Source organism: Gadus chalcogrammus, chromosome 22 (assembly GCF_026213295.1).
Source record: "Gadus chalcogrammus isolate NIFS_2021 chromosome 22, NIFS_Gcha_1.0, whole genome shotgun sequence".
Classification (NCBI taxonomy): domain Eukaryota; kingdom Metazoa; phylum Chordata; class Actinopteri; order Gadiformes; family Gadidae; genus Gadus; species Gadus chalcogrammus.
In genome coordinates this window covers 13,454,092-13,523,191 of record NC_079433.1, presented here as the reverse complement: position 1 = coordinate 13,523,191, position 69,100 = coordinate 13,454,092, and the positions used below count along the sequence as shown (strand labels likewise).

General features: G+C 46.1%; 6 protein-coding genes across 13 annotated transcripts in view; 3 read left to right on the top strand and 3 right to left on the bottom strand.

Moving 5' to 3' along the window:
• Positions 1-17,974, bottom strand: part of pals2b (protein associated with LIN7 2, MAGUK p55 family member b) — a 23,088-nt gene extending 5,114 nt beyond the window's left edge. The window contains exons 1-9 of one of the 5 annotated variants that reach the window (XM_056583593.1): positions 17,891-17,974; positions 12,085-12,150; positions 8,460-8,833; positions 5,581-5,702; positions 4,800-4,955; positions 3,809-3,961; positions 2,606-2,833; positions 872-1,003; positions 248-344 (exon numbers count right to left, since the gene is read on the bottom strand). In XM_056583593.1, coding sequence (XP_056439568.1) covers positions 248-344; positions 872-1,003; positions 2,606-2,833; positions 3,809-3,961; positions 4,800-4,955; positions 5,581-5,702; positions 8,460-8,658 — 1,087 coding nt within the window. In that variant the 5' untranslated portion in view covers positions 8,659-8,833; positions 12,085-12,150; positions 17,891-17,974. The remainder of the gene's footprint in view (positions 1-247; positions 345-871; positions 1,004-2,605; positions 2,834-3,808; positions 3,962-4,799; positions 4,956-5,580; positions 5,703-8,459; positions 8,834-12,084; positions 12,151-17,890) is intronic. The other 4 variants (XM_056583594.1, XM_056583595.1, XM_056583596.1 and 1 more) reach the window with 4 other exon arrangements.
• Positions 17,975-18,906: 932 nt separating this feature from the next.
• Positions 18,907-21,074, bottom strand: npy (neuropeptide Y). The gene is made up of 3 exons (XM_056583027.1): positions 20,887-21,074; positions 19,531-19,620; positions 18,907-18,928 (listed from the first exon to the last, which is right to left on the bottom strand). The coding sequence occupies exons 1-3, from the start codon at positions 21,072-21,074 to the stop codon at positions 18,907-18,909; spliced, it is 300 nt and encodes a 99-aa protein (XP_056439002.1).
• Positions 21,075-28,858: 7,784 nt separating this feature from the next.
• fam221a (family with sequence similarity 221 member A) lies at positions 28,859-34,304 on the bottom strand. Its single transcript, XM_056583322.1, has 7 exons — positions 34,217-34,304; positions 33,887-34,063; positions 33,402-33,592; positions 32,994-33,067; positions 32,201-32,336; positions 31,765-31,841; positions 28,859-30,188 (listed from the first exon to the last, which is right to left on the bottom strand). Exons 1-7 carry the CDS (start codon positions 34,279-34,281, stop codon positions 30,042-30,044), a joined length of 867 nt encoding a protein of 288 aa, XP_056439297.1. The 5' UTR covers positions 34,282-34,304; the 3' UTR covers positions 28,859-30,041.
• A 550-nt stretch (positions 34,305-34,854) lies between these two features.
• ccdc126 (coiled-coil domain containing 126) lies at positions 34,855-39,073 on the top strand. The gene is made up of 3 exons (XM_056583323.1): positions 34,855-35,214; positions 36,325-36,890; positions 37,452-39,073. The coding sequence occupies exons 2-3, from the start codon at positions 36,653-36,655 to the stop codon at positions 37,742-37,744; spliced, it is 531 nt and encodes a 176-aa protein (XP_056439298.1). The 5' UTR covers positions 34,855-35,214; positions 36,325-36,652; the 3' UTR covers positions 37,745-39,073.
• A 685-nt stretch (positions 39,074-39,758) lies between these two features.
• tra2a (transformer 2 alpha homolog) lies at positions 39,759-44,145 on the top strand. 3 transcript variants are annotated; one of them, XM_056583222.1, is made up of 9 exons: positions 39,760-39,920; positions 41,131-41,264; positions 41,643-41,790; positions 42,105-42,152; positions 42,588-42,776; positions 42,975-43,090; positions 43,205-43,477; positions 43,612-43,682; positions 43,859-44,145. In XM_056583222.1, the coding sequence occupies exons 1-9, from the start codon at positions 39,885-39,887 to the stop codon at positions 43,867-43,869; spliced, it is 1,026 nt and encodes a 341-aa protein (XP_056439197.1). In that variant the 5' UTR covers positions 39,760-39,884; the 3' UTR covers positions 43,870-44,145. The 3 variants fall into 3 exon arrangements, with proteins under 3 accessions (XP_056439198.1, XP_056439197.1, XP_056439196.1); XM_056583221.1 differs by having other exon boundaries at positions 41,128-41,264; XM_056583223.1 differs by lacking the exon at positions 43,859-44,145 and having other exon boundaries at positions 39,759-39,920; positions 43,612-43,690.
• Positions 44,146-49,692: 5,547 nt separating this feature from the next.
• Positions 49,693-67,574, top strand: igf2bp3 (insulin-like growth factor 2 mRNA binding protein 3). Of its 2 annotated transcripts, XM_056583126.1 has the most exons (16): positions 49,693-50,353; positions 51,227-51,287; positions 56,145-56,193; positions 58,316-58,367; positions 58,571-58,634; positions 60,625-60,909; positions 61,471-61,605; positions 61,990-62,112; positions 62,763-62,898; positions 63,727-63,864; positions 64,035-64,100; positions 64,862-64,984; positions 65,121-65,195; positions 65,381-65,512; positions 65,666-65,779; positions 66,687-67,574. In XM_056583126.1, exons 1-16 carry the CDS (start codon positions 50,182-50,184, stop codon positions 66,801-66,803), a joined length of 1,842 nt encoding a protein of 613 aa, XP_056439101.1. In that variant the 5' UTR covers positions 49,693-50,181; the 3' UTR covers positions 66,804-67,574. The 2 variants fall into 2 exon arrangements, with proteins under 2 accessions (XP_056439101.1, XP_056439102.1); XM_056583127.1 differs by lacking the exon at positions 64,035-64,100 and having other exon boundaries at positions 49,699-50,353.
• Positions 67,575-69,100: the final 1,526 nt, after the last annotated feature.

Genomic DNA, 69,100 nt, shown 5'->3' with positions numbered 1-69,100 from the left:
GTGTTGTCTCTCTGCCATCTGTCCCTCTGTCTCTCTTCCTATCGCTCAGTCTCTCTCTCTCGCTCTTCCTCCCTCTAGCCAATAACAATTGCGATGGAAGCCAGAGATTCTCACAAAGTTAATGCATTCTCCCGCCTATATCTCTCTCTTCAGCCGTTGCCTGGGACAACCCTAGCGTTGTCTCGGCCTGTATATCACAAACAGCAGAGGACGTTTCACTTGAAGCCAGTGTGAGCAGACAGGCTACCTGATCCCTCAAAGTCCCTGGGTACGAAGGCCTTCCTCTTCTCCTCCAGGAACTGGCTGGGGATCAGCCCGGTGGCGCCGCCTTCCACCTGGCACGCCTGGCGACAAACACACACACGGCACACGGGGCATGAGTGGAAGGAGCCAGGCAGACTGACGGTCGGGCGAGGCTCGTATACACAGGGTGTGATGGAGTGGAGAGAGGGAGAGGGGGAGAGAGGTTCAGGGAGTTCAGATTAGTGGCAGGATGTTTAAACTGTGCGGGCCAACGGATTCAGGGCTGAGTCTCCTTTAGTTAAAGACAACACAGCGGGGAGGGTAGAGAAGGGATTTCAAGAACAAAAAAGACACGGCGATCCATCCAGGAGAGGCTTCTGATCTCGTGCGCTGGTCTGTGATTGGCCTAGGACTACATTACATTACATGTATACAACACACACACACGACGTGTATTTTGTCTAACACAACAGGAAGGACAGTGTGTCATGGGGTCACAGAGAGGCAGTTCAAAGAATTGCTTTACAAGAGCCAATGAGGGAAAGCGGGAGGGGCTTAGGTCCACAGTACTACGAAATGTGCCGCAGCGCCATTGGTTAAGACGGGGTGTGTGTGTGACCTGTCTCACCTGCCACCAGTTGGGGTCCTCTCTGTTGACGATCTGCAGGATGGCCCCCCTCTTGAAGCACATGCCCGCCTCCCGGCAGGGGATCAGGTTGTCGTGGGCGGGGTCGTAGTCGAAGTGCGGTCGCACGTAAACCTGCCAGGGGGAGGAGCCCACTGTAAGACCTTCAGGACCCCCCCACGTGTGTGTGTGTGTGTGTGTGTGTGTGTGTGTGTGTGTGTGTGTGTGTGTGTGTGTGTCCTTCAAAGTCCCTGTTCTATCAATAAAAAAGAGACATGTTTGCATAGGATAATGCATCTCACACACACACACACACACACACACTCCTGAATTAAAAAAACACAGAACAAACTAAACATCCATAATCAGATCTAATGCCTCAGTATCGCTTGTATTTGCTTTTAATCCAGCGCTTAACTTCCATAATGAATAGAACATCGTATCAGAGGGAGATGGTATGACTGTTCTTAAATAAAATGCCTGTAACTGTTCACAGGTACTGAAATGCATAATTAGCTCAATTGAAATATTTTGAAGAATATTCCAGTTCCTTTTAATCTCAACCATGGTCACCCTCCCTCTCCCCCTCTCTCCCACCCCTTCCATCCCTGACATGAGTGCGACAGAAGGGGTGTGAAGGTCACACTGAACGCACTGTCCACCCTTTTCACACACGCCCATTCAAGGTCAAACCCCCCCAGCTTTGGCGTGTGCCAGGTTGAGGCGGGCGGTCTGACAGGAAGTGGGAGTTTACATACGGGGTCAGAGGAAGCTGTAAACCAAACGGCGCCAGAGAGGGCAGAACGCTCTCCAGACATTAAATAAAAAATCACTTTGGTGTCCTTGCATTACGCGGACATTAACGGAGAGCTTGAACAGTATATCAACACATTATCACTGACACAATTGTTTACTGTACATTGAATAATGCTTATTATTTTTTAAATATTTACTATACGTTTTATTCTTATGTTAGTATTTACTGTACATGTTATTTACCTCACTGTACACTAACTACGAGTATACAGTGTTTTCTTACAGGGAGCTACAGTGATGACAGATCTGTATTGTACAACAGGGCTTAATGTTACTGTGTGTGTGTGTGTGTGTGTGTGTGTGTGTGTGTGTGTGTGTGTGTGTGTGTGTGTGTGTGTGTCCGTCCCACTCCTGGACACATAGTGACCTAGATAGTATGTGGAGTGGTATTAATAGGGCTCCTAGGAATCTCTTTCTAACGCTGAGCATTGTGGGAAGACCACGGCACGCATCATTCCTTCAGTCACACATCTGCAGCTCCTAAATGTGTGTGTGTGTGTGTGTGTGTGTGTGTGTGTGTGTGTGTGTGTGTGTGTGTGTGTGTGTGTGTGTGTGTGTGTGTGTGTGTGTGTGTGTGTGTGTGTGTGTGTGTGTGTGTGTGTGTGTGTGTGTGTGTACATACATACATATCTATATATGTATATATGTATGTGTATATATTTATTGCTATAAATCTACATATATTTATAGATCTTTAGATATATATGAGTGTGTGTTCTTGTGGGGGTGCGGGGCTGTGTAGTTGGGCAGGATCTGTGTGGGTGTGTATATATATATATATATATATATATATATACACACAAACATATACGAGTGTGTTTATGTGTGTGTATGTATAAATGTGTGCGTGTGTGTGTGTGTGTGTGAGAAATATATATATATACACACATATATGTGTGTGTGTGTGTACAGTGTGTGTACCTGTGGGGGAGCGGGGGCGTCCCGGTAGCTGGGCAGGATCTTGAGGGTGATGCCCCCGCTGCAGTCCTTCAGCAGGTCCTGCAGCTCTGTGGGGTGGTTGCCCACGTCCTGGCCGTTCACCTCCTTGATGATGTCGCCCACGTGCAGCAGCCCCTGCCGGTCGATCATCCCCCCGTGGAGGATGCGGGCGATCACCAGGTCCTCCTTGTCCACCCGGAAGGTCACGCCCTGGGGGGGGGGGGGGCAAGAGAGAGCAGAGGGGGTGAGTATGGATGACCAGACTTTAAGGAGCAGGTGCACCCACGCACTCTTCTGTACATACACACACACACACACACACACACACACACACACACACACACACACACACACACACACACACACACACACACACACACACACACACACACACACACACACACACACACACACACACACACTCCCAACCTTTGACTTTAGGAGTACATCCAGACCTTTTGGACCACGTCTAACGGTTAGAATAGACACACATGCAGTGGCTGAGCAAACAGTGCCAATGCCCCCTTTAGACACATTACTGCAAGAAAGCCATGGCCAGGGAGCAGTCCCCACGCTGCCTGTTCTACCGGTGCTACTGCTTACGCTACACAAACTAGCACAAAACATAAACGGAAAACATATCTATCTATGTCGAAGGTGACACTAATAAGGCATAATCCTACATTGCCACAACAACCTTTATCCCATATACATTTTCAATCATCTATACTATTATTGTTTCTACCATTGTACATTTGTCTAGATGTAAGAATAAAATCACATGTTAGTAGTACCTGTAGTACCCTGTCGAGCCCCCAGGGGCATGTATACCACAGGTGGATAACACTGCACTGATGCATTCACACACACTCATACTCCCAAGCAAACTCGCAAACAGACACACACAGACACACTAGTACTCTCCTTAAGAGTCACTCACCCACACAGACATACACTCACACACACTCTCCATCAGAGTCACTCCCACTGCATCAGTTTTAAGCAAATCAGGAATCTGAAGGGCAACACTTACATAACAACTACGCTGTCAATATTGGGACCTCAGGTCACTCTTCCAACTAATCTACACACACAGTACACAAACATAAGCAACGTGTGTGTGTGTGTGTGTGTGTGTGTGTGTGTGTGTGTGTGTGTGTGTGTGTGTGTGTGTGTGTCCCTCACCAGTGGCTCTCCGGCCTTCTTGCGGATGCCGATCATGCGCACGGCGTCGGCTTGCATCAGAGCGTTGTTTACCGCCGCGTCATTGGCCATTTCCGTCGGGGGCGGGACCTCGTAGCACTTAGAGGCCACGATGTCATGGGCTTCCAGAAGAGACTATGATAGATTGATAGAGAGAGAGAGATAGATGGATACATGAACACATAGATCTCGCTCTCCCTACCTCGGGCACTCTCTCCCTCTCCCTCGCTGCCTCGCTCGCGCTCAGTAGGTCAACAGGGTCTTATCCGTCGGCTTACGGCACGCTGCGCTCCGATTGGTGGAGAGGCTTTGCATGGCTATGACGGATTGTTGTGCAGGGCGGTGCAGGGCGGCAGGTGACTGCCCTCGTGCCGTGGTGCACTGGGGGAGTGCTGCGACACAAGGACTGATGTCCTTGTTCTAACGCTGCTGCTGCTGCTGCTGCTGCTGCTGCTGCTGCTCCAAACACTAGACCTAGAAGAGGTTTGTATCACCTGCACCAACCTGCAATACGCTCGATACATCAAGCTTTGACTCAGCCATTACTCTAGCATCCTCTAAGCTCACACTCCAGCGTTCACTTAGCCATCGCTCCAGCATTGAACCAAGTAGTTGACCCGGCTGCGTCCTCCGCCTTCTCGCTAAGTTCTGCTACATAGATTAGTACAAGTGAATGTGTATAGATGAAGAGTGTGTTTCTCCAACTGGCCAATAGGAGAACAATGAAACCGTGTGTGTGTGTGTGGACTGGGTTGAATGCATTTGTATATATATGTTTGTGTATTTGAGAGTGGGGGTTATGTGCATGTGCCTGTCATTGTGTGCATGTTTGTGTGTGTATATGCATGCATGTGCCCTTAAGTTCGTGTGTGTGTGTGTGTGTGTGTGTGTGTGTGTGTGTGTGTGTGTGTGTGTGTGTGTGTGTGTGTGTGTGTGTGTGTGTGTGTGTGTGTGTGGTCGGGACCCCTCTCACCTGGAAGTGTGGCTCCTGGAGGATCTTGGACAGCTCGGTGGCACTGTCGTCGCGGACCTGCAGGCTGCTGATGTCTCCCAGGATCTCCGTCACCAGCTCCACGTTGTTGTCCTGCACCGCCTCAAGCTTCACCTCCTCCACCTGCTCCTGTGCCTGCTGGCCGCAGGGGGGGGGGGGGGGGGGGGAGGAGGAGGTGAGGAGGTGAGGGTGGAAGTGCTTATGGCATCACAGAAGGTGCCCACCGTTTAGTCCTGTCTGGGAAACTGTGCACTCTTGTCCGTTTCCCCCTCAAATTGTGCGTCTTGTTTTGGAAACTGTTCTAAAATTGTGCGTTTTTGTCTGGAATACCTTTTTCTGAAATTGTGCGCTTTTGTTCTGAAGGTTGTGTTCTGAAATTGTGTGCTCTTGTTTTTATTGAGATGAGCCACCCTCATTGAGCCGTGTTGGGGTTCTTGTCGTTAGCGTTAATGACCCGTCAGTGTGTTAAATGTGTTAATGGTCACCCAAGGGACCCCTTACCCCTTGAGCAGCAGCCTGTTATGGGCTGTAGCAGCTCACTAAGGGCGGCAATGCAATATCCGGCGATAGCCGTGAGAGAGTGTGTTTGTGTGTGTGTGTGTGTGTGAGTACATGATTTGCATGCCGTCCTATCAGCTCTGCACCATACCTCAGCACCTAGAGCCACAGCTGTAAGCCAAGCGCTACCTAGCAGCAGCAGCAGCAGCCAGAAGCAGCCGTTAGCGTTGTGCGCGGCGCTAGCCTAGCTACGTGTGTGTGCTACCTGAGGGGGGGAGCGTACAGTGGGGCTCTCCATGATACCGCGCAGGAAGAGCAGGTCGATGTCCTTGGCCCCCTGGGAGGCGGGGGGAACCTCGCCCGGGTGGTCCAACGCCTGCTGCATGGCTGCCAGAGGGGGGGGGGGGAGGAGAGGAAGAGAAAGAGAAAGAGAAAGAGAAAGAGAAAGAGAGAGATGCTTTGAAACATTCCAATATAACCTAACCAGCCATCTAAGCATGGTACAGCAGAGACACACCCGCGTCCATGCATTGGGAAATTGGCATACCAGGAAAGGGAATTGACTGTTTATGGGAAGGCCGGAGGAAAGGTGGATGGATAATTGTCCGATACATCAGGCTCAAAGTTAGTTCTTTTAAAGACAAAGAAAGGAGAGAGGGAGAGGGAGAGAGAGAGGGAGAGATGGGGTTGAGCAGTATCATACAGCTAACTCCATAATGACAGAGTCGTAAAGCCAACGTAAGCCTGTTTAAGAAGCTTAAAGCCTTGCAGAAACGTGAGCATGTATATAGTATGCGTGTTGCCATGACCTGAGTGTGTGTGTGTGTGTGTGTGTTGAGATGCATATCGGTGTGTTGTGTATACACCCCCAACGTCCAGGCCATGCATCCGCCAAGCACATGGCTGACCGGCAGATTCCAATCTGCCCTTCTCCTCTCCCTCAACCCGTCTCCCTGGCTGTTATTGTCTGACTCACTCACCAACATGTCCTCCCTAGATCACTCACACATTACGGTGTAACAGAATCAAAGGCGAGTCCATTTCCTCTGCTTCCTTTCAAGCGCAAACCCGGAGCCCGTCTCACAACAGTGTAATATCCTAATGGCCGGCGACGACGGAGTCTATTGTTTGCTCTCTGCGGACGTATAACCATTCAGGAGTAATCAGAGGACGTCTTATCTTGATATACGAATCACCTAGCCGGCCGCCGGAGACAGTGGCCGCAGATTTCGATGATACAGGAGCACTACTGTGCTGTAAACAGCAGGCCGCCACCTGCTCACGGCTCAGATATTTCTGCCTCGTAAGAACGACAACTGGAGAGGGAATATGTGCAGAAACTTTTTTGGAAAGAATGCGGGGCAACCGTTCCTATGCAAATAAAATTGTGGGGTTGTGTGCGTTTCCGTGTGTGTATACTACGCCGTGTGTGGTTTGCCGATTCGCTATCGCATTCTCCCACACAGCCACAGAAATGCACACGCGCGTTCGCAAACGCGTAAACACACGTATACACGGAGCAAAAATCTATTATGCTCATACCCGTGATTACTGAGACACACAAACACTCCCTCAGCCTCTGGTAGAAAATATGCAAAAATGTTCTACACTTGCACAATACGTCTGTATGTGTATGGGATAAGGCAACGAGACCAAAGACAGGGAGAGAGAGTGACTGGTAGACATTGTGAAACCCCTCAGAGAGAGAGAGAGAGAGAAACAGAGGGACAGAGAGTGAGTTAGTTGAATGAGTCACGCACATGGAAAATGTGAATGGATAAATTGTGTCCTTGTTAAGACAGCGTTTTATTAACCAGGGAGATGAACAAGAAAGCAAAGTGATTCTCTAACTGTCAGGGTCGTGCGTGTACACACAAACGCATGCCAAAACACAGACCCGAACTGTGTGTGTACTTTGGTTTGAGTTTGACCTGGTTGTACAAATCACTGTGTTCTCAACCACAATAATGCTTGTCTATCTGAGCCACATTTGTGTTTTCTCTCTCTGTGTGTGTGTTTTCTCTCTGTGTGTGTGTGTGTGTGTGTGTGTGTGTGTGTGTGTGTGTGTGTGTGTGTGTGTGTGTGTGTGTGTGTGTGTGTGTGTGTGTGTGTGTGTGTGTGTGTGTGTGTGTGTGTGTGTGTATATATATGGTGTAAACCCAACTGTCGTTGGTTCAGTAATCCCTGTGCTCATCAGCGTGGTGTGACGGCCTTCAGAAGACCTTCACCACATCGACAGAAGGGAGGAACGGAAGGATTTTACATCCACTATCTTACCCTCCATGGCTGCCCCTCTTCCTCCTCCTCCTCGCCACCCTGCCAATCACCCCCGATGCTTGGGAACCCCCCCCCCCCCCCCCCCCCACCGCTATGGTGATGGTACATTGCACTTTTCCCACAGCCTCAGTATCTCCCCCATGCCAGCAGAGCATGTGTGGATTGACTAGCAATGCAGGTGCTCCCCCTCCCCCCCCCCCCTCCCCCTGCCTCCCCCTTATGACTAATGGGTTTGGAGATGAACTCCCGAGAGAGTCTAAGCCTCTACACGACTTGCATCGACTATGAGGGGATAAAATACAATAATAAAAAAAAAGAAGCAATTCTCACACTCCTCAGAGCATCAGAGGAGTTCCAGGTTCACGTTCGCCTTGGGAGGGAGGGAGGGAGAGGAGGGAGGGAGGGAGGGAGAGGAGGGAGGGAGAGGAGGGAGGGAGGGAGGGAGAGGAGGGAGAGCAGGGAGGGAAATTGCAAATACAAAAATATTTCTCGGCAGAGCTGCTCGTCGGCTGACAGGGAGAGCTCACAGTTGCTCACAAAACAAAATAGCAGAATGGGGAAAAACATCTCGTTCTTTTTTTTTCCTCTTCCCATATCCAAGAAGAAAACACCTTCCCTGGGCCCTCCGAAACACGTCCCTCTGCTCAAAAAACAAACTAAAACCCAAGCTGTAAAAGAAATACCCAGCCAAGGAAAAAAACAGACGCTGGCCTTTCTCTACCTCAGAGCGGGTCACCGGAGCCCCAGGGACTCATGCATGCAAACAACAAAAGCAAGGGGATGTGCTGCAACAGCTGCCTCCGTCCCTCCAGACACAACCGGTCCACCGCTCTATCTGCTCTCTGTAGCAGAGCTGGATCCTCTCACCTGGGGCCGGCTCTGGGTCAGGGGCTCCTGGGCGCTGGTGGTCCGCGGGGCAGCCCTCCCTGGTGGGCTGTCCCGTCCCCGCGGCGGCGGTGGGGGTGGTGGTGGTGGGGGTGGGGGTGAGGGCGGCGGTGGTCTCGGAGGGGTGGTCCTCCTCAGCCCCCAGCCCGTTCGGCCGGGTGTCTTCCATGGCCAGCACCATCGCCGATCTTCACTCCTGACCTTTCCTTCCTGCCTCTCTTGTCCTCCCCTCTCTCTTCTTCTCTCCTCCTTCTCCTTGTCTTCTGCTGTCCTGTAGCCACGAGCACGCTAAATGCTAACCGCTACCGGGTGGGGGGGAGGGGGTCTCAAGCGTCTTCACTGGGACCACTGACCCGCTAAACTCCCAGACACAGCCGGATAGAGAGAGAGGGACAGAGAGAGAGAGGGAGAGAGACAGAGAGAGGATTTAGGGCAGAATACAACAGCGGCACACACAAAGCACACGACAATGGGCCAGGGATTAAAAACACGAGGGATACTCAAGGCAAGGGCAGACGAGGCAGATAGAGCTAAAGGAGAGAGAGAGCTAAAGGAGAGAGAGAGAGAGAGAGAGAGAGAGAGAGAGAGAGAGAGAGAGAGAGAGAGAGAGAGAGAGAGAGAGAGAGAGAGAGAGAGAGAGAGAGAGAGAGAGAGAGAGAGAGAGAGACAGAGACAGAGACAGAGAGAGACAGAGAGGGGGTTACAGATGAAGAAAGACGTCGGAGGGAGATAAAGCGAGACGCTGCAGAGGAGAGACTTCTAGCTCCGCACACACAGCTGTGAACACGGCACGGTGAGCAGTCCCTACCCCACAACACTGGCTTTAATACCCTTTCCCCTGCCCCCTGCACACACACACACATAATCCATCAATCCTCCCTTGCTGTTGGGTTTTTGCTTCATTACCCCTCATCTCCCCCAATCTCGTACCTCCTCGTCTAGACAGAGGGACACACACACACACACACACACGGTTTCCTTGGTCATTATGTAAGTAGTTACATAAGTCTGGTTGAAGGGTCCTGAACCTCAGGTGGCTGTCATGGCCCCCCACCGGCTCCTTGGCTTCAAACACACACTTAAATCTCCCGACCCCCCCCTCACCCCCTTCTCTCTTACAGTGTCTCTCTCACTCTCTCTCGCTCTCCCATTATCATTCCTTCCCTCTCTCCATTTCTCTTTCGATCTCTCCCTCTCTTTGTCCTTCCCTCTTTCTGGAGAACTTGCAGGGGGACTATTCACACTGTTCAGTGTATGTCAGTTTGTGGGTGGAGTGGGGATGTGTATTTGTGTGTGTGTCATTGTGTGTGTGTGTGTCATTGTGTGTGTGTGTGTGTGTGTGTGTGTGTGTGTGTGTGTGTGTGTGTGTGTGTGTGTGTGTGTGTGTGTGTGTGTGTGTGTGTGTGTGTGTGTGTCATTGTGCGTGTGCGTGTGTGTCCTTAATAATGGACCTGCATTCTTCCCAGCTCGCTCCATCCTCGTTCCTTCCCGCTCTCTAACTCCCCCAGGGTTCCCGCTCTGTGTGCGAGTCCCCAGGTACATTAATCATTTTGGGGTTTTGCCACATGGCCGCAGGCACCACCCCCACCAGCCCTCCACTCCCAGCAGAGCCCGGCCATGGTGTTCATGTCTCCGTTACTTTGTCTAATGTACACGTTCATACACGTACTGCGTGAACTGTCGGCGGATCAGCATGCGGTGGCGATGACGTTTAAACTATTTAAGAGAGGCTGTGTCTTTGAGTGGATAAAGCAGCAGTGTGAAGAGGCCAGGGCGACCTGTGGCCGCTCGTAATGGGAAACCTGTTATTTTTTTCATCGGGGCTATTTTTATACGGTTACGCGCTGTGATCAGGGTTAGTCCGCCTGAATCTGGGCCATGTCCTCATGAAATCTATTAGTCCCAGCGCTCAACCTAATGGCCTCCATTCATTATGCACTAGCCACTCAACCCACTCACACACTCACTCACTTACTCCCCAACACTTCACAGTGGCTGGCCACTCCCAGGGAGCCCCTGATGCAGTGTCACTGTCCCGCGGGGGGGGGGGGGGGGGGGGGGGGGGGGGGGTGGACCTCGGAGTACAACCGGCAACCCTCCCTGGTTATGCGTTGGTGCCGCGGCAGCCGTCCCCTCTGGATCTCTGACGTTCCTAAGCTACGTTATATAACACGTATACAAGGCACTAAAGTGCCTCTGCCATCTGCTGCTTGTTTGGACGTTGGTGCTGTGTAAACAGATATACACAAGTCTCTGAGGCCCCGCCCACATGTCCCAAGCCCCTCCCCCCCCCCCCCCCCCCCAACACATCTGTGCGTCCGTCTCTCCCTCCTCCTCGCCACCTGCTGAGCCTCGACCCACTGCCCCCCCCCCCCCTCCTTGCCCCGACAGCGATGGGATTTTTCATCTGACTGCCGCGGAAAAAACCCTCTCCTTCACCTACCCTTGCACATTAAAATCAGGCCTTCATGCGTTCACATCGAGTGCGTTCATGCATCCATTAAATTATTGAGCACATTCCTTTGTGACGGGGAGGGAGAGAAAGAGGGGGAAGGAATCACTGAGAGCCGTGATCTGTTGAAATGTCCTGGGACCAAAAACAACCTTCTCCTTTCTTATTCGTCCACCAACAGAGAGAGAAGGAGAGCGGGAGTGATGTCGCGCGGAGGCCGAGCAAGAGGAGGCCACAGCTGAGCCCGGACCGAAAGCACCCAGCACCTTTGTCACACTTAAGGCCCGACGGCGTACGAGACGGCGGGAGGATGGCCGTCGCGTTCCCCTCCCGCTCGCTAAATGAAATAAACCGATTACCGGGAGCATGATGGAGTAACAGAAGGCCTGATGAGACCGCCGCAGTTCAGATTTCCCCTGAAAGCCTCGCCAATAATACCAGGAAATGATTTCTGTGGGGCCAATCATCTGTCTTGTTCTAGCTAAGAAAATGAATTAAGTCGAGTTGATGTACCTAGTAATTTAGTACCTTCCATCTATGCCTGCGCAGGCTAGCAATAAAAGCCGTATGAATTATGAATAGTGCTGAGTAAATCTAGGACCCGTACTTGCGATCAGCTGATTCAATATGTATCGTGTGTGTGTGTGTGTGTGTGTGTGTGTGTGTGTGTGTGTGTGTGTGTGTGTGTGTGTGTGTGTGTGTGTGTGTGTGTGTGTGTGTGTGTGTGTGTGTGTGTGTGTGTGTGTGTGTGTGTGTGTGTGTGTCCGTCCATGGAAGGATGCAAATAAAGGAATGCCAGAGGCAGCCCTCCTACCCCACGGACCTTGTACCCTCGGTGCCTCACGCTGGTACTGTGACTGTGATAAGGGTGCTGTTCGTCATCATGAGACCCTGCAGTACCACGACAGCAGCCTATGGCAGGGGGCACGTCAAGCTCCCAGTACGCACTTTGAGTGCATCGTGACCTCTGCTGGGGTACAGCAATCGTGTGATCTAATGTAGTGCTTGGATCGAGGATCTATGGAGCAGTGTTGTGATCCATGTCCTGCATTGAAGTGTGTGTGTGTGTGTGTGTGTGTGTGTGTGTGTGTGTGTGTGTGTGTGTGTGTGTGTGTGTGTGTGTGTGTGTGTGTGTGTGTGTGTGTGTGTGTGTACCTTTGCCAGAAGGTGTAGCCCAACCTTTCAACGGCTACCTGCTACTCATCAGTTGACCCTGGAGATCTACAGAGACAGAGCAGAGGAGGGCAGAGGCAGAATATTAGTTGACTTGAAGGTAGGCCTGCAGGTAGGCTCAACTGGTTACTTCTTTCCGAAATGATTGTGAACTGATTCCTGTCGGTACCCTTCTTGGGTACCAGAAGACCTTGGGTAGTGTACTTCTTTGATAGAGGATCGACTGAGTGTCGTTCTGAATGCCCTTCTCTTTCGCTTCCACTTCGCCCCATCCCTCTCTCTCTCCTTCTCCCTGCACGTCTCCCTCGGTGATAGAGTGCCAGTCTCGCCTGACCTTTGTCCGCTGGCTCTGGCTGGCTCCCGTCTCCCTAGCGCTCACTTCAGGTGGCTCCACAGCATTTCCACCACGGTGGTTCCATGCTGGTACAAATCAATCCACCTCCCAGGAAAAGTGATTACCCTGGCCGATCGTTCAACTCAGGACTCTGCTGGACCAGCATTGACATATGTGCTGGTCTGCCTCCTATCGCTGCTTTATATCTCATTCCCTTCTCCCTCTCTCCTACCCAGAGGCCCTTTTCATTTTGCAGTTTGGCACATCAGCGCTAATTGGTCCATTGGTCAAAGAGAGTGAGAGAGTGAGCGAGGACCTGGAGAAAGTGAGAAAGAGGGAAGAAAGTAATAGGGAGAGGAGGGGGGCGTCCGAACTGTCTGGGCAGGCAGATACGTTACGCAACAGAGTTTAGGAAGAGGCCGGGCATTGCTTATTGGAAGTGAAAGTGGTCCCCTGGAAGATTGTAAATGGAGGGGGAGAGGAGCTTCTTATCCAGCCCGCTGGAATGAGGGGGTCAGGGGAGGGCAGGGTGGCCTGAGATGGCCCCCCGGAACCAACGGGGGGGGAAAGGGATGCAGGGCCGATTAAAAGCAATCATCCTCCGTCTCTCTGAGAGCAGAGGGACTGAGGGACAGATTCATAGATTACTCTACCCAAGGCTGGTGGTGGTGACATATATATATATATATATATATATATATATATATATATATATATGAAAGAGAGAGAGAGAGAGCGAGAGCGAATAGAATGACGGTGAAATAATACAAATGAATGAAGACAAAGTAGATTACCTGCCAGGGAAGAGATAAAAACATGAAAAAGACATCACAGACCAAGTCTATATCCTCCTTTTCCATCGTCAACGAAATCCCTCAACCCGAAACCCCAACAGTCAACCAACTAAACCAAGAGGCTTCTTAAAGTGTGCTGCACTGACAAAAGAGGACAACCTCAAAGTCACCAGACAGAACACCACCTGGACCGTGTCGGCCGTCGACGCCTCGGGAACGTGACCTGCCTTCCTCATGCGCAGACGCCCAGCCTCACCGTGCATCATCCAGCCCAGCAGCGGCCTGTGGTTTTACTGTGACACCCTGTCATCACACTGACACCCAGTGACTCCTGGTTAACCTTCTACAACAGATGGGAGCGAACACGCCCATCCGAAGGTGGTCAAACCCAAACAGCGAGTCCAAGCCCCCTGCTGCCATTGGCTAGTGTGCGGAATCAAGGGGGGGGGGGGGGGGGGGTGAGGCGACCAATGGCGTGCCCCGTGGTCGCGGGTTGCCAAGCAGTCAGAGGACGACGGCCCCCCGGCTCACGGATGAGGGATTACAGAGGATCAGAGGGGCTTGCTTGTTTTTGTGGGCAAAAGATAAACGCTCACCCAAGCGCTCGTTGCCATGTTGGGCGTGGTGTCGGTGGATAACCGGACGCGTGGGTTCGTGCGTTGTGTACGCGTGTGTCAGAGCACGCCAATCGAAGGCCAGCGTCGTAGATGTCCCGAGCAGGCCCCCACTGCTACCGTAAGCCTCAACGTTGAGCCTTGCATGCATGTCACATGACACAAAGTAACGCCCGAGGCTGGAGCAGCCTTTACTGTTTGAACTTAGTGTGTCAAGAGAACCACAGCAGCCTCACCACCAGCCAGTCCAACGTCTGCTCAAAGACGCCCCGCTGCTGAGAGAGGAAGGCAGGCCCGAGTTTTAAAGGAAAGGTCGCCCGCCGTACCTTGTGCCAGCCCCCACCCCCTGCCCTCTCTCCTCCCCCCCCCCCCCCCCATGGAGCCCCAGGCGCCGGGCTCAGCGAGGATCCGTCACTCTGCATTTCCCTCACTGGTCTGGGGATAATGAAAGGAGGGCTGGCCGACCTCCCCCTGGGGGCAGACCACCACATGTCCTCCGCAATGAGCCCAACCTGCTTCCTGGGGGCTGCGCCGCAATTAGTGTGGTGTTCTCGGAACAGGGTCGAGAAGCTGCCTCCTGCCCTCTCACTGTGCCGCCTAACTTTAGAGGTGACTGGGGAGGGGGGAGGGTGGGGGTGTGTGTATTTATTTCGATGGATGGGTTTTTGTGTGTGTGCGCATGGCGGTTTGTATTTGGGTTGGCGTGTGTGCGTGTGTTAATGTGTTGCAATTGTGCATGTCTTTGCATGCATGCATGCATGCATACGGTGTGTGTTTATTTGGGTTGATGTGAGTTTGGGTTGCTGCATGTGTGTGTGTCTGTGTGTGTGTCAGGCACGGAGGGAGAGCAAATAGCTGTAGAGAGATTGCCGGACCATATGAGAATGCAGAACAGCCAGCATAGCTCCACTGCCACAGGGCACGCCCCCCCCCCCCCCCCCCCGAGCCTCCGCAGACATACGATAATGTAGGTCAGTCGTCACATCCAAGAGACCCCTCAATAAGAGGATTACACTACTATTAAGTGCATTCATAATGATTATAATTATGATTTCGGGCTCTGCAGAGTACCACTTTAGGGTGGTTTGAGACCAAGTTTCTGTGGACACCGCGTCCCACATAAACACAACTCAGACGACGGCGCTGAGATATCATCTGGGTCATTATCGAGCATGTCTTCGTTGTCGGCCCACTTTAACTGCCCCTGCAGTTAACCTGCCTGCTGTGTTATTAGTGGTGGAACAAGCAGCCCTTCTGCTGGGCTGCACACACACACACACACACACAGGCCGTACGTTTATTGAGCTCCTCTGGAGGGGTAGCCAGGGTGATGGACTGAAGAGGTCTTAATGGACACGGCTCTGGATGTAAATCATTGCGTCTTACGGAGCTCTCTCCGTCTCGCTCTCTCTGTCTCTCGGTTTCCAGCAGAAGAGCTGAACTAGAACGTGAGAGGTGTAAGATTAGGAAGGTAGGCCAGCGAGACGGACCGAATGCTTAAAACTTATGTATGCAAGGCAGGCTGAGGCAGCTGACAACTTAACATAAGGACAGGGAACTGAAATAACGTCCTTCCCCCTGCCAAGTGCTACTTTTCATTTCTCGAGAATAGTGACTGTTTAAGACTTGGCTGTCACCGTGTTCATGCTTTTTATCTCCACTGCTGTGTCAGCGACTTTAAATAAAGGCTTCCTCTCAGCCTTCAATGACGCCACAGCCGTCATTGACAAAGTCAGAGACGGTCACTTGTGAAATCGATCCCCTTTGCAGCCCAACGGTGAGCTTCGTTGGTCATGGTGCGTGTGTTAGACACCATCCACGTTGTAACGTTGTTAAAGCTGTCCAACACCACAACACTGATTCAATCAGCAACCGCAACCGTGTTAAGTAATTAGCTCCCTCCATCCCGGCTGCTGTAGGAGAGCAGGTAATGAAGTGGAACGGCGACCCTGGGTGGGACGTGTCGTTCGTGTTTCACATTAAGGCCGTAGAAATGGGAGAAATCTGCTGAGTCAAAGCATTGATTCCGGGAAAAGATAGTTGCCCTGAATTTGTTTTCTATGCCGTGGGATAGAAAAGTCTGTTTCTTAGAAGTCAACCCCCAAAGCAATTATCTCGTCATGCCTTGCCTGTAGTCATCATGTCTCATGGGCTAAGGCCGGTTGTGGGTGTTTCATTATAGGTGTGTGTAATCAATATCGTCGCTATGACACATGAATTGATCACTATCACCAGGAGTGTCACTTAACTGTGTGTGTGTGTGTGTGTGTGTGTGTGTGTGTGTGTGTGTGTGTGTGTGTGTGTGTGTGTGTGTGTGTGTGTGTGTGTGTGTGTGTGTGTGTGTGTGTGTGACATCATTTCAGTTTAATTTGCTCTCTCACCCAACCCTCCAACATCCTCTGAATGAACGTTCTGAGTAGCAGCCCGTCTGTGAGCAGAGAGGATGCTACATAGAGCTCAAAGCCACGCCAGTGAAGATGTTTGAAGCTGTGTGTTTTTTCAGCTTTGATTTGGCACTTTCATTGATGATGTGGCACAGAAATGGACTTGAACAAAGGCAGCAAGGACACGACTTTGAAGTGAACCTGTCGTCCATGCTAATACTTACTGGTCCTTGGATTAAGTAGTCAGCCAGCTGGCAGCAAAGCAAAATATGTCAAAATGTTGCAGTGCAATGAGGACACGCTGGTCTTTCTCTCCTTGCCTTCACAAGCTCAGCTGTGTGCCAAGATAACTCATTTATCAAAAAGGAAAAATCAATGGGCGATTTTACATTAAACTATTAGCTTTGTTGTTCTGCTTTGTGAAATGTAAAACGTCCAACGTCCGTCTTCCTCTCTTAAGCTCTGTGCTTCCTCCTTAAAATTAGGTTGTGTGGATTTAATCAGTTCCTCTTCTTCAAGCCTAATGAACACACCAATTGTTATAAACTGTCTAGGGGTGCAATAGGATCTTAGGCTTCTCTTCTATCATTACACCCTACTGGCCCAATAGCCAATCCTAGCCACTCCCTTTAAAGGATCCCCAAGGATATTACGTACGTCTGTGGGCTTCCCTCGTCACGTGACCCCGTCTGGAACGACGTAAATGCCTAGTCAATATCGATACCTCATGGGGCTGTCCAACCTCGGATTATAATTCACTGGAAGCACATGTCCCGTTGAAATAACTATTTCATACACGGTTTTTCGATTCATTCCTCGGACTAAAGGCGTTTGACGTTGAGCGCATTCACGTTCTCCAGGGCACTCGTACGTCTGCAGTGACTGGGGGGGGGGGGGGATCGATATCCCTGTCTGCCGGGTTGTCCGAGCAGCAGCCCCGAGCCAAGTCTCCCGCAAGTCTATACCCAATCACATTTCATCCCCATAAGGACACTAGTGATGGTTGAAAGCGTTTCACGAGGGCTTATACAGAGTTATAACTCATCGAATTGTTGACTCGGTAGAGCATGGTCTAGCTCAGCTCATTCATCAATTTGGGACGGTGGCCCCTCTTTCTCTCCCCCCAGCCCCCCACCCCAGGTCCGGTCAGAGTCGTATCAGCGTGAGATTAAAACAGCCCCAACCCAAACCCACTAGGGCTCATCCAGCAGGATCCATGTCACTGATCTGGCGCGCCGTGTGCATCCTGCACGCTACGGGCGCATGCCGAGGTTTTTGTCCACAGAGCATTGGAAATTGTACAGTGAGCTCGCCTCACGTGCGGCCATTTTTTTTAACCCATCTTTGCCATTGTGATCTACACACACTTGCATCTTGAACCTATCGTACAATTTAATACATGGCATGCGGGGGAAATAAGAGCCGCATCCAAACCTATGATAATAGTTCCCTGACCACGCACTGCCACCAAACGTAGCGGCGCAGAGCTCCGACTGCCCCCACTCACACACAGGACTGGATAGGGTGGAAGCGTTCCTACTACCAAACTCTTAATGCACATATATGGCAAAACAATAAGTATTTTCTTTAACGTGTTGCCATGTGGTGGCGTACAATAATGTAAACTGGCAAGCCAGGAAGTAGAGCGCAGATGTGGCTTACCTGTTTTCTGAGTTCGCGGTAGTCCCGTTGGCTATACGACTCTCTCTCAGCTGTCTGTCGAGGTCCCACAGCTAACTAGTGAAGTACGAGCTGCCAATCACATGTACAAGCCACGCCCTTTCATGTGACGAAGGATAACCTAAACCAATTGCAGTCGACGACGGACGGTCGGAGCCGCCCTCCACGAATAATAGTAATGATTGTAGATATATGCGTATTGCACCCAATAGTTACACGGATTAATGTATTTCAACACATTTTAACATATATTATCTATACATATATTTCTTGATAATTAAAATTTGCAGGACATAAATAAAGCCAATATAAACATACATTTCGAGATGAATGAGTGAATAAAGAGAACCAATAGGAATTGCAATCCACACAAACGCTCAATTATTTGCACAAATGTTTTAATTTATTTTACAAGGAATGTTTTGTGATCGAATATAGTTGTGATATAATATGTAGGCCTATGGTAGGCCTTATATACAATTAACCATCGGCTGAAATGCATAATGTTGATGAACAGGTAAATACCGACGATGAAGAAGTATTTCTCTTAAGTATCTCATATAGTGGCCTCCTGTTTTGGGCTTTTCCAGTTTTATAACATAGTAACGACACACGATGGTTTATTCTAAAGATTGGCATTAAAAAAAAAAAGCCACTAGAGGGCGTCATTACACATCCAATTGGCGGCATATTCTCAAGGGGGAATTCATGTCGACGCCTAGTTGTTATTCGAACGCCTCAAAACGCCACAGAGCTGAAGAGATGTCAAACTGAAGACCCAAAACACATGAACACATACATAGACATCAGTATGGAAGCACATGTTCAAACAATCACACTTTAATAGAGCAGTTGTAGCACAAGCGTTGCCCTCTGATGACAAATCATTGTTGGAATTATTGTTTGATTATTGTTGGAAGATAATGGGGTGGTTCGGGGGGGGGGGGCAGTTGCAGACCTGGCACCTGAGGTGGGTGGTCGAGGGGACAGGGTAGACATTACCACAATGACGGGTCATATCTGGGGAGAGAGGAAAAGGAGTGAGTGAGAGACAGAATGAACAAATGACGGCTTCTGCTATGATTCATATCGTTAACAGTAGCCTATGGATGATTGATATTGTTAACTGTAGCATATGGATTTGGGGTGTTAACCTAAAGCTATGTTATTACCATATTGAATCTTGCAATATTATCTCTAACCTTTTATCTGACATATATATCGGAGGTTATTAAAAATATATACTTGTTTATTCATTCGCTGCAGAATTGCTCTAGATTTCTCTCTCTCTCTCTCTCTCTCTCTCTCTCTCTCTCTCTCTCTCTCTCTCTCTCTCTCTACCTCACACAAATAAACACACAAACACACTCACACTATAAATAATTGCTTTTAATGAAGCAATCCAGCTTTCCCTCTCTCACTAGTCTTTCTCTATCTCTCGCTCTCTCTCTCTCTCTCTCTCTCTCTCTCTCTTTCTCTCTCTCTCTCTATCTCGCACACACACACGAACAAACACAAGCACACACCCCTGCACCCCTGCACCCACAAACACACACACACACACACACACACACACACACACACACACACACACACACACACACACACACACACACACGCACCTGCTCTGTGGAAGAGAGTTTGCACTTTCCTTCAGCACCAGCTCTGAAACAAGAGTGTCCAGAATCTCAGGACTAGACCTCTTCCCGTACCTAAGAGAGGAGGAGAGAGAGAAAGGTCGGGAGAGAAAGAAGAAATAGAGAGAGAGAGAGAGAGAGAGAGAGAGAGAGAGAGAGAGAGAGAGAGAGAGAGAGAGAGAGAGAGAGAGAGAGGGAGAGAGGGAGGGAGGGAGGGAGGGAGGGAGGGAGGGAGAGAGAGAGAGTGTGAGCGAGAGGAAGAGAGAGAAAGACCAAGTGAGAACAAGATGGTGTGAGACCGACGGGGATAGAGAAGGAGAGAGGGATGGAGATCATCAGAGAGAGATAGCATTAGTGAGAGAGAGAGTGAGAGAGAGAGAGAGAGAGAGAGAGAGAGAGAGAGAGAGAGAGAGAGAGAGAGAGAGAGAGAGAGAGCGAGAGAGAGAGAGAGCGAGAGAGAGAGAGAGAGAGAGAGAGAGAGAGAGAATTAAGGATATAAAGGAAGCAGAGGGAGGAGGTGGTGCCTGAGCGAGGTGTGAAAGCCAGCTGTGTATACCGATAGCTTAGAGGCCGTGGCCTTGCATGTCTTTGAATCAAGATTTACCAGAAAGGAAAATAGTTCAAAATGAATAAGTGAGCAATGAAAGAAAAATGTGTTCCTCATGTGTCATCAAAAAGTCCCAGTGATTACCAACGGTACGTGGAACACAGTGGAGCGCAGCAGGGTGAACTGCGTGAGGTTCTGTTCCCAGCTCCGTGTCTCACACACAGAGCCAGCCAGTGGTAACGCTGAATTGAAGTGGATTCCAAGCAAAACTAATTTGGTTCCATGTACTCAGGGTAGAGTGAATGGGTGAATGATTGGTATTCATTCAGATTCTACTCGATCTTGAATCTAGAATTCAACAAAGAATTAAATTATCTTCTATGAAATTATGTTTTGTTCCATTTTATGAAGATACAAAGACAGCAAATTGTGTTGAGCAAAACAGTTAAAAATGAGTGACTAGTGTTTCGGAATTAGCCCCAATGATAATCATAATGTGACCAGAATTAAAATGGAGCAATAAATTCCATTCAGGATTATCATTGGATAGGATGAATGTATATACACATTAAATCCGTTGATGCGTTGCTCATATTACAATGTATTTTTTGTTATTATTTAAGGGCTTGCTTTTCTTACGCTTTCAATGAAATAACATTGAATGAAATAACATTGAATGAAATTAGATTGCATGTAATTCTAATAAATTGTTGAAATTCTTGAAGATCTCAGAAATGATAGGTCAATGGATTTCGATCGTATCAAACTCTATGAAATGACCACGGAAAGCCTACCTTTGTCTTGTGATGAGGTTAATATAGTGCCTCAATGCGGAGTAATACTTGGCCAGTTCATCTGCCGGGGCGTCCTCCCCTGGGTTCTCGGGTTTGATGGGGTATCCCTCCGTCAGAGTTCCCAAACATATCAGCGCGCACAGCAGGAAGCCCAGAGCTCCGAGCCAGGTGGCCAGGTTAGAATGCATCTGATCAATAAGAAATGAGTTACATGATTAAATAACTAATTAGTCAATTTTTTATTAGTTAACGTTGCCGTTTGAGCAACTCTTAATGCCAAGGCGATAGAGAAAGAAAGTACGGATATGATTAAAAATATATGCTAGAAAAAAATTAAATTAAATTCAAAAATCCTTGATGGAAAGTGTCATAGTTAATATGTCCGTTTGGTTTTTAAATCATAGTTTCCTAGTCAAACTTAGCTCTCTGTCAACAAGTGTAGTCTAAGGATTGTCTTTCATTATTTAATAATGGCAAACTAACTTTTAGATTCAATTTACATTTAATCGGTCTCTGAAACTACTGAACCAAATGAATGTGGCGTCCCAAATGGGTGATAGAAAAGCCAGTTACTTACTATCGGCGTGTTTGTGGTCGCTGTTTTTCCCCGTTTCTCAGTTGTCTTCTGTGCCTCTGGGAGCTTTAGATGATCCACAAACGTTTGGTGATCTTTATATTGTTGGCGCGTCGTTGGACGCGTGTCACTGCCGCTCTCCAGTGCGCGTCACCGTGATGTCATTGCAGACATTTTTTCCACCTAAAGAATTGTTAACTTTCTACAGTCTTCTAATCAACAATGCAAACCCAACGATATCTGATCTAATGGGTGTTGTTTTTAATTAGTTTAAATGACGCCTTGAGTGGATCTTTGTTGGCCCAATTTATCTAAAAAAAATCTGGGGTAAACAGATCTCATTTGGTTTAAGTGCATAAGAGATTGAGCAATTTACTGATGCTTTCCAATGGAACTGTGCCAACTCAATTTATAATTTCGTTATAATCTTAATTTGGGATGGTTGTACTCATTTAGACTATTTTGAGACAAAAATTGAACTCACCATACCAGCCTAATCATAGAGAGATGTCATGGGATTCAGACTTGGAGGAATGGATTAAAAGTATTTCATGGAACTAATCAAACATTCCCCAGGGAATAGTTCACCTGCTTCAAAACAAGGACACACATACGGCTGTAACTCGTGATGACGTCTTCTCAAACGCAACAAAATCCTGGTTTACACATCATATAATCAATATCAAAAAAGGGTAAATAACTCTTTCAGCCACAAAGTGTTTTGATTGAATCAATCCATCAATCTGGATCTATAGAGCTGGATACCCATCAAGGACACCGGCGCCATACTCGACCCGAACAAAAGACCTATAATTTGAGTGTGGCTCTCTCCATACGTCAGCAAAAAAAACGCGGGCTCCATGCAGCATAGCCCCCCAACCTCAATGCCCCCCCCCCTCTGTCTCAGATAAATCCCCCTAATAAGAAGCGTCCTCGGCGTGCGTCGCCGTCGACGACGCCACGAGATGTATCTGTGACAGCGGGGGCTTCATTTAACACCCATTCAGGAGCCTGCTTGTATACCGGCCCTCTCCTATGCTAAGGGTATAATCTTTCCAAATCAGTCGCTGGCAGAAAATAAATAAATAAAGTATTAAAGAATAAGTAAATAAAAGTTGTGTGTGAGGAGGATGTGTTGAGGGGTCTTTTATCTGAGATGTCGTGCTGGATGTGATGGAGGGGATGAGTAAGAGTGCCGACAGGAAGGGAGCAGCTTAATCATGCCTTTCATCAGCGGTTCCTGCTCTCTAAGGGGGTCTCTCTTAGGGGTCTTTAAGAGTATATCTCCTGCTCGCTTTGCGGTGTGAGGCTAGCAACTATTCGGTGGATTTATGAATGTGTCATTCCACCGACCCACCTGTATGTTCCTATCCTGGGTACCGACCTAACTATCTACACACCTGCCTGTTTATAGCTAACTACCTACCAGCCTACCCAACCAGCTACCTATGTATCTACATGTCTGTCCATCTGTCCGTTTAACCAAAACACTCTCTAAACACAAGCATTCTCACCGTGCGCGTAGAGAGGATTATGGTTTGTAAAACATAATCTCCCCCTGCATAAGAAGCACAGAGAATATCACCTCAGCATGCGGTCGGCAATCTAATTTTCTTGTTGTATTTATATATATTACAACACGCTTATGCTGTCAGCACAATTACTGTGTGTGCCTGTACAATTATCACTTATGGGGTCTACTATGTTCACTCTGCTAATATTTGGACCCCACATAGTTGTGTCCTCCAGAAGTGTTTAGCTGTTCTTTTGGAGTCAGAGTTCTGGAAATAGGAACACAATCAGTGGCTATAATGACAAATGAAATCTACCATGGTAGATAGTGACAGGTGACATGACTCATATGACAAAAAGAAAACAACAACTATAAGAGCAAGTTAAAATAAAGCCATTTGTCTGTGTTTCTCCATATTCTTTCAAATGGCACGTGATATATGGGTTTCTTTTCTTGTTTTATGTGTCATTACACTTTAAATGTGTAAATAGCAAAAACAGGTCTTGAAAATAGTTATACTTTACTATCGGATAAGAGTAGTTATCAGATAATAAGTAGGTTTTTTTTTTTTTTGGAAATAATATCATATCAGTTTACAGTAGCTTCATAAATAATAAATATTATCATATAATATAGAAATATTACTTCCCCATGGTCACTTGTTTGTTTTGGGTTGCAACTAGGACAGTTTTCAATAATTCATGCATGCCATAAAAGGTTATCGTGCACAAATGTATACTACCAATCTTATTACAGGTACTTTCAACAATGTATGTTTACCAGTTCTGCTTTTTTAATTAAGTTGCTACAAGCAATATGAATTCTGATTATCTCATTATCTCCATCAGACTAATATCCCAACGTAGAAATGGTTATATTCTCCTCTTCTGATATGTTCTCATCCTTATCTTCTCATTCTGTGTTTTTTCTTTCTCTCGTTCTCTCTCCCTTCTTTGTCAGTTCACCCTTGTGTGTGTGTGTGTGTGTGTGTGTGTGTGTGTGTGTGTGTGTGTGTGTGTGTGTGTGTGTGTGTGTGTGTGTGTGTGTGTGTGTGTGTGTGTGTGTGTGTGTGTGTGTCTTTGTGTGTGTGTGTGTGTGTGTGTGTGTGTGCATACCTGTGTATGTAGGCGTAGGTGCATTTGTGTGTGTGCGTGTGTGTCTATTTATATATGGGTGTGTATGTGAGTATGCTTGAATATGTGTGTGTGTGTGTGTGTGTGTGCGCATGTTTGCATGTGTGCATGTGCGTGTGTGTGTGACACATCTGCTCTGTGCACAATCCTCACACGTCACCGCGCCTCTGATAGATTTCAGACAGGTCGGGGGGATTGACGGACTGGAGAATCAGGGCACCTGCGTTTGTCTGATGATTTAAGTCGGGGTCCGAGGTCGACCAGCCCAGAAACGCTTTGATAGTAGAGGGCTAACACATATTGTCACCCCTTCAAAGCCAGCCGCTGAACTAAACTTTGGTTTCACAAAGACAATCTTGTGACGAGTGATGTCATGGTGAGTACATGGTAGACTTTAGAATAACAGCCTATTTTTGAGCAACAGGTTGTTCAACTGAACAGCAGATTCATTCATAAATCAGCATTATTGTATATAATATATAATATTCTAATACACATGATGTACATTGAGTAGCTCATAGCATTTTACTTTTATAATCATAATATTTTTTGACAGATCATATACTATCCAAATACATTTAACTTCACATTATTGTAGTCTTTTGAGTCTAGTAAAATGCGCTGCATATATTAACAATTCCTCATATAGAGTACACTGAAGTATGTTCGCTACCGATCAAAGTGCATGTACTTTTGATTCATGGGTTTCATCAGTTGCATTAAAAAGCACTGAGATGGCTTCAGCCCAAGAGAATGTGGTTCTCATGGCAACATGTTTATTGGCTGTCTGTCCGACACTCAGTGTCCAAATCCAACAAATGAAAGAGCTTTTCATGGTGTAATGGCAATATTTAGATAGCTGAAACAAGATGGAGATTTCTTTCCATCGGGTTTCCAACAGCCACTCAACAGAAACAGACACACAGACACACAGACGCACAGACACACACACACACACACACACACACACACACACACACACACACACACACACACACACACACACACACACACACACACACACACACACACACACACACACACACACACACACACACACACACACACACACACACAAACACAAACACACTAATGAGCATCTACTCAAAGTGTGCCTGTGCAAAGGCTTTAATGGAATCACATTATTCAAATTCAGGGCTTATTCAAATCTTCAATTTTATTTTATGTTTGTTTTCAAATAAAATGATTTGTTACTCTTCAATGGACTTAGTTGACCTGATCACATCACCTAAAGAAGAGTGAGTGAAGACGGGAATGACGATGAAGAAATTAGAAAAGATTGAGGAAGAGCAGCCAGCTTAGGGCTAAACGAGCTAACAGCCATGGATGTATAAGCTGAAGACGCTAACTGTGCTTCCAATCCTGTACCACCAGTTCTGTCTTTTCCACCGTTTTTTCTTTTCAGTTCCTTGTTTTGGCAATTGCACAAAATCACTTAAATCCAATTAATTTTCTGTGCCGTGAAGCACCAACAGAACACAGTGTCAGGCGTTTCTGTGTGTGTTGCGGTTATTTTGCTACATGAAGCCTTAGGACACATATGGCCCAATGAAACATTTTGTTTCACACTCATAACCCTGGTATTACTGTAATGGGATACTTTCCATTTGCAACCTTATCATGTGCAACCGACGTGAATGCTATAATTAGATGAAATGAACCTTGAAATAGTTTTGAATAATGATATTTCTTAAATCTTTTCTTAGGATATGTATCCTACCTCTGATTTCATGTTATGATCTTATGCAATTTGTTTTTCAGTTTTCTGTTATTTGTACTTCTATGTTTTTTCGCCACTATTCGTCCTGGTGTGCAATTAGCAAGCAGCATAGCTCCTCTCTAGGTAAATCAATGTGCATTTGCCTCTGCCATTAATTAAGTACTTAATTCCACAGTAATTGTCAATTTAATTCTGTACAATGTGCCACCTGATTTGTGATGTTCAGATTATCAGTCCAACTGTGCGTTGCTCCCATGGTAAAAGGAGAATTGCCAACTGTCAATAAAAACTATTATTCCTATTCCCTTTGTAAAAAAGAAATGGGTATTGGCTTAGGCCAGTACATTAGCCAAAGTAGCCTAATTACTGCAGTGAAATGTGTGGGTCCTTTCTCGCTTCAACTAGGTGGCAACCCTTTTTCTCTCAAGCCTTTTCAGTGACATTTCCGAGAGTCGTTTGCCATTCACTCGGAATAAGATTCAAATCAAGTGCTTTTGTCACTTTAGCTTGTTTTTCGAGCACCTGGTACAACAGAGTTGGGAATCGGCCGCTGACTGTAAAGCTCTACACTGTCGGTGTATAGATCCTTTCTCAATCTTTACATGTAGATGTAAATGTGCCACTGTTACAGCTGGATCCCTGATTCCACCATACACATAGAGTGAATGTGAACTGTCAGCCTTCAGATGAGATCCCTTCCAATGGCTTCCTCCTGGGAGACTGAGGTAGAGACCCAGGTGCATTCATGCTAGTCCTCAGGCATAGCCCCCAGCACATTCACCCAGAGAACAACTGTTCATAGTGCACACACACACACACACACACACACACACACACACACACACACACACACACACACACACACACACACACACACACACACGCACACAATCACAAGCTTTCACACACACACACACACACACACACACACACACACACACGCACGCACGCACGCACACACACACACACACACACACACACACACACACACACACACACACACAATCACAAGCTTTCACACACACACACACACACACACACACACACACACACACACACACACACACACACACACACACACACACACACACACACACACACACACACACACACACACAATCACAAGCTTTCACACACACACACACACACACACACACACACACACACACACTGGCAATCACAAGCTTTCACACACACACACACACACACACACACACACACACACACACACACACACACACACACACACACACACACACACACACACACACACACACACAAACACACACACACATACACACAATCACAAGCTTTCACACACACACACACACACACACACACACACACACACACACACACACACACACGCACATTCACTTGGTAATGCATGCACACACACACAAACACATATACTCAAACACACATACACACACAATCACACACGCACCAACACGTTGAAATAACTCTCTACTTTTCACACAAGAACAAACACTCCCTTAATCTCGCACATTGAAACAAGCCCTATCTCAGACATGCAAACCCTAAATGGAAGGGACGCACACACACACACAAACACACACACCACTCACCCATCCAGAAACAAGTACGCAACACCATGAGGAGAATTTGCAACCCAGCTCTGAGCCAACGGGTCCGTAAATATAGGCAGCAATAAAAGAGGTAAAAGATGAGACAATCAAAAAATACACATACACACACACGCATACGGTTTGTATGTGTGTGCATGTGTGTGTGTGTGTGTGTGTGTGTGCAGTGCTATTTAAGGAGCAGTTTCAGGGCGAATATGTCGGTTATATTCCCATTAATTTGATTCCTCACTTAAAATGCATCTGAACAAGGAAAAAAATCCAGTTTAACTGAAACCCAATCTCCACGTGAATTAAATCACTTCTCGCCACCACTGATCTTTCTTGTGGAACCAATAGGATTAATCAATAGGGGACACGCATTGATACGGGAATCAAACAACGTTGTCGTGTTGGAGTATGGAGCTCTGTCCCTCTGGTTGCTTGATGGGACAGACGGAGCTCACAGACTCGTAATCGTGGATACAATAAGAAAATAAACCACTTGTTTTATGTTTCATGGATTGGTACACATCTCTAGTTGCGAGCAGTTAGACTGATGATACCGTTTAATATTGATGTGTTGTATTATTTTTGAAATGCCTACATATGAGCGCATCCACTTTAATGGAATCAATAGTGACAATCAAAAATCAATAACAATGATAGAATTTCAATTTGATACAAGCAAAGATAGGAAAGAAAATCACCAACGGTGAATCCCTTTGCCATAGGGGGTGATTCCACCACCTCCAACCAACACTGATTGGATCAATGCAGCCATTAAATGGTGATTGGAGAAGAGCTTCCGCTAGGTCCTCTCACCCTGCATATACAACTGGAGCACAGAGGTTTCATTTGAATGTCCACTGTGTAGACATGTTGATGGCCATGGAAGAGAAGGCTATGATTGGATGGAATAGTCATTGAGTTGAAAGGAATTTAACCTTGAGGGGATGTGAGTGGATCCGGGAATGATGAATACAAGCTGGAGGAAATTTTTGAAGGGCTTTTATGAATCGATATCCATTCAGCCAATAGACTTATACTATGTGGACAAGCTAATATATTGTTGTTATTATGATTCAATATTAATTCAGCAAATAGACTACTTAATATGATGGGTACAGGCTAGTACATTGAAATCAATTCAGCAAATAGACTAGTTAATATGTTTAGTACAAGCTAGTATATTGATATTCATTCAACAAATATAATAGTTAATATGGCAGTTTTAACCCCAAGGTTTCTCAATGAATGATCTCATTATTAAACATCTAAAAGAACAGTCTAATATTATGCGTCTTGGCTGACAAACAGAAAAAGGAATCTGCTAAGGCAAGGCAAGGCAAGGCAACTTTATTTATATAGCACTTTTCATACACAAGGCAGACTCAAAGTGCTTCACATATAAACATTGTCATGCAATTAAATAAAATAATAGGTAAGTAAAAGAAAAACATATGCAAAAAATAGAAAGTTAAAAATGCATTTTAGTATTAAAATAGAAAATAAAGGCAAAGTTAAAAAAGCTTTTTTAGAAAGTGCAATGTATTTAAGATTTAGCAGAAAGCTATAGCAAACATAAAAGTCTTCAGTCTTGTTTTAAAGGTGCTCAGAGTTGGGGCAAGTCTTAAAAGCTGGAGTTTATTCCAGCTATTTGTTGCATAGTAACTAAATCCTGCTTTCCCATGTTTTGTGTTTACTCTGGGGATAATTAACAGATTGGTCTCAGAGCTTCTTAGTGGTCTAAAAGGCTGATGTAGTGGAAGCATATCAGTTAAATATTTTGGGCCTAAACCATGTAGGGATTTATAGGTAAGCAACATGATTTTAAAATCAATTCTCTGACCTACAGGAAGCCAATGTAACGATTTCAGAATTGGTGTAATATGATCAAATTTTTTGGTCTTTGTTAGAACTCTAGCAGCAGCATTCTGAGTCTTGCTACATTTTTAAGGTGATAATATGCCGATTTTGTAACTGATTTGATGTGACTGTCAAAATGTAAATCTGAATCCATGATAACCCCTAGATTTCTGGCTTTGATTGAGGTTTTCAGGGACAGAGAGTGAAGGTGTTGGGCTACTTTAAGCCTTTCCGTTTTAGAACCAAATACAATTATCTCTGTTTTGTCCTCATTTAGCTGAAGGAAATTTCGGCACATCCATTCCTTCACTTGCTCAATGCACTGGCACAGCAGATCTATGGGCTGATAGTCATTTGGTGATAGCGATACATAGATTTGCGTGTCATCAGCATAGCAATGATGGTCAATATTGTTATTTTGCATGATTTGCCCTAGTGGGAGCATGTAGATGTTAAATAAAGAGGGTCCTAAGATCAAACCTTGAGGGACTCCACATGTCACGTTGGTTGATTCTGATACAAAGTCGCCAATGGAAACAAAGTAGTTTCTATTTTGTAGGTAGGACCTGAACCAATTTAAGACAGTGCCTGAAAGCCCCACCCAGTTTTCTAACCTTTCCAGAAGTAATGTATGGTGTACAGTGTCGAATGCAGCACTGAGGTCAAGTAGCATTAGTATTGCTAAGTGTTTTGATCTTCATTTATTTCCAAGGCTGTGACCAGTTTGACATGGTAAATGTCAATGCCCACAGCCATTAGTCTGCTGGATGTTTGAATAGAGGTCAGCTGGGCCATGGTCATCTGTTTGTCCCGTACTGACCGTAATTCTAGATGGTTGACGCACATCTTTGATCCTCAGACCTTTGGATATTTTGTCAGCCTTCAACTGAAACAGACACAAATGTCATTTCCACACATTGATGCTTCTTCAAACATAAAGACGACAACATGCAGCTATTATTAAATAGGCTATTATACTATGGCGATATTGAGCAATATGTGATATCCTGCTTGATTTGGAATCTATTTTGACTGTTTTCGAACTCATAGCCTTGATAACACTTTCATGCCAAAGATTTTTCGATGGTAAAACTATCTTTGACTATCATTGCAAAATCATCTCCATGCCAGTGGGGCTGCATTCTCTAGTGAGGTGCAATGTGCACTGCAATCTATGTGGATTTGTCCATTTTGAATGATGAGGGTTAAGAGCAAAACAAAAGACAGATAAATAAATTACAGTTCCTCAGAGACCATTCTGTCCATTGAGTACTTTTTAAGAGCATTGGATGGAGTAGGCCTAGCAGAGGCCTACTGAGATACATATGGTTGAGTTGCTGGCCCTTACAAAGTGAATCGGATAACTTCATATGCAATAAACCCATTGCAAAGTCATCAATTTAAAGTACAGCTTTTGACAGTTTTCAAGCTTCAATTAACTATTATTTTAGGAGCTGAAGCCATGGTTTAAGAGCAAATCAATAATCTTATTATGCTTCCTGCAAGGAAGAGCAAAGTTTAATATATGAATAAAATACATAATTATAATAAATAATGCATATAATACATAAATAGGAAAATGCCATAAAGGTTGGCTTAGCTCAGAAGATACGGTTGTTGACCTGCAACCAGAAGGTTGACAGTTTGATCCTCACTTCCTAGCCGATTCTAGGGCTGTCCCTGAGCAAGACACCTAACCCTACCTGCTTCAGACCAGCTGTTTGTCGCCGTGCATGGTTGACCCCGCTGTGTGTGTGTGTAATACTTGCATGAAAAAAAAAATATATATAGATATATATAAAAATATATAATATATGGGCTGGGTAAAAATATCGATTCTTCAATGCACTGCAATTTATTTGTTCTCGATTCAATTTCGATTCCGATTTTTTTTAGCAATTATTTCCAAAAAAATAAATATAAAGAAGAATTGTAATTGTCATTGTAATCTAGAACCGAGTATGCCTCAATTTAAATGCACTTTTTATTTTTCATGTTATGATTGTTACTTTTATGCTGCAAGATTAGCTCAGGAACCATACAATACAATGTTGTATTCCAATACTATGCAATGTTGTGTTCCCTTTTTGCTAATTAAAGCACAATGAAATGGTTAATTTATTTTGAAATGGTTAATTCTAAATAATATTTAGGTATTTTTGTAATTTTTGGATTATCGAATCGAATCGAATCGATGTTGGATCGAATCAAGACATAAAGAATCGGAATTGATGTTGTACCTGGCAATACCCATACATTATATATATATATATATATATATATATATATATATATATAATACATAATAAATATATATATAGGCCTATATCTCATGTGTATGAATGATTGTTAGAGTTAGATAAAAATACTGTGCGTGCTTTTTGGTCCAGTATTCGCTCCCTTGCTCTATGCTGCCCTCTAGTGACGCTATCTGAAATCTAAGAGAAGGGCGGGCTACTTACCCGCTCCTGGTACCGCCTCTCAAAGTACGCCATGTCATCCTCTTCTTCCCTCCTCGTCTCTGATGCGGACTGTGTTTCTAATAGTGAAAACTTACATTATTAATGCAACATAATATTATACAATAAATAAAACATTGTGGGAGGAAAAGGAGGAATAACCAGGAGATGAGGTGATTCCACAGACCTTCTCAAACAGAAACACACACACACACACACACACACACACACACACACACACACACACACACACACACACACACACACACACACACACACACACACACACACACACACACACACACACACACACACACACACACACACACACAATATATTACTCTCTGAGGCGTCACTCTGTAATTAACTTTACTCTTCCTTGCAGGAAGCTTAATCCGATTATTCTGTAATTCATGTTGAGGTCCTAATAATCTGTCACCTGGACCCTGGTGGGCATCCAGCCGGAGGTAACCATCAGCCAGAGAACTGAAGCCTGTCAGGCCCCCCATGGCCTTGTAGGGAACATCCCTCCCCACCGGCTTCCCCTCAGCCAGCCTCTGCTGCCTGGTCTCCACCTGCAGGACCAAACCAAGAGCCTTTCAAGACAAGGGGATCTCGACCCACTGGGCAGAGTGTAGGAGAGAGAGAGAGAGAGAGAGAGAGAGAGAGAGAGAGAGAGAGAGAGAGAGAGAGAGAGAGAGAGAGAGAGAGAGAGAGAGAGAGAGAGAGAGAGAGAGAGAGAGAGAGATGATCCCTCCCTCCCTCCATGTTTCTCCACCATTGTGAAGTCCTTCATTTCACACACCTGTGATTGACATGCAAGAGGGATTCCCCGAACAAGAGAAAGAGAAGCCCTGATTGATCAGAAATTAGCCTGTCATGGTAAAAAATCGAGATTGGCTCACAGGCAGGCGCAATCAACTCAAAATGGATATTCTCACAGTGCAATGATAGCCAACATGTGTTTATGCCATTTCTAACGATAACAGTTCAATAATAGTACATAAATCGTACATACAGCACCTGCAATAATGACATTGCTGCTAATGATGCATTGTGTACTAAGAAAAGGAGGATTCATTTTGAGATGAAATTACTTTGTTAACTGCTAATGGAGATGAGCTAAGTAAACATGCTAGACTCAGAGTTTCAAGCATAATAACAGTGATGGTGGTGTTCACCACGGTCTGGTGGTGTTAACCATTGTTCAGTGGGTGTAGTATAGTGTTCACCAGTGTGTGGTGGGCGTAGCTGGGCTGGCCACAACCACAGGTGTAGGGGCTCTGGAACCCAGAACAGGAAGAGCCTGGGAAAGGTAAAGTATTTGAGAATTACTAGTATTTGAAATGTAATGTACTATAATGTACGTTTATATATTGATGGATAGATGATAGATATACACAAATATATCCAGCAGGATGTTACAGAATAAAAGTAGTTGGTCAAAATAAGAAACAAAGTTATCTACATTTACATCCAACATATATAATTGAACACTTAAATACTAGTTAGTAATAGATAATAAACCATGCATGGAATATTAATTTCTTTCAGGAGCGTACATTATGTAAAGTTTGCATCAATTAGTCAAGCAAAGGCAAATCCATGTAGCGTAAATCCATGTACAACGTAATTCTTACACATGTTGCAAAAATGTCTGCCGGCCTCACTGTGATCCTCTGCCGTGTGTTTACACCTGCAGCGAACCGGCCGAGAGCCGCTGAGGGCAACATATTGGTAGGCTGTACACCGGCAACCCTTAACCTGGCAAGGCAGGGCTAGAGGGGCCCCCGACGAAAGCACTTCAAAGTCTGTCTTGTGCTGCTTGTATCTGGAGCCCATAATACACAAAGAAAAGAAGGTGAGGGGTATGTATGTGTATGCAATGTGCGTGTGCGTGTGTGTGTGTGTGTGTGTGTGTGTGTGTGTGTGTGTGTGTGTGTGTGTGTGTGTGTGTGTGTGTGTGTGTGTGTGTCTGTGTGTGTGTGTGTGTGTGTGTGTGTGTGTGTGTGTGTGTGTGTGTGTGTGTGTGTGTGTGTGTGTGTGTGTGTGTGTGTGTGTGTGTGTGTATTCAACAACATATTATTACTACACTAACCCAAAGCCATGTGCTATGAAGTAGTACCTGTGGGAGCAGAAGCATTGAGTCTCAGGTCCGACCAGCTTGCACTCTAGTCCTTCTCCTGGTACCCCGAAGCTCACATAGAGTCTGTTGTTCATCCTCTGAGGAACAACCCTCTTCTTGTACTGCTCATATTGTGCCGGAGTGAATAGTGTACCTCCATCCTCATCACCCACAATCCTAGAAAAGAGTAGGGGTTGGTACTGGGTAGCCATACAATGTAGAAGATAGGATACCTGCAAATAGGCCTATGCATATATTCAGGTGCAAAGTTCGCTATTTAGATTTCATAAAGAATACAGTTCGTCCGATAAAGTTGCAATTGAATCAGACCTTCTGTATTCCAAATATTTATCCAATGATTGCGACGCTTTCTTATCAATCTTTATCTTCTCCATTCTTCATAAAACCGAGCTATTTGGCAAGCAAGCACTTATTACCAAACTCCACGTTGCTATGGTTATTGTCCTAGCCCGCCCTCTAGCGTCGACGTGATTAACCATTTATTGAGATCCTCCGATTGATTTATCCTGGTCGGGGTTGTAGACTGATGTTTTGTTTTGCTAAACTTGAAATAATCAACAATTGTGATATTAGCCTATAATACAATATAATTGGTTTCCTTTGAGAAAAACAATAATAGAAATGCATCCAAACACAGTGGTATTTTGTTTTGATGTTGGAAAATAAACCACTTGACCTCTTTTGTCAATCATATCCTGTCTTGATATTAAACATAAAGCATTGAGTCGTTTGTAACGATTACCATGGATATGATAGCACTTGGTAATGGTATCTGATCATTTTGATAACAGCGTAATGTATTTAAGTGTATATTGTGCCCGTGCAGTTTCTCCTCCTACTGAGGTCATACGTTCCATACCACAGAGTTTGTATCGACCTACATTTCCCACAATGCCTAGCTACTGACGCACAACGTGCATGTCCACAGCTACCATGACAGTCACGCACACAGGCGCATACACTCAATTTTGGCTAGAAGCTGCTGCTGACTTTTGCTGTACAGGATCTGTTCTAACCCACGACTTCCTGCCGGGGGGTCGGTCATGCCTGGGTAAAACGTCCATGGGGTAAAAGTCAGCGCCGTCATCTATAGATTCGCAGTGCAAGACAATGTAAAATTGAGTTATGACTTAGGGGAATCCATTTGGTACAAGTTACCTCCGGTCCGAAATTGTCCTTACAACGGCAGCAAAAACCGCCCGAGTTTGCCAGACAACGAGCATCGTTTTGTGCATATCAGACAGCTGTATTCTGTCCTGTACATGCTACACTGTCCAACTCACCCGGCTGGGCGTACTGTTATTGAGGTAAACTATCCAAATAATCTGTTCACTCCATTAGTTACCGTTTGTGGGTGTCATCTTTGTATTGCCTGTTTACCATGTTTTAGAATGGACTCAGCGTAAATATCACACAAAGATATTTATGTGTGTGTGCACAGTCTAGTTCAGAGTGATCAGTAATTATGCATTGTTTCTGCTTATCTGCTATCTAAACAAACGGACTCAGTCACCATCCGCTGACACATGTACCTTGTTAATGTTTAACCTACGTATCAGGTCTGCATGGTTTTACTAAAAAGCCTTTGCCTATGAGTTTGCAAGAAGTAAAACCGTGCATGGTATTCAACCGTTACATTGCTAGGGAAATTCTGATGGATGCCATGATTTTCTGGCATTCGGTCATTTTAACATTATTTTAAATTGATTAAAACCCAGCATGGGCAAAATTAAAAGTTTTGTTTTTACGCAGATCCATCCAAACCCACAGGCACTGGTTGACATTACTAATTCTGGAAAGACAGCTGTCAGTCAGTCTGAATTGTCTGTATGGATGGACATCTATGGATTCTCGTTTTCATAATTAATTTCTCTCATTCTGCGTCCCTTTTCTGACCTCAATAGATAGTTACCTAGCACAACCCCCCAGGAGAGTGTTGAATAGAGTCGGTGGTCGCTAAGGAAAAGTGATACATGATCATTTAGTTTCAGGTTGTGCATGTGCTTGTGTGTGTGGTTTTGTTTGTACAGGATCATTTGCTGTGTGTGTGTGGGTGTGCGCGCAAGTGTGCCATTATGAAAGTGTGATTGAAAAAGGGCTTCTCTATGCCTTGTCCTCATTAGAAAGTCCAGCCTTTCTCCACCTGCCTGCAGTTACAAAGTGGGCGTCGTTCACTCTCAACTGGTAATCGGGTTTCTAGGTTAAACAGTTTGATGGAGAGAGGGTAATTGATAGTCTGCCGCACTACTTCGATATCCTCCATCAAAGTGTCTGGATTTAAGTATTTCAGTCATTTTTTTCAGCTTTCTCTCTGGTGACATTTGACTTAATTAATATATATTTATAGATCAGGAGTGTATGGCTGTTCTTGCTAACAACACATTCTAACAGTGCTACTCTCCCTCTCTAAATTCCAGGTGGACAACAATGTCTGCCGAGCCGGGCCTAGAATACCCAGAATGCTTTGGTGACTCAAAGCTCAGCAGCCCCTCCGGCCAATCTCCTACCACTAAGACCTCCTCTACCGTCTGGACCTGACCTCTGACCTCCCTCCTAAGCCTCAAGCATTCCATCCACCCTTGCCACCCCCCCCCCCCAAAACTTTGTTAAAGAAAACGTTCATCTTGAAGCGAGGAAAAACCAAAACGTGCATCCATAAGAAAAGACACGAACGTGCATCTCTAAGACTAACCCCCCCCCCCCCCCCCCCCCCCTGAGTGGGGGAATCGGCTCCGGCCCAGGACCATGCTCGGTGCGCTCCTCAGGAGGAACATGTCCCAGAAGCTGAGCGCGCTGCTGGTGGCGTTGGGCCTGGCGTGGGGCCTCATGCTGCTGCGCTACACGGCGCAGCAGCCGCGCCACCAGAGCAGCGCCGAGCTGCGGCAGGAGATCCTGGAGCTCAGCCGGCGCTACGTCAAGGTGCTGACGGAGGAGAACCAGCTGGTGCCGGGCGGCCCGCAGGGCACCTCCATGGCCGGCTACGGTGAGCTGGGAAGTTATTTACAAAAAATGGATCTCTTATTGGGTTTGTTTTACTATGTAGGGGCCTTTTATCGTCCTGGAAAACTGGTCAAAGGTTGGCGAATTTTGACATTGGTTATTGGCCAAGTAAAGATAAACCAGGGGCAAACTCCAAAACATGTTTGGAGCCTTGAACCCAGCCGCTTGCCCCCTAGGCGGCAGCCCGGCGCTCCTCCATCACCGGGACACCGGCCGTTGAGTAAAACAGTTTTTAATCCCGGGCAGCTGTTTGAATCGGGTGTGTGGTAATGAATGGTTTAAACTGTGAGCACTGATTATTGATTGGTAAGGTTAGAGTTTGCTTTACCCAGCCCCAGAGTATAATCCACCTGAGTCAGGCCATTCGAGGCCGCCAGAGCTAATCGTCAACAGCTCACACGCTACACAATGATATGTAAACTGCCCTTTCTTATGTATTTCACTGGGAAGCGGGAAGCCTTGAGGATATACCTATGGAACAGGATCCTCCTCTCCTGTGAGTCAGTCCGTTAATGCGTCTCTCTTGTCTGTGTCTGATCACCAGCGGATCTGAAGAGGACCATCGCTGTGCTGCTGGACGACATCTTGACGCGGCTGGTCAAATTGGAGGGCAAAATAGACCTGGTGGCCAACGCCTCCGCCGCCAACGCCTCCCATCCGGCGTCGGCCGCCGGAGTTCACCAGGTGGTCCTTCCCGTTGCCCTACAGAAGGCCCTGAAGCTCGAGGCCGCCGGCAGACCCCCGCGGAAGCACACGCCCCGTCCCCCTCAGCCGTACGTGGCCAGGAGGCCGAGGGATCGCTTCAGACCCCCCAACCTCATGGCTCCGGTTCACTGATTGGACTCAACTCAGAGACTGAAGGCAACTTGGTGAAAGCCGGGCGCTGGTATCATCTCAGGGGGATGTAATTCAGAAGACTAGCTGGGAGTTATTGTAACTCCTGGGTTCTTTCTCCCGCTGGTATTTATTGGTATTGGTTCAACAGGAGAGGAACAGAAACCATTTTCATGAGTTCAGCTGGCTGTACTTGGTTGCTGTCCCCGTGGATTACATTTTGACAGTTGAGGGGTTGGGGGGGGGGGTGTTTGAAATGATAAGGAGGAACTGAAAGTTTCGACAAGTTGGCGTGGCACCATAGCAATGACTAAGAATGCTTTTGCTGTCCTGCATCATTTGCAATAACTGCGTAACTGTATATCCGAATGCTGAATTAGACTCCGGTCACTGGGAAGAGCTGGTTCACAAGATAATTATTATACAGAAGATTTATCTTTTTGTAAACGTATTGTATGGATAACTTTTGCCGTATAGTAGAGCTGAAAGAGATAATCCAAAGATTGTTATTTGCACTCCATAGTAGTTTGGTTTTATAGTGTACTTTTACACTGGCTGCGATGGTTTGAGGTATGTGGAAGGGTGTTGGTTTCCCCCCAGATGAATGACTATGAGTGTGAGGGCTGTAACACAAATGTAATAACCATATCATAACGCCACTGCTTTCAGAATGGATGGGTTCCAATGTGGAGTAGATTAAATGAGACCTTAGCTCAATGTTTAGCCCTGTAATGCTGTTTACTTAATGAAATGTTGCTATTTGTTCAGGGCTCATCTTTCACTGTGACTCTTCAGCAATTTCCTTAAAATAGTAACGCGTATGAAATAGTTTAACTGTTGATCAGCAATACCGAAAGGTTGTACCTCTTGTTCTTAACTATAACTCCACATTGACTTGAGTTCCTCTGTGTTGGTGATGGAACTGAAGCATCCTTTACCAGCAAGTTGTCTTTTCTTAGCTACTGGCTACAAATGTAACAATGTATCTATCCTAGCACACCGTTAAGAATAAATAAATGTCTTAAGGCTCTGCAATAATAATTTTCATAAAATGGTGCCCGACTAATTTCACTGAATGGGGAGTTCCCAGACTGTCAAGCCTGAGTACACATTGACATTCATGAATTTGCTTTATTAAACAGGGAGCATTTGACAGTGAAATCAAATGATATTTTGACGCCGGATAAATTGTATAATGTTGCCATTGAAATAAACCAGATAAAAGCTGTCTCTGAAAAGGCTGTCTGTTTCTAAAAATGTTGCAATAACAAATATTACTTATTACTTATTTTAATAAGAATTTCCACAATAAAGCTATATCATAAACATTTAAACCCCACGCCAAGCTCTTTCCAATTCCTCTCTTTGTCTTTCATTCTTCTCCAAACAGTTTTTTTTAAAGATTGTCGTAGATTTATAGCAATCCAGTGTTGCTAAAGGTGTACTCCTATTTACTTGTAACACAACTAAATGTTTATTCATCAAATCGTATGGTTTTCTACACTGAAAAACTTAAATTGGTTACATGTTCCATATAGTTTGGGGTTTCTGATACACTGCCTTCATATAGAACCAAATACAACCATCATCAAAATGTGCGATCAGATGGTGAACGTCAAACGTATATCAAAAAGATACACAAGCAGAGTTTCAGCTTAATTGTGTGTGTGTGTGTGTGTGTGTGTGTGTGTGTGTGTGTGTGTGTGTGTGTGTGTGTGTGTGTGTGTGTGTGTGTGTGTGTGCGTGCGTGCGTGCGTGCGTGTGTGTATGTATAGTTATATAAATAAATAAATATTTATTTATTTATTAGTTATAATATATATTTATATATTAACATAAAGTTTAGTTGTAATTTATAACCTTCGGACCAGGACCACTACGAAATCCTAGCAGTACAGCCTAGTACCACCAGTACTTTGATTATGGGCCTTCAGGGACTTGGGGAGCACGAATGGGATGAGGAGGCGGACTAAATTAAACTCGCTTGACGACGCCATGACGTGTCTTCTGCAGTAAGGACATTTAAGCACCGCCCCCTATCGCCATCTTGTTCTGCCTAGCGTCGCGGTTAATACATCCGATTGACTCCCGCACAACAACCAAACAACTCGCTGCTGTATTAAACGGTGACAATATTAGTAAGATGAGTGATATTGAGGATGGAAACTATGAGGAGAGGGTAAGTGTTTGATCACAATATATCGCGCTTTCTCTCTGTACCCAATCTGCCCTCCTCGCTGTTCCAGGAACCACACCAACCGCGAGAGAATGTAGTTTAGCGCTCGTGTGGCCTAACTTACTCATATATTTGGCCTGTTATGTTTTATTTGCACTACTGTTTGCTACGACGGCTATTTCATAGGATTTTCCTTGTGTATTTAAATTGTAATACAAAATGTGATATCCATTTTGTATTATCATTGACCGTGGGGGTGAGTCGTTGCATTCAACGTAGATGGACCTGAAATATATAACTTTATTGACACAGCGCTTTCATGGCAGCGTTGCTAGTTTGAGTGAGCCTTGCTGATACCCGTACAAAATGTCTCCGATCATTCAGTTTTGGGTATATTCTACTCTAACGTAACACCTTGCCTCCTGAGTTTATATTGTTACATTACTTTCATTGCCCTGCATTTTTTTTTCTTCAGCTACTCAGACGTTTACACTTTTTAAACACCTGATCTAAATATTATTAAATGTTCTTTTTTCACTAAGGTTATTGATCGTGAAGGATTTGAAGAGTTTTATCCAAGAATGTGGAAGAAAATATTCAAGATTAACGAAGGCTAATGATGAAAAATGAAAACATTTACAGAGCAGAACATAGAAGTGTGAAGGGGGAAAATGTGACGGAAGAATGGTTTCAGATAATAGGATCGCTTGCAGGCTAAAGTGAAAACTGGTTTCAATTTGGGGAACAGAGGAAAACTGACGCGGAATCAGAAAATGAGAAAACTGAAAAAACGAAGAACGAAGAACAATAGAAATCCTCAGAGAAAGGAGTAGCGTTTAACCAGTCTGGAAGAATGAATATGTCCCTAGGTTAAGTAAATGTGAAATGTATGTTCCAAATATATTTTCTTTACCATAAAACCCTTTTTCTTCTATACTAAGCCAATGCATGTTAACATTAGTTTTCCCTTAATGGCTCAGGTGGACACGGAATCCATAGACTTGGCTGTATTATTTCTTTACTTTGTAGCAAAGGGAAATCCATTGCATTATAAACCAAATATAAATGCTCACAGTAGAGTACTAACCCTTTCCTCCACAGTATAGAATTGGTGTACATTTTAAGGCGCTTTGTGAAGCGTTAGTACTCTCGTATGAGGTTGCATGTTGTATTTTTCCATAAGAGAGTTGTTAATATGCTCCTGTGGCAGCAGGAGTCACGCTCCCCATCCAAGTCGGACCCCCGGAGTCCTGCTCGGGTCAAGTCGGAGAGCCGCTCTCACTCCCCGAGTCCTTCCCGAGCCTCCAAGCGCTCCGAATCTCGGTCCCGTTCCCGCTCAAAGTCCAGGTAAGCCAGCTTCATCCACCAACCCATTACTTCAATTATGTACACATGGGGACTAGTAGGGTTGAGGGGGATGGATCGTTCACGGCATAGCCTCAATTGAATCATTGCGAACATGTCTATAAAAATTTGCAGTGGCTGTATTCATTGACTAAATGGAAAAAAGGAACATTTAGGATTTGCTCTCTATAATTCTTTTGTAGGAAGTATTTTCTATTGTATGTTGCTTGTATCAGTCTTGGATGAACTGGATGGCCCAGGGACTATAGTTGAAATGAGTTTGCCACCTGGCACATTTACAGGGATTAAACTAAATCGAGTCCTTCTTTGTTTGTCTGCCTGACTGCCCCTTACGCCTTCTCCTCTGCCAACCTCTCCCAGGTCTCACTCTCGCCACCGGCGCCATAGCCGCTCACGCTCGCCCTCCCACCGGGCCAAGAGGTCCCGCTCCTACAGCGCGGAGTACCGCCGCAGGAAGAGCCAGAGCCACTCCCCCACGTCCGGCCGGCGACACCACACCGGCAGCCGAGTGAGTGGACCCATGTAGCAGTTAAAAGTAGACCTGCCTCCGCCCGTCTAGCATGTTCGTCTTTTTATGGAGGTGTTCTCGGTTGGTCTACGACTGACAATTTCACAAAAAAATTCTGACTATTGAGTAATGTTTCATGTTGACTGTTTATAACATAATATGCTGCAGGCTAAAATAAATATTAGTTTTGGGACTATTTCCATAGAGCACTTCTTTTTCTTCTAGGGGCTTGCGTCGGTGTCGTGGGGAAATGGTTGGATGTGATCTTTAATAACCGCTTTTGAATAACCAATTCCCTTCGATTGTGTCAACAGAGCCATGACGCACGAAAAGAATCCAGCAATCATGGCGATGGTGTTAGGGTACGTTGGTATTCTCAAATGCGTACAGTTAATTACATTCCTCCCAAGGCTGGAGACTAATATCCAGGGAGGTAGAAATGTATTCTCATGTTAAAGAAACTTTTATTTTGAAGCAATGTCTTCAAAACGGCATGTTTCTTTCACTGTATATTTGTATTTTACCCGCATTGTTTTTAAACATGGAAAAGGGGTTAAAAAAACTGGTGATAAAATGTGGGACCTTCATTGTCCTTGCCACAATATTAGATTTTTTTTATTTAAATGATAATAGATTTAACTGACCTCAAAATGGCGGCGGGGATATTCTCAATGCACATGCATAGGTTATATCCACCCATGTGTTGCTAGAAATGTATTTTTATGGACTCGATTCCAAGTCTTGATAAGGGCGAGAACCAGGAAGACACTGACCTTTCCTCTGTGCCCTCCAAACAGGCGAACCCTGACCCGAACACGTGTCTCGGGGTGTTTGGCCTGAGCCTGTACACTACGGAGCGTGACCTCCGGGAGGTGTTCTCCCGCTACGGCCCCCTGGCGGGGGTCAATGTGGTGTACGACCAGCGGACCGGACGCTCCCGCGGCTTCGCCTTCGTTTACTACGAGAGAATCGACGATTCCAAGGAGGTATGTTTGTGTTCACTGTGGATGCATTCTCAGTTTGGGTTAATGCTTGTGCTTCTTCACACACAACACTAGGTGTCAGCATCGTAGCAACTTAGGCCTTACAAATGAGGTGGCCTCAGTGTAATATGTGACTTGGGTATTTTGTTTTTTTATTAATGCCTAATTAAGTAAGAAATCCATCCTTCTTGTGTTCCCTAGGCGATCGAGCGAGCCAACGGTATGGAACTGGATGGGAGACGCATCCGCGTGGATTATTCCATCACCAAGCGAGCGCACACCCCGACGCCTGGAATCTACATGGGTCGCCCGACACAGTAAGCACTGCAGATGTCTTGACGTTGACCATTTGCAAACCCCGGGGGTTTGCAGCAGGGATCCCATTTTGTGTGGAAGTTGAACCTTGCGTTTGTGTGTTCCCGCTCCTCTAGCAACGGCGGCGGCAGTGGAGGCAGCGGCGGCGGCGGTGGTGGGGGTGGCGAAGGCGGCGGCGGCGGCGGTGGTGGCGGCGGAGGCGGAGGCAGAAGCCATAGCGGCGGAGGCCACAGCGGTGGGGGCCGCAGGGGGCGGGACTCAGACCGCGGCTACGACAGAAGCTACGACCGAGGCTGTGACCGCGGTTACGACCGAGGAAACGACAGGGGCAACGATCGAGGAAACGACCGAGGCTACGACCGATATGACGAGTATGACTCCAGGTGCAGGTGAGCGCTTGCAGCACCAGGAGATGCACCCTCCACATGAACGGCCCCTCTATTGGTTACGCTAGCGATGGATTGTTGGGTAGGCTGGATGGATGTTTAACGGCCGTTTTTTGTTGTGCGTTTTGTGTCAACAGTCGCCGGCGCTCTCCGTCTCCCTACTACAGCCGATACAGGTCCCGCTCTCGCTCCCGCTCATACAGCCCTCGTAAGTGAAGACGCACAACATCTCTGCGCCCATGGTGGTTTGTTAACACTAGCGCTGACATGGATACCAGCAGACTATATTTAGATATCATGTATTGGCGTAAGGCTTGTACTAATGTTCTTTCTCTCTCTCTCTCTCTCTCTCTCTCTCCTTCTCTCACTACTTCCTCTCAACAGGACGATATTAAATGGCCTCATCAACATTCAGACTCCCGTTCTTCCTGGCCGTTTTTTAAGATTTGATGATTTGTTAGGTTTAATTCTTTCGAAGCAGTTTGTTTTCTTAGATAGTATCATTCTTGTTCTATTGTGTTGGTTGGGAGATGGTTAATAATAATCAATATTGGATTAAGCATTTTGAAAAGTCATACGATAACTCACTTAATGTTAGTAAATGTCAACATTTGTTGGTCAGCAGTTTTAAACAGTGTCTGGTGGCAGCTTTGTTACCTGTACAATGCAAGTTGAGAAGCTGGCAAGACAAATTTTCCTGTGTACGCTTTGACGGGTTCTTTTTTCCCTTTTTTTATTTTAAGTCAACGTTCAAGGACCTCCCTTGTTTTTTGTATGCATTATATTTAACTGTTTATTTGTAAGAAAATAGAAAACTCAAATTGAAAAACATGTTTCTGAATTAATATTTTGGATCCAGGCCTTTCTTGGGATGGGGGGGGGGGGGGGGGTGTTAAACAATGAATGAATGAGTGTGAGCTGAGCGGACAAGCTTGAAGATTTGAAGATGCATTTAAAATTCAAAGTTTTATTTTCTACATTTGAAGTTGATCACATCACTTAACATTTTCTTGGTATGCTTTGTATAGTGCTTGTAAAGCACTATACAAACTTGACATTGCTTCAGGAACATCAGTAGATTTCTTTTTTTTTTTTTTTGGCACTGAGAACAATTGCATGGGTGAAATCTGGCATTAAGATTTGTTTATAAAAGCCCACTAATGGATTTCGGTTTACTTCTTGCCAGTAGATTTTTTATTTTTTTTCCCTCGCAATCTCTTCTATTGAACGTCCGTTATGTTGGTAATGGGTAATAACTTGGGAACCTAGTACAGACACACTCATGAGGGTCAAACTCGTGCATACTCTGGTTGAATCAGGTTTTATTTCAGATTTTTAGTCACATTCATAATGAACAGATTTGCATATTTGGTGACATACTACCATAATAACGTGAAATCATAGGCATGCATTCAATATCTTTATGATTATTTCCCAGGACACCCAGGGTGTTTTGAGAGAAAGATGTTCACAAATTCCAATATTTTGTTCTCCCGAGCAGATTATGTTGGAGTTAAATCTCCTGTGAATCATTTCAAATGACTGATTACAAGACATTTGCATGAATCTAAAAGCCTCTTGACATTAGCCTTTCCAGCAGTAAACCGTTATTATATTAGGGGATGGGTAAATTCAGTCGATTGACTTCAGATTAACACAAACTAACAAACTCCAAAGAGACTCATGATGGTAAACAAAATGATTATAAGACAAGTACTGATCTGCTCTAGCGTTGAAGTTCCGCTTGATGCCTGGCGACTAGTGGCATCCCTCTGAGAATACTCCTTCATGCTTGTTCTGACACAAGAGGAATCATAGGCAAGAGAGGTGAATACCATGGGCTTGGTTATGCTATGAACTATCATGTTACCATAACCTAATACTCTGGAATCAATATTAAATCTTGATTTTTAAGAATTTCACAAGGGCAGCAATGTATGAATAATTAGGTTTTCTCTTCTCCCCATCATTGTGTTGCTTTGAACTTTCGCTATAAGTGTTGTAGGCAACAGGTGCACTCAGAGTTGTGCAGAATATTAATTAACGGATCATGGCAATACGACCCTCTTGGGTCCAGTCTATAGAACATATCGCACAACTTGGGCATACGGTTAGATACATATGTTATCTTTATAATGGTGGGGAAGTCATCACCTTGAGCTCATTTCAGTCAGGGTTGCTTCTCGGACATCCCCCAATTGTGAATGGAAAAGTAAAGCAATAAGAAGCTAATATAATATAATCAAACACAAAGGTAGCCACAGCTTTAATTTGAACCTGTGGCTCCTATTCACATCTGCAATCAACCTAGCTAGTTGGATGACTGTAACCCAATAACCAGACCACCTAGTTTAATGGCTGATAGTTATTCATTATCTCATAGGCTACATGTAGAACATAATCCCCTTTTCTTTCACATATCCATAAGAGAGAGCAGTAAACACTTGCTGTTTTGTTAACTCCACCGATAATATTTTAATTAAGTGATTTAGGCCTATAAGGAAAAGAAATGTTAACCAGAGGCTCATGCCTTAGTTGGTGTTAAATGTTATTTCATGAACTAGGTTTGCTCAGATTATCTACTGGAGGAAAAAACTTCTGGAGCCTTCGTTCTGATGATAACTGCTGAAATCAACAGGATTTGATCTAAATACTAAACAAGTGAGTTGATAGTTCGAAATTGTTACAGAAACATATTTCCCAGTTCTTTGGGGTGAGGTGTTAATAACCAATATTTCCAAAAAACACAAACGTTTAAGTTTAAGATTGAGATGATTAGAAAAATGTTCAATGCTTGTAATCAAACTGATATCTGGGCCTATTCTATTTTAGCCTTTGAAAATCAGTTATTGTTTCAACATAACATAAGTGTATAATTCAAACCATGAGAAGACATAACATAAGATGAGTTAACAATGAAATGAACTTTTAATGTATTCAGAATTGATGTATAAAAATAACCTCCATTTTCAGAATACACATTGGCTTCTTTGATTGGTTTTAACTGAGTAGGCCTAAAGATTTATTCTAAAGAAAGGTTTTTGTTTTGGATCCCTGAACTACAAAAACACTATAAATATAAGCTATAGATTAGGCTACTTCAAACATGAGTTTATATTAATATTGTATCAAAATAATAATGAAAATGCGATGTTCTTGCTCTTTTCCTTTCATGGCCAGTGATCACTTCTCCTAGCAGAACTAGATGGGATGAGCTTTTGGGGGCATTAAACCGCCATTTTCTAATGAGATGAGGGCTGACATACCATGTGGAAAAAAAAGCCTTGTGAACCGTTATCCATATTCAAGACCAATGTGTATAAAAAGTACAATTTAATGCAAACATAACACATTCTTTTTTGCACGATAAACTGTTGCATTGGAAACGAAACCCACACATCCAAGTTCCCTGTGAGTCCCAGACTCAGAGAAATGTCCTCAACATGGCGCACACCACCAGGCTGCCATGTTCCATACATCCTGACCAAGCTCTCAGGGAAACTAACTGGAAGACATTAACACGGGGATTCGCCAGATACACATGAGCGAACGAACAAAACATCAACAAATAAAGTCATCTCACCGGATCATCGAATCCCTTGATTCAACTGAGCCGACATAGCTATAGCCTATAGATAAGACAGACTTGCGCTTTTCGACGGAGCCTATCTATACCTTGGAGCGGTGCCAAAGCGAGAGAAACTTTGGCTACAGAGGTCTTGTAATCTAAAGGATATTAACACCTTCCTCATCAAACATTCCTGCTTTGATCGGGTTGGATCATGTCGATTGAGTTAATGGCTCTTAAATTCATAGGCTATAGGCTACACCGCAAAAATACATTCTACAGTCTACTTATAGAGTTGTCCGAAACTTTATCTCCCTATGGAATTGGTCCATAGCAGAGAGCTGAGCATTGGGGCGGGGGGTGTTCTGTACATTCCTCAGCGATACATTCACTCCTGCCTGCAATACAGACTGCAGCCTACCTACGTTAAAAGTGGTCCGCATGCATCCGTTCTTTTGTTAAACACAGCAATAATCCATTTCCCATTTCAAACATGTAGGAGAAAATCATGATAACAATTAGGATTTTAGAGAGCTACATTTTTGCTTTTCGTTATAACCCTTTCCATGGAGATCGTTATTGTGAAATAACTATTTCCTAATAATTCGCATAGGTCATGGTAGGACGTGAATTGTATATTTAATATTTGCATTATTTTGCTATTGTAGTTATCAATAGGCCTATGGCCTAGGTACACCAAACATTTTCAGACAGAAAGTTATAGCCCTAACCTTAGATGCATAGGCCTATATGTATGCATTTAATACTTAGATAATAAAATATATATAATATATTTGTTTAAAAATATATATATAAACGAAATCTTACAAAAAACATATTTTTTGCAAGTATTGTTCTTTTGTAATCAATTTCTGAACACAATACAGCCCTCATTTGAACCCTTAGCCAATTCTCTATTTTCATCATGCTAAAATTCTCTTCCCTTTATATGGTAATGGACTGATCCAAATCCAAACTGATAAAGCAGGCAGAATAACGCATAGTTCCCGCCCTGATTCATATAGAATCCCAGCGCCAGAGAGCCAATGAGCGAGCACGCAGCGGAAGCCAGCCAACAGCTGCAGGAAGAGTCTGAGCCGTGATTGGCCAGTTTACCCAACCAATAGACATCCACTGTGTGTTTGTTTTACAGCAAATGAGTAACCTACTATGACTATGGCCCCTTCTCTGCCACAAGAGAAGGCCTTGCTTAACCAAATTGTATTTCTCATCCACGTGTTCAAATTTCTTAACATTATATATGTGAAAAGGGGTGCTTTTACCAAATATCATAAGAGCTCTCTTTGTCACTCCTCTAAAAGTAACAATCTCTAGTTATTTTAGGCCTATACATTAGATGTGAAATAAGATGTATGGAAAGAAGATGCAAAGCGTCCATAGCAGATAGGAGTTAGGCCCTCTTTTACACATTATTTGAGTATAACTTGACCATTATTGATATAATAGATAGTTTTAACCTATGGCACATTGGCATAGCATATGGCCTACATTAACCTACATTTAATTCCATGTTCTACAACATTGTTGAAATCAGCTATTTCTGAAATAAGGGTTTTGAGTTGACAGGCATTTTAAATCAGGGTAATAAATAAACTTGATAATTGCACCTTCTAAACTGAAACTCCACTTATCAGAATTCCATGGATTTTTTTGTTTACCATGTTTAAAAGCAGCCGTTTCCATCAAAGGACTTCAATGTGGCTCTGTTGTTTAAAAGCTGTTTACGCCATGACAGTTGGCCTTCAGCTAATCGAGGTGCGGATAAACTGATAATCAATGTCATTCTGATTACTCTCTATGTGGTGACCTATGGCTAACCTTTCGGCCTTTTAACTGTGATTTATGAAGGGTCTTATCAACGATTGTGCAATACCCAAAACGTGTGTTACACAATTGATTGAATGGGGCTACACATATGACGCTTGGGGAACTTCCCTTTTTTAGAAGAAGACCCCTCCCTTCTCCAGCGCAGATGCGGACCAATGCCGGAGGTGTAGAGGAAATGGCCCAACATATGCATGAAGCCAACATGGCCATGACTTATATATACGACAACATCCCCCTCGTTTTCATGATAATGTGGGCAATATTCATGATTGATTGGGTTTTGTATACATTAAATGGGTTAAGATACCCACCCCAAATTTTCGGAGAAAGATGGACGCCGTCATTTGAATAGTATGTAGGCCTGCGTGTAATTCATACAATGCGTGGTCGAGAACTGAGGAAGAACTTTCCCCCATCATAGCATAGACAAATTAATACGAAATGTGTGTATAATTACATAATTTTTTGCAAAATCATGCACTATCATTTATGAATGGCACCACCCCCGTCCTCTTGTACCATCAGTGCAACGCCCTTGCTTCCACACAGTCGCGCTTCGCGTGCGCAATAGCAGCAAGTATGCGTGGGCGCATCGCCGTTTACTATTTTCCAGCCGACCAATAAGAATCGGGGCTTTGCAGAGAAAGGCAAACGAATGTGATTCCAGTAGAAAAAATACACTGGGTTCTCACGGAATCCCTTTACGCACATAGCTCGCCAGATTTTCCCGAATTCCCAATACCAATCCACTCTTCTCCCCCGTTATCTCCACTCCCCTTTACTCTCCCCACCCCAGATTCCTGTGCAATTTTCCCAATCCCAAAACACTTAATTGAGCAATTTGGATTCCTCACGTGTGGGGTTGATTTGTAGTTTGAACACGTGGCTCATTCAAAAAAGCCGGAATTGCCGAGGATTTTTTTTCTCCCCCTTCTTCTTCTTCGGTGTATACTCAGAGGCGGGCGCGAGCCTTACCGTTTGTGACATTCTCTGTCTCTTAGCCAAGGGATTTGGAGGAAGACAGAAAGTAGTTTCTCCTCATTTTTACCCAACCTGCAATCGTTTGGACCCTCGAGATTAATAATTAAACAATTATTTTGCGCGTTCGAGCGGCAAGGGAGCGCAAACGCAACGAGATCGCCAGTTAAATCTCTCTGTGGCTTGAACGTCGGGGAAGCACGCCACTGCTACTCCGTTATAGTAACGGCGATTTAGGATACTCCGCTGCACACCTAGCCGGGCGAAATATTTGCCTCAATTGGTGTAAAGATTGTCCTTTTCGGCGGTCATAATGAATAAGCTATACATTGGAAACTTGGGCGAGCAGGCGAGCGTGGAGGACTTGCAAGGTATCTTTGGAGAGAGGCATCTCAAGCACAGTGCGTTTCTTCTCAAAACTGGTTATGCTTTCGTGGATTGCCCGGACGAAAAGATTGCAATGAAGGCCATTGATATACTTTCAGGTGAGCATTGGAAAGTGGCATTTAAAGGGCGCACGAAGTGCTGCAATCGAAGGGCTTGTTTTACTTCTGTCCACCATTGAAGGATGCGTGTAGTCTTGTAGGGTGGGGGTGTATCCAAGCATTTTTCTTCTTGGCCAGTGACACTTTAAAATCAGGTTAATGTGTCAGGCTTTTGACCGAACCCCAAATCTTATAAATCGATCAAATGCTGGGATGTATTTAGATACGAACGTAGGTGTTAAAAAAACCCTTCTCTTTTGGGTCATTCCGATCATTGGTGTGCAGTGTTGGTTGTGTACAACAAGTGAATGCACATTGTCGGCTTACAAGGCTGAAACCCTATAATATAATGTTAAAAGTGTTAACTGAAGTGCAATGTTGCTTCCCACACTCTGATCTGAACTTGCAAGCTAACGAAGGTTTCAAAGTGTGGGCCTTCGGAAATGGCTTAACTTGTTACAATGTAGAACATGGTGTCGCTAGTCCGCCCATGCTGACACACCAGGTGGTTTAATTGTGTTGGTCAAATGTAGGCCAACAAAATGTACCCTGACTATTTGTATTTTTGTATCCAGGTTTGTTTTGAGCAAAGTACAATTCTGGCCTGAAAGAATTTTAGGAACTGGATGCTTATGAACTAAATACGACTAAAGTCTACACTCGTGTTGGTAGGGTTTAAATAGCATGTAGCCTATTTATTTTGTTGTGTATCGTTAATTTCTCTAAACGAAATATATTGTCTTCCATTTGGGCAAACTCTAGTCTACTGGCCTGATCTTGTAGCATAATTTCAATTCAGCTTTAACAACCCAGCAGCAACACAGGAAGGATTGAACCAGTTGAATTAAAATGGCTTTTTATTTCATTTTATAGGAAAAGTAGAACTTCATGGAAAAGTTCTGGAAGTGGAGTTCTCGGTGCCTAAACGTCAAAGGTATGTCCAGTTTTATAATCGTGTCTTTATAATTCCTATGGCTTTTATGTTCTCGCCAACAACAAAATTTCTAAAGATGCCCGTTTTTCTTCTACAACTGAAACGGGTAAAAATGTACGTTGGCTTGGACTAACTGAGCCCCGCAAGTAAAAAATATTTCATTCAGTTCCTTTTTGTAGTCCTTCATGTGTAGGGGTCAAATACGTTTTTTGTGTGTGTGTGTGTGTGTGTGTGTGTGTGTGTGCATGAGCTCCCTTCTCTCGCCATTACTAGGCCTACGAGCTGCTGCTTCAAACCATTGTAAATATTGGTTCAATTCAAGCCTAGTCTTCTTACTCCTTCCCCCCTCCCCCCCCCCCGACCCTCCCCAGTAAAAATGATTACATTCGGTCTATCTAATGCACACTCTTGGTCTTTTTTGCTCAACGCTACGTGACGGAAATGTGTATGTTGAGTGCCGGGTTGCTTTTGGCGTACGCCTGTAAAGTCGTCCATTTGAGAAGGATCTGCCCGTCATTCTCTTGCCTGCCCCGTGCTTCCGCCCTCCTCTCCACACATTGTGGTATTGCACGAGATGGACTCCCAAACGACATTGCAATGGAAGTACTCCTGGGCCCTTCGACTCACTAAATCCACAGTTCAGGAGAGAAGACGTTTAAAAGCTTCCATGCTGCCCTTACTAACATCACGCTACGACTCGATAATTACTTAAATGCATTATTTTAAGTCCACGTAGACGTCACACTGCCGTTTAGTAGGCGTACATTACACATTGGCCTTTATCGTATTTTATTTAAATCATGTTCACTTTCTAAAAATTGTTACGATATTTTTGGACATAGTTGTGCGTACGCATCGTTGGGGAAAAGGCGATACAATTTTTAAGCAGACAATTGGCCATACTAGGAACTCTGGAGGCGTAAGTTAACTGCTCGAGGGAAAAAAAACACCATTAAGGCACTCATTTACAAGTTGGCTTATAGTAGCCTTAGTTGTTGCCTAAATACACACTACATTTATATTCTTTTGGTAACTATTTATGCATGCCATTTCCTCAATTACTGACTCCCCAAAAAACTATATTTAGCTCTAAATTAAAAACGAGTAGGCCTAATCATTCACAACAATAGCTTCATTTTAGTTTGGTTCAAATTTAGAGTTAAAAGTTTTTATATGAACAATATAAAACATTGTCCTGGTAGCATGCTACTGTTGTACATGAAGTCCCCCATTTTGCATTCCAGCCTGCTGACTATCAGCTGGGGGCTCAGCCAATCACCATGTCTTAACCTTTGAACTCTGCAGGAAGGGGATGTGCTCTAGGAGGCAGTCTCTGTGGCTGGGTCTGTCAATGAGATGGACAAAGCTTAGGTAGTGTGCAATGAGAATGTTGCATCGAGCTGAAAGACGAGGAAGGCATTCATATTTGACAGTATTGGTGTAGCTTTTAAGCTTTTCTTCAGTGTCGTTTTGATTTGAAAGCCTTTTTTTTTTTAGCCATCCTACAATTGGTAATGTCCATCCTCCAACCTGTTTAGTGTGCATCTTAAAAGTATATACTCCAACCACATGGTACAATGTCACAAATTGTCAACAGCTGGTTTTACCCCCCTAACTTAGGACAGTTTAATGTGTTGCAATTCCAAAAATTGTAACCATTTCAACAGGCTTATTTAGACAGCAAAACATCCAAGGAAAACATTGCCTTGTATTTTGTACAAGTATCTGTAAATAGACATTGGGGGGTTACAATGTGTCCAACTCGACCAGCTTTTCAAAGCAACCATTGATTTCCTGGTTTTGTTAGTTACGTGATTCACATTTAAAATATAAATGTTTGTTCTAAGCAGGCGTAACTTAGTGAATGCTGACTTTCAAACTGATTTTACACACGTTAAACTTTTTCACCACCTCTGTCTTGTCGGAAAGGCTTGAGAACCTGGAATACTGTTTTTACAGATGTTCATGATGCGTGGCTCTACCAACTCTTGTTGCATTTTTTTTTTTAATTCCTGAAAATTAATGTTTTCAGATATGTTCTCTGCATACCATAATCATTTGTATTTTAATTGTTTTTTAAAACGTTTTTTTCCCTCAAGTCATTTTATTTAGATAAAGCTGTTCTCGATCATGTGAGCGTCATTGTGTGTAGAAAAAAAAGGAGCTTCTGGCTGTCATTACCAGAACCTGGGGTCACTGTGGGGCCCACATGTAGAGCAGCAATTTTGTATAGTGACTCTGGATTGCAAAATAATTGTGACTGGTCCCTTGTCTCCACCTGAAAAAGGGTCATTGTTTCACGTAACATTGCAAATTTAAACAAGTGAATAAGAAAAGGGAGGCAATCGATTTGTGATTGGAGATGGTAGGCCTTAAATACAAGGACCAATTTTGACCAGGGTGGTGGGTAGTGAGGTCTGGTTGTGGAGATGAGCCCCTCGGCACCTCTGTAGGACTGAAACTGGTGTGGCTGGGCCTGAAGCACAGATGGTGCATTTAATTCCCAAAATGTTGGTATTTGTCGTACAGTGTGTTAGCAAGGGAAGTTAATGTGGCGTGTGTATTTTTTGATTAATTTATATAATTCTTGTTATGGATATATGCATGTCTGTTTAGGTGGTTGCATAGGGATTGATATATTGCATATAACAGTGTTCTGTGTGAGACGAAGCCACAGTGCAGCTCCATAGATTAAGGCAGTGTAGAATGCCGACTGAATTTAAAAGTAAATAAGGAGGCCGGCCTCCCCCTGGCCATCACATGACCAACTACCCCCAGTTACTCCTGGCCGTTCCCTCCCCTCTCAGGTTTTAACCCCCCACTCTACATGTTTCCGTCAGTGGACTTGTCCGTGTCCATGGTAACGGGGCCCCACCCCCACTGGGCAGAGAGGGCCCTTGTTACCCTTCCCTACAACCCCCCCCCCAAAATCAAAGGCTGGGACCAGGGAATGTGAACCCCCGCCCCACCTCCACATCATGTCCTGGCTGACTTCCCCGCTACATGGAGCTATAGGTTAATCCCACTGGAAGTACTTGGTGTATTTGCACATTTTGCTTGGTGTTCCAACCGCAATGCAGAGGTGTGTGTGTGTGTGTGTGTGTGTGTGTGTGTGTGTGTGTGTGTGTGTGTGTGTGTGTGTGTGTGTGTGTGTGTGTGTGTGTGTGTGTGTGTGTGTGTGTGTGTGTGTGTGTGTGTGTGTGTGTGTGTGTGTGTGTGTGTGTGTGTGTGTGTCCAAAAAAATATCAGCTGGGAATGGCACAGTAGGCCGGAAAGGGTCTGGAATTCCTCTTGGAAGCTGATTTGGAAATTTTCATGACGATTCATCCATTAGGAATTTGATTGTTTCCTAATCATATAAATATGTTGTATACATACGCAAGGGTTTTTTACTCTTGCTCTTGAAGTGCGTACTCGTGCGGGGTAGGGCCTGTGGGCTAATGTATGTTCAAACATGTTTCACAATCACAACGCTGACTAGACTCCGGCTGAATATTCAAGTTTGTCATTGGATGTTAAATGTTCTATTATTGTAAACGGCTCATTTCTGACGTATGACAATGTGGCGTATTTTGTGTGTGTGCTCGTTTTTTTTTTTAAGGCCGGTTCTTAAGTGGGTTAAGGAGGGCAGGGTTTGTATGTTCGAAGGTCGCTACAAATGCCTCCGCCGCCCCCTCCTCCATGTCTTCTAGGTTGTATCAGCTGGCGTAGGACTTTGCACTCCCCCCCCCCCCCACGCCCCCTTCCCCCACCGCGCAATACTCACCTCCTCATACATTATAACGCATCTGTGGGTGCTTGCGAAACTGCACGCACCTCGCGCCATTATTAAAAAAAGAAAGTCATGTTGTCCTTTTGACCTCCAACCCCACCCCGACATGTCCTTCCTGTTCCCGCGGAACTGTAATCCTTCCCGCACCGTCGACAAACGAATGTATCGAAATAGGGAATCTCCGCTGGTGAAGAAGGGGGATTAATTAAGAGTTTTTAATGCCGTGGGCTCTGCTACCCGAGTTTTGCTGGTGATGGGAGCGCAGCACGGGGGGTCCGCCGTAATCGGTGGTCTCCTGCCCTCACCTCCTCTGACTGCGGCTGCGCTTGGAAGAGAATGTGCATGGGGACGTCGTTTTTGTTAATTATTTATTATCTCACCCCCCCCCCCCCCCCCACACACACACACCCCTCTCGCATCCGAGTCGTCGTACTAAGAACCCTGATCGCAAAGAGTGCGTGGATTCTGGGCGGTGGTGGCGCGCGTCTCCCTCCTCCCACATTTGGGTGGAGGTGCACAAGTGCCTTTCCAACAGCCCCCACCGTCTCGGGTCACTCCCCAGCGGAGATTGCTGGTTCCTCACGTCCCTCCTGACCGTGTTCGCTCCTCATGCAGTGTGTACATTGGATCCATGCGAGTCTGGGCAGACCGTGTCAATGGGCCGCCGAGCGATGACATGAAACGCAGGGTGCCCAGCGACTAACAGAAGCCCCCCCCACCCCGCCATGTGACTAGCCTTTTGGGTGCACCTGCTCTGCACCACCCCTGTCTACAAGGGAGACGTCTCCAATAAGTTGACCTTTTTTTCATACTGCTCCCGTACGGTGTGCTTGGACATGGATAGATGGTGGCGGGGAGGCAGAGGTTCGCCGCGTTGCTCAAGGCTGACTTTCTCTTTGGTTGGTGTTTATTAATGAATGGATGGATTTTCACTCCACGGATGTCATTATGTTGGGGATGCTGCTGGTGGCTTTTGGTGCCGGCTTTATCTTTTCTTCCTTTCTCCCTGCCCCATCCTCTGGCTTAATCGTTGTTCCGCTCTCCTCCCTTGCTCTCTCTCTCTCACCGTCTCTCGCTTTATCCAGGAGCTGCAAGCTGCAGGTCAGGAACATCCCGCCACACTTGCAATGGGAGGTGAGTTGTAACGGGCGCGCACGCTGGCAATTCACCTTTGAACCGGGTACCCCTTCAATGGAGCATCTTCTCGCCTCTCAAAACGAGAAGCAAATGTATGAAGGGGAGGTGGTAATCTTCTAATGTCACGTAACTGGTTAATTAAATAGTATGTTAGTTCAGTTTGTTTGGATACCTTATTGGCGGTGACTGTTGAATCCTAAATGCCCTTTAAGCTTTTAATTTGTGTTGTCTCACCCACACATCTTGGAATTTTCACCAAATAAGGAGCATTTCCAATTCCATCCCATTTGCTTCACAATATGTAAAGCTGTTGCAATTATTGCTCTTGGGTTGGATGTGCCCTGATGAGTGTTCTTTTTATTAACGAATGGGTTGCCGTTAAAGCGTCTTTCAATTCCCCAAAGTCTGCGTGGCAATATCCCAGTTCACAACATGCATGTCTTCTAGTTTTAGATATGTATCCATTGTAGAAGTTTCTAATCTCTCTGGAAAATATAATCGTGTGTGTGTGTGTGTGTGTGTGTGTGTGTGTGTGTGTGTGTGTGTGTGTGTGTGTGTGTGTGTGTGTGTGTGTGTGTGTGTGTGTGTGTGTGTGTGTGTGTGTGTGTGTGTGTGTGTGTGTGTGTGTGTGTGTGTGTGTGTGTGTGTGTGTGTGTGTGTCGCATGCAATACGGTTGGATACTCAGGATGTGTCTTAATGAGATTTGTGGGAGGGCTGCGCCTACGACAGGCCATTGTGTTTTTGGGTGGAGTTGTAGGCCACGACCAATAATTGTACACACGCTTTGCCAAGTGATAGGCCATAGTGACTGAAGCGGGGAGATATCCGTCGTATGCTTGTGCTCAGCCCTGATCAAATGGCTCCAGACGTGCTTGGGTGTTTCATAATGGAGGGCTCGCCTCTGCGTGCGCCTCGACCGCCGCGCTGGATCCACCCATGTTGCTAGCATGTAGCCAGAGAGCCTTCTCCCAGAAGGCGTCTGTGGAGGGGACTTCCCCCCCCCCCCCCCCTTCTCATACAGAGGGAGTGGCAGCCCAAGCATTCTCAACACAAGAACAAAGTATTTTGACGGAAAGGCCTATGGCTGTGTTACGATTTATACGTGTGTGCGTGTGTGTCGAACCCACGGCTGAATAATGGCCGAGTAGCTGGGGGAAGTGGCGTGTGTTTGCGAGCCACGGTGGGTGGGTGGGTGGGCCACAGCGTTTTTCCTTTACGCTTTTAGCCTCCATGTGCTACTGACTCACAGAATGTGTAGCATAAACTCCTTCCCCTCCCCCAACCCTCCAGCTTCCTCCTGGAATGCACCCCACCCTTTCCTGAATGCCCTGGATTCCCATTGGTCAGGCCCCCGGTGATGGACTGGCGGAGCAGCCAGCCCCCACGCTGCTGCTCCTGCCTTTAGGGAGCGTGCATGTCAATGGCGGCACAGCCAATAGCGGGGCTGCATATGGCGGGAGGGTGCACCGTTGGGTCGTTGGGGGAGGGCAGGAAGGCGGCCTGGTTGGCTGAAAAGGGGGGTTGAGCAGTTAGGGGGTGTGGTCTAGTGTTTTTGACTGCATGGTTGGAGGTGCTCGGAACACATCCTGGACTCATAGGCCTGGCTCCCCCTCTGGTCTGTCTGCATTTAATCATGAATCCATGAATTCAGATCCCGACGTTTCCATATTTAGTCAGGCGGTCTCGTTTGTCTTCTATCTCTCGCTGTTCTGATAATTGGGATAGTCTCACTTGCTGGATTTCCTTTTTTTTAAAAATTTGTTTAGAGAACATGTGGTTTAAGAAATATGAGCTCTACTGAATAAAGTTACATCAGGGCATACAATAGGAGGGTATAATATGTAACCACGTTTATTTTCATCTGACCGGGTCAGTGGTTTGCCAGCATTGCCTTTTTGATTAAATTATCAAATTCATAATGGAGGTAACGCAAAAAATGTAGCTGGGCACGCTAGCAGACAGCTGTTTTTATTAGCAATTAGACCAGATGTGATTAGAGCCCTGCCAGCCCTCCCTGGGATGTATACACATGCAAGGGCAGCACTTCTGCTTCTGCTCGCCTGTCCTGTTCATTCCCGGGCCCCAACTATTAATAACCATTTCATTTCTTTCTTTCAGGTGTTGGACGGCATGCTCGCCCAATATGGCGCCGTGGAGAACTGTGAACAAGGTAATTATGGGCGGCCGGCCGCTCTGACTGCACGGTCGTAGTTTTCTTTCACAATCATATTCCGGCAATAGGCGGTCGGAACAAAACATGTCGGTCACCAATTAAAATGGTATTCCTCATTCTTCCTTGTTGTGGTGAGGAGTGAAGTTGCCCAACAATTGTGTCCACATATTTACCCATCGCTCTCCTCTCCACCCCTACAGTGAACACTGAAACAGAAACGGCGGTGGTCAACGTTCGGTATGGAGCCAAAGAACAGGCCAGGCTGTGAGTTCCACATCATGTGCACAAACACACCAACCCTCCCTTCACCCCCCCCGCCCCCCTCTCTCTCTCTCTCTCCCCCTCTTGTGGTTCCATCGGCGAGGGGGTTGGATGGCTATCGTGTTCGACAATACGGCTGTTGTGCATTAAACTTACCACTTCCTAGGTCTCTCCCTGCCCTGGCGTGTCTGTATCCGTCGCTCCCCCAAAGCCACCCCTCGTCGTTAGCGCCAGGCGGGCAGCTCGCCGCTGCCCCCTGGTGGCGGGGGCTGGCGGTAGCGGTGCAATGGGGTTATGGGGTTATGGTGGCTGGGTGTCCAAGGCTTATGCGACAAGACTGTTGGCTTGAGATTTGGCCTCCCTCTTTCATCGAGCTCATTAGACGATTGCCCACATTTTAGAATTTGAGTTAAACGCAAAGTAGTATTTTGACGGCGCGTTAAATGGGGACTCTCTAAATCGACGCCACTTCGACCTGGGCGGGACTTTACGTCCTACGTCACTCGCTATGGGTGTGCATGTGTGCGCGTAGCCGTCACTCGCGATGGGTGTGCATGTGAGAAAGGTTTTGGCTTTTAGTGTCTATGGGTTGGTAATAACGGTTCTGATGATTTTTCTGATGGAAAAGTGGTCTTTTATTTCCATAATCTTTGTTCAGTGAACGCATAAACCCGTTTGTTAGTTAGCAGTTAAACAAAATGCGATCTCTTTGTTTACAGTTACCAACGACCGACTGATGATTGGGGGTTCGATTCCCTAGTGATGCAAGGTTTTTTCTTTCATTTTGGACTGCACACAAATCGCGAGTGACGGATAGTCGCACAATGTACACACATCGCTGTCTTTACAATTTCTAGGCAACCGAAGTTTAAAGATTGTCAAGTGGTTAACTCTTGAATCGCATGTACTAAGACCTGATGGGTTAGTGGTCAGAGAACAACTCATTAACGCGGGGATAAGGGGTTTGATTCCTTAATGAAGCCAGCTTTTTTCTTTCATATTGGACTGGATGTTTGTATGCCATTTTGCGTAACTTGTAGTTTATGATGAAGAAATGTTACTGGGGTTAAGGTTAGGGTAACGGTAAGACACAAAGTGTTTTTGCAACACAATATTTCTTACAATAACAAAGTCCAGAGTTTTGATGACTCCAGTAGGAAACTTAAGATACCTAGAGAAATGCGTGAGTGCTCACAAAACATCAACAAGTCAGCAGTGTGGTACAGGGAGATCATTTCTGATATACAGTACAAAAGCTGAAACTATTAGCCAGGAGTGGGAAAGATGCAGACGCAGACGTGGGAAGCAATGAGTAGACGCACCAACACACAGTTGTCTGTTGCAAAATGGTTCAGAGTTTAATATAAATAGTTAGGGTTAGCTGGTATGGCGTTATCTGGTATGGCTATAGTCTAATGTTAGCTTAGTTTGTGTTGTTTCGTCATGTTAATCGCTAGAAATAGTAAGTCATTTGTAGAAATATAGCCTATCATCACAGACTGTAGGAATGTCACCCACCCTCCATCGCGTACGACACTGACGCTCGTAAGCCTGTAGTGCAAGGGAGTTCGTGCACAGATCCCTGAGGCAAACGGCTACGCGCACACATGCACACCCATAGCGAGTGACGTAGGACGTGAAGTCCCGCCCATGTCGAAGTGGCGTCGATTTAGAGAGTCCCGCGTTAAATGATTGATGAACGGAAGAAACTGCAAGGTGGAGGGACATATTGTCGCATTTCATGACAGGTTAAAAGCCTTAAATCTACTGCGTCATATTTTCAACAGACTTAAAATTTGTCGGGCTCTTGCGTGTACAAAAAAACAAATGATTGCTTCCCATTGACGACTCTAGCTGTGCAGGTTTAATATACATCATACTCCTAAGTCCGGTCCTTGGGACATTCTCTTTCCCATCGGGAACCCAGTCGGCCGTGCCGTCCGTACCCCCAAGCAGGGGTCTCTGAGTAACCCCACCACCGTGTGTCTCCCAGGGCCATGGAGAAGCTCAACGGCTTCATGCTGGAGGACTTCGCCCTCAAGGTGTCCTACATCCCGGACGAGGCGGCGGCGGCGGCGGCGGACACACCTCCCGCGGGCGGCCGGAGAGGCTTCCCGCCCCGGGGCCCCCCCCGCGCCGGCTCGCCGTCGATGGGCGCGCGGCCCCGGCTCCAGTCGGACGTGCCCCTGCGCATCCTGGTGCCCACGCAGTTCGTCGGCGCCATCATCGGCAAGGAGGGCGCCACCATCCGCAACATCACCAAGCAGACGCACTCAAAGTACGGAGGGAGGGCTCTTGGGGACGGATGGATGGATGCACCCGTTGGCAAATTCTGGCCCCATTCCGATGTTCAGAATATAAATTTGGCTGATGGCCGTTACCGATGATTATAATAATTTGGGTGACACTGAACGTTTTGTTTTTGTGGTTATTAATTCCCCCTTTTTTGCCAGGGAAACCCAAATGAAGAACTGAGCCGTTTTTGTCTTTAGACCAACGCCAACAATGACTCGGCACACACATGGTCATTGACGAAAATGTATGAAACCTTAATGCAACCCTTTAAGAAATCTGGGAAACGTTCTTGTTAGACGTTATTTTATGTATTTTTTCGATGCTACTCAACGTATGAACATCAGCTTGCGCCGTTTTTGAATGCCGATATATGTATATGTGTGTATGTGTGTATATATATATATGTGTGTATATATATATGTGTGTGTGTGTATACGTATACCCCGATGGTGGTCATTAAGGCGATTATCGGCCGACGTAATCGGTGCATCCTGACCCCGGATCCCTCTGAGCACTACTGAGGACCCCTTCTCTCCCCTTCCAGAATCGACATCCACAGAAAGGAGAATGCCGGAGCAGCGGAGAAGCCCATCACGGTCCACTCCACCCCCGACGGCTGCTCCAACGCATGCAAAACCATCATGGAGATAATGCTCAAGGAGGCCGTCGACACAAAGTTGTGAGTTCACCTTTCAATCCACCAACGACCCCCCCCCCCCCCCCCCCCCCCCCCCCCATGATGCTCTCTAGTCACTAGTAAAGGCTTTGTCATAAAGCCGTCGGGCCATGGTTGTTGATCAGCCAACCCGAACACTTTCCCAGTATGAGGCGTTTTGTGATGTTAACGGTCGTTGCTCCACACAGTCACTCATCCACTCGATAAAAGCCCATCGTCGGTGGCTGACGACGAGCTCTTGGTGTATTATCCATAACAAAAGTAACTGTAGGATTCCTTGGCTGTTCGTCTACAACAAGGCCATTCAACCATCGGTCCTTAACGATGGACTTGACACCCTGGAATGCCGTGGAGCCATTTTCTCACTTTCCCTTTGTCTTTTCCTAGCACTGAGGAGATCCCACTTAAAATCCTGGCACACAACAACTTTGTGGGTCGATTGATCGGGAAAGAGGGCCGCAACCTCAAGAAGATCGAACAAGACACAGAGACCAAGATCACCATCTCGCCGTAAGATAAACTGTACTTGCTGTGCACATTTACTTGAATGGGCCACACTCTGTTACTGCTTGTTACTACTTGAGATCAGTTAAAAATCGGATATTAATTGATGCATAATATTGGTGTGGGGCTGTACTTTTTTAGTACAGTAGTTGTGTGGGAGCATTATAATGAGATTGCATATGAAATGCGTCGCATACCGTGTTGTTATAATGGCAGGGGCTAGGCCTACCCTTGGACGTGGACATTGCATCCTCTTGGACAGCGCAGTCGACCGCTGCTCAGACGGAGCTCCAACAGTGCCGTGCTGGTTTAAATGGCATAGAGTACTAGGTTGACGATCACATTAAACAAATTGCCAGGTTTCAAACAAAAAAATGGCTTTAGGTTCGCTGGCTCTTTAACAAGGCCAATTTGGCTAATAGGCCTTTATCAAAAAGCCGGTCTTGAATTGAGCCGTTTTAAATTTTAGATTGCAGGTCGTTTGAATTCTTTTTTTTTTCCTTTTGTTTGGTGGCCATTGTCAAACACGACAATGCTGCGAGGCGATCCTTCCCCAAGGCAGCAATCAGCACACGTGTGCATTGGTCGCATGGCGTGGGTTCCCCCCCCCCCCCCCCCCCCCCCCGTCTTACGTCTGTCTTGTCCTCCCTGGCCAGGCTCCAGGACCTGACCCTGTACAACCCCGAGCGTACCATCACGGTGAAGGGCTCCATCGAGGCCTGTGCCCGCGCAGAGGAGGAGGTGATGAAGAAGGTCCGCGAGTCGTACGAGAACGACGTGGCCGCCATGAACGTGAGTGCCAACCTGAGGTGGGGGGTGGGGGGGTGGGGGGGGGGGGGCCGGAAGGGCCGACTCGAAACGGCCCTTCCGTTGTCTGACATCAGAAGCCGGTGTACCCACAGGAAGCGGGAACACCGGTCAGGCGTGTTTGTCCAACATGGGGGGCGTATGTTGGACGGGGGGGGGGGGGGCGTATATCGGAAGCCTGTGTCCGGTGTCGGGGGGGCTCATGACGGAGGCATATATCCGCTGTCGGAGTAGTATGACGGAGGCATATGTCGGAAGCGCAGGGCTTTAAACCAGACGAATTGTCGACTCTTGAAGAAACGGGGGGCGTGTTCAGGCTGCGACTGATTGCCCTGGTGGCCGTCCGTCCAGAGAGGAGCGTGCTCCGGCCCTTCCTCCTCACCGTGTTGGCCGTGAAAGGCTTGGCGCACTGCAGACGTGTGTTCAGGAATGGCACATTGTGGGCATCGGGTTGACCTTTGGCGCTATTCATAAACCACTATAACGAAGGAAGTAATTTGGCAAGAGGTTTTAGAGATGTGATTTATTTAAAGTGATACATTTAATCACCGACGTGTGAGGCTTGTCCATGTCTTAAGTGGTCTCCTTCTCTGGCCCTGCGTGTTAATGTATAATGTGAGCAGCAACCCGCCACACTGCAGATTTTTGGCCGAATGACATTTTTTATATTATTGATTCAAATTCTTTTTTTTATCATGCATCTTGTCATCTTGATTATCAAATGGTCAACCTTACCAAGTAGAGCAAAGCGGCGTGTCTGGTCATTAGTCTGCATTCTGCTCTGTGTGACATTCGTTCCCTTCCCTCTCGCAGCTCCAGTCCAACCTGATCCCGGGCCTGAACCTCAACGCTCTGGGCCTGTTCCCCGGCTGCGCCCCCGGCATGGGCTCGTCCATGGGCAGCGGCGCCCCCCCACCCGGCGCCCACTCCGGCTACGCCCCCTCGTTCGGAGTAAGTCCTGCCGCTGCGGCCCCTCCGCCGGGTATCACTCTCGCACACTCCCTTTCTCTCCCTCTCTCTCACAAAGACGGTGACAGACAACGGCCCTGAGAAACCAGAGATCCAGTCCCTGGTTCTGGTTCCTCTGCGGCTCGGTTTCATGTCATTCTCTCTTCCCGTAGACCGGGCCCTTCGGGGGCGAAGGGCCGTATTGGGCTCCCGTGTGTTCGGCGAGCAGCCCGCCCCTCGTAAGTCCCCCCCCACCGCCTCGTCCCAGAGTGCTTTGCACGGCTTGCTGCTGCACGCTACGGCGTTGTGGGGCAGGGTTCGCACACATTTGAGATCCCGTCCTCGAGAAGGGCAGCCTGCTGCATACCGCCAGGCTACGGCTATGGATAGATGACTCTGATGAGGCGCCCCTGAGCTCTGGGGTGTGACCTCTGCTTGGCTTGTTTGGATTAATCACGTGTATATCAGGAAGATGCTAACCAGGGGTTTCCCACAACGTTTGCACAGAACCCCATTTTTTTTTCACAGGCTTTGATGTTTTTTTTTTTTGTCTAGCGGTGCATGTTAATAAAATATTTCCATATTCAAAGCTTACGGGAAATGCAATCCTCGCGAAGCCAGTGGTTTGGGGACCCTTAGCGGGAGCATCCACCGGAATGGTGGACGCTGGTTTTTCATAATGGAGGACTCTGCCGAAGGCAATTTCTCGGCGGCCCTAACGATCTGAAATGTTGACAATCCCAAATTAGCGGCACATTCTCGGAGAACCCTAAATCCTTCACTTGGCTTCTTTGGGTGCATTCCCTCGATATGAAGCGCTTGCATGGTGAGGGATTCAAAGCGCAGAGGGCTGAGGCCCAAAAAAACTCCAACGGCCATGCACTGAACGGCTGCTCACGCATCGGTGGCTGGCACGGCGGCGTGTAATCGGCTTACGTGGTCACGTGTCCCTGACTCTAGTGTGTGTGTGTGTGTGTGTGTGTGTGTGTGTCGTACACAGCAGGGGCCTCAGGAGTCCGAGACGGTCCACCTGTTCATCCCGGCGGCGGCGGTGGGCGCCATCATCGGCAAACAGGGTCAGCACATCAAGCAGCTGTCGCGCTTCGCCTGCGCCTCCATCAAGGTGAGGGGCACGTGGCGTTGGCCTGGACGCGAGGCGCTGTCAAAACGGGCGACCTTCAGGCAGACGGGTCGTGTGATTGTCGTCTTGTCTTGATTTGTTGTGTTTTGCCCTGGCGGCGTTCTTCTTTCTCCTCCAGATCGCACAGGCGGACCCCCTGGACGCCAAGCAGAGGATGGTCATCCTCGTGGGCCCCCCGGAGGCGCAGTTCAAGGTTTCGCATTTGCAGCAATTTGTTTTTTCGGAACCGTTTTATGCTCCGTTTGGACGTGACAAAAGTCGAGTGAATGTTATTTGTGTAGTCTCAAAGGGCTCCACGGATCACGTTGTTGTGACGTGTTACCGGCTGTTAGACTTTGGCCGTCTTCATCAATGTGTCATTCATGTACCCGTCCTCAGGCTCAGGGTCGCATCTTCGGCAAGCTGAAGGAGGAGAACTTCTTCGGGCCGAAGGAGGAGGTGAAGCTGGAGGCCCACATCCTGGTGCCCTCCTTCGCAGCGGGACGCGTTATCGGCAAGGGCGGCAAAACGGTAGGCGCGGCGCTCGTCCCTCCCGTTTGGGTTTCCCGTCCGAACCCTGCAGTGGACGGTGACAAAAATGGTGGCTGCCTCTTCTGGGTCGTCCCTTTCCTTGACGCGGTGTGCTCCCGTTTCTTGTGCCCCCCCCCCCCCCCCCCCCCCCAGGTGAACGAGCTCCAGAACCTAACCAGCGCCGAGGTGGTGGTGCCCCGCGACCAGACGCCTGACGAGAACGACCAGGTGATCGTGAAGATCATCGGACACTTCTATTCAAGCCAGGTGAGACTTCCATAGCCGTGTGCGATTTATCATTTCGTTTTACTTGGGTGTGGGAGCAACCGGTCTTTACAAGCCATTCCAAAAGCGATCATTACTTTGAGGGGAGTATGTAGTGGATAAATTATATACAATGCATGATATAACACTGGCGCTTTTAATGATGCGACACATCCTGCAAGGTGTTCCAAGGTTCAGGACTGGTTCTAATTTTTGTCTCAAGGAACCTTTCAATCAGGGTGCGGGTTACAGGGGAGCCAGGGAGAGCAGAGCTCGCCTGAAGGGGACGTGAGCTCCCCTGAAAAAGCTAATTTGGGTACTCAGGAGGGGTTTTCTCAATTGGATTATTGACCGATTTCTCCATCGACTAAACTTTAAAAAATTATTTCTGATAACGTTTAGTAGTACACACGGGGGCAACCGGTAACGTGGGATTTAATTGAAATGGCAAACCCGCAGAATTTCCCATGACGTAATTTATCCGCTGTGTAGTTGAAAACCTCTCTTGTTCAATGTTACCTTGATTGCTACTGATACATAGACGGGGTAGCCCCGCCCATTCTGCCGGCGATCCGAGTTCGCCCTGCAGAAGGGTCTGGAGAAGAGCGATGCATTTCTTCCTGCTTCCGATATGTTTTTTTGCGGGAGCCAATCACCAAGCTGGCTTTTCCCCCTGGCGCACTATTGGAAGGTTTAACAAATGAGTCATTTGTCATTTGAACTAGGTCCATTGATCACGCCTCTTGTGCTGAAGAAAATGACAGCAGCTTACCCAGGCCAACGTGCAATCTACGATTGAGCTTGTTCTGGCTAGCTGACGCCCATGTCGTCGTGTTCCGACCGAAGGCCTCGCTGTGATTTAGTAACCCTGACCCTCGCTCCCTCCCTCCCTCCCTCCCTCCGTCCGCAGCTGGCCCAGAGGAAGATCCAGGAGATCCTGGCCCAGGTGAGGAGGCAGCAGCAGCCCAAGCCCAGCCCCGGGGCCCAGCCTCCCCAGCCCCGGAGGTCCTTGGGCGACCGCAAGTAGAGCGGAGCCCCCTCCCTCCCCACCCCCCGGAGGTCCCTGGGGGAACGGTGACTGACTCTGCCTGGATGACGGACGGACAGATGCAGATGATGAGGGGGGCTGTTCGGAGACGTGGCTGTGGTGGGGGGGGGGATGGCTTGTCTTGATCCCCTCTTAGGAGGACGAGCGCGGTGGGTGTTTTTCAAGGGGGGGGGGGGGAGGGGTTAAATCCAGTAACTGACTTGAACACCAGATCCCAAGTTTGGAAGAGAGACCCTTTGCTCCTCTCACTCTCTCTCTCTCCCTCCCGCTGTCTCTCGCTCTCTCCCCCCCCCCCCCCCCCTCTTTCTCTCTCTCTCTCTGCGTCTCCCCAGAATGTACTTCTGGGAGCCCTCCTCCCGTCACCCGCCCTCTCACACGCGCACCCCCTCACCCCCTCCCCCTCACATAGGTGTCTTCTGAAGTGTTTTTTGTCTTTTTTTTTTTTTCATTAGAAACCTAATCAAGAAATAACAATCCCCTTTCTGAACACCTAGATGCGGTGCTCTAAAACCTCACATGATGACAAAGACGTTCAGTTAGAGTTCAGTATATATATATTTTTTTTTTTTGTCGGTCGGTTCGTTTCAATTTTTTCAGTTCATATTTCCATATTGTCCGTTTTGAAATGGAGTGTTTAATTGGTTTGAAGCTTCTCTCCTGAGTTCATTTTTTCCATAGGAAGAAAGAGAAAAAAAAAAGGCATTGCTATCAAAAAGGTCCTAGCAGGACCAAGATGAAGGTTTATTTTGGGTGGGGGTGGTTAGGGGGGGGGGGGGGATCGGAAGTTAGGTTTAGACTGGGAGGGGCCACATCCTGGGGGGGGGGGGAAGGAGGCATTAACGTTGTCCCTCGACAAGAACCCCCCCCCCACAGGGGTGGATGTGTGTGGGGGCCGGCGTGCTGCCCCCCCCCCTTCCGAGTCGATGGAGGCATTTTATAAATTCGGATGCATTTTATAGATAAACTATACATAGATGAATATATATTTAGAGAGTTGAGGGGGCGGCGCTAAGGGTCATCACTGAGGGGGACTGGTGCCCGGACAGCTGCTGCCCAGGAAAACCAATTTAATATGCATTTTACCGAACTACCTCAGGACCTATACCTCAGAAGAGAAAAGAAAAATGATTATATATGATAAAAAAAATTCCTTTTTTTATTTTCCTTTTGTGGTATTTTGTATACTTTATAAAAGCTGATAGTTCTTGAACATTTTTATTTTTTTAAGAAAATTTAAAATTTGGTCGGCTGCCAACTGACCATGCCTTCAACTCTGGTGTTAAAGGCGGCATTGTACATGTGTATGTTTGACTCTGCCCTTGTACATAAAGTCTCTGTACATAGAGCCCCGGAGTGTGAGTTTGGCGCCCCCCTCAGGTGGCGGCTGGCAGGTGCATCGAAAAAGTTTAACCTCAGTTTGTTTTTTCCTTCCCCTGAGGCACCATCTTCCGAAAAAAATAACATGTGCAGATACCATCTTAAAAGACCGAATAATGCCAACCGTACATTATTGCAATGCCGTTTAATTTCTTGGGATTGTTGTCGTTATTGTTGATGCTACAACACGTTCATTTTTAACAACGACAAAGTCCCTTTTTCGCCTTACTGGAAGGGCTGTGACCGAAGCCTTGTTCACCCGCTCCGTCTCGGCAGGGCTGCTCTGTGTGCGTTCTCTTCCTTTGGGTTGCCTGCCTCCAAAGGACTTTTAAAACCATCTCCTTCTTTGTTACTTTGAATGGCAGCACCCAGGCCGGGGCCCAGCCTCACTGGGTTTGTCTTCATGGTGGCCGTCGTGGCCGGGGGCCGCTCCGTCTCTATTAGCATCGCTAACCATAGTGAGGGTAGGAGGGGAGCCACACTTGATTAATGCCTTTTTGATTCATTTTCGTTTTTTCTTTTGTTTTTGCTATAGAAATAGGATGTATTGACAAAAAAAGTCTGCGTTACCCGAAACAAGAAACTTTTTTGATTTAAAAAGTGATCTCGTCAATTTGTTGTTCACACGGGGAGGGGAGAGAGAAATTAAAAAAAAAAAAAAGCCAAAAAGACTTGGAACTAAACGAAACCATCGGTTTAGAGAATGGCAACATTATGAAATCCAACATCTTAAATACGTTAAGTATCCTTTATCATTGATTATAATTTTTTTTTTGTCTGTAAATATGTTTAATGTGGTAAAAGTGCTCCAGTGCATCATGCTTCCGTAGTAGAACGCCGTCTACCTCAGAGGAAGGGGGGGGCGGAGGGGACGCAAGGGTGGGGTTGTGACCACACCC

What these genes read in the sequence shown, in the direction of transcription:
- tra2a (XM_056583221.1), top strand. Translation starts at nt 39,885, where the DNA reads ATGAGTGATATTGAGGATGGAAACTATGAGGAGAGG. An exon ending in GACACCACACCGGCAGCCGA is followed by an intron (nt 41,791 to 42,104) that starts GTGAGTGGACCC and finishes TTGTGTCAACAG; the next exon opens with AGCCATGACGCACGAAAAGA. An exon ending in ATCATGGCGATGGTGTTAGG is followed by an intron (nt 42,153 to 42,587) that starts GTACGTTGGTAT and finishes CCCTCCAAACAG; the next exon opens with GCGAACCCTGACCCGAACAC.
- igf2bp3 (XM_056583126.1), top strand. Translation starts at nt 50,182, where the DNA reads ATGAATAAGCTATACATTGGAAACTTGGGCGAGCAGGCGAGCGTGGAG. An exon ending in GCTACGCCCCCTCGTTCGGA is followed by an intron (nt 63,865 to 64,034) that starts GTAAGTCCTGCC and finishes CTCTTCCCGTAG; the next exon opens with ACCGGGCCCTTCGGGGGCGA. An exon ending in TCGCCTGCGCCTCCATCAAG is followed by an intron (nt 64,985 to 65,120) that starts GTGAGGGGCACG and finishes TTTCTCCTCCAG; the next exon opens with ATCGCACAGGCGGACCCCCT.
- fam221a (XM_056583322.1), bottom strand. Translation starts at nt 34,281, where the DNA reads ATGGAGAAGATAAAGATTGATAAGAAAGCGTCGCAATCATTGGATAAA. An exon ending in CAGACATTTTTGCAACATGT is followed by an intron (nt 33,068 to 33,401) that starts GTAAGAATTACG and finishes TACCTTTCCCAG; the next exon opens with GCTCTTCCTGTTCTGGGTTC. An exon ending in GCTACGCCCACCACACACTG is followed by an intron (nt 32,337 to 32,993) that starts GTGAACACTATA and finishes TTGGTCCTGCAG; the next exon opens with GTGGAGACCAGGCAGCAGAG.
- npy (XM_056583027.1), bottom strand. Translation starts at nt 21,074, where the DNA reads ATGCATTCTAACCTGGCCACCTGGCTCGGAGCTCTGGGCTTCCTGCTG. An exon ending in AACCTCATCACAAGACAAAG is followed by an intron (nt 19,621 to 20,886) that starts GTAGGCTTTCCG and finishes CTCCTCTCTTAG; the next exon opens with GTACGGGAAGAGGTCTAGTC. An exon ending in AACTCTCTTCCACAGAGCAG is followed by an intron (nt 18,929 to 19,530) that starts GTGCGTGTGTGT and finishes CTCTCTCCCCAG; the next exon opens with ATATGACCCGTCATTGTGGT.
- ccdc126 (XM_056583323.1), top strand. Translation starts at nt 36,653, where the DNA reads ATGCTCGGTGCGCTCCTCAGGAGGAACATGTCCCAGAAGCTGAGCGCG. An exon ending in CACCTCCATGGCCGGCTACG is followed by an intron (nt 36,891 to 37,451) that starts GTGAGCTGGGAA and finishes TCTGATCACCAG; the next exon opens with CGGATCTGAAGAGGACCATC.